Source organism: Phyllobates terribilis, unplaced genomic scaffold (assembly GCF_046119375.1).
Source record: "Phyllobates terribilis strain yellow unplaced genomic scaffold, ASM4611937v1 Scaffold_2__4_contigs__length_985480577, whole genome shotgun sequence".
In the NCBI taxonomy this organism is placed as follows: domain Eukaryota; kingdom Metazoa; phylum Chordata; class Amphibia; order Anura; family Dendrobatidae; genus Phyllobates; species Phyllobates terribilis.
This window is the reverse complement of record NW_027362762.1, coordinates 648344493-648416581: the sequence shown is the minus strand read 5'-3', so window position 1 is coordinate 648416581 and position 72089 is coordinate 648344493. Positions and strand designations below refer to the sequence as shown.

Genomic DNA, 72089 nt, shown 5'->3' with positions numbered 1-72089 from the left:
GACAGCAGGAGGCCGCATGGCACCATCTATACACAGCAGGAGGCCGCACGTAGCCATCTATACACAGCAGGAGGCCGCACGGCGCCATCTATACACAGCGGGAGGCCGCACGGCGCCCCCCCAGAGACAGCAGGAGGCCGCACGGCGCCATCTATACTCAGCAGGAGGCCGCACATAGCCATCTATATACAGCAGGAGGCTGCACGGCGCCATCTATACACAGCGGGAGGCCGCACGTAGACCCCCCAGAGACAGCAGGAGGCCGCACGGCGCCATCTATACTCAGCAGGAGGCCACACGTAGCCATCTATATACAGCAGGAGGCCGCACGGCGCCATCTATACACAGCAGGAGGCCGCACGGTGTCATCTATACACAGCAGGGGGCCGCACGGCGCCATCTATACACAGCTGGGGGCCGCACGGCGCCATCTATACACAGCAGGGGGCCGCACGGCGCCATCAATACACAGCAGGGGGCCGCACTGCGCCATCTATACACAGCAGGGGGCCGCACTGCGCCATCTATACACAGCAGGGGGCCGCACGGCGCCATCTATACACAGCAGGGGGCCGCACGGCGCCATCTATACATGGTGGGAGGCTGCACGGCGCGCCCCCCCCCAGAGACAGCAGGAGGCTGCACGGCGCCAACTATACTCAGCAGGAGACCACACACAGTCATGCACACACACAAACATATACAGACATATACATACACGCATAAACACATTAGAAACACAAAAATACATATAAACAGACATCACACAATATCTGCCTACACACACACACACACACACACACACACACACATACACACACACACACACACACACACACACACACACACACACATACATGCACACACACACACACAGACTCACCATCCCCCGGCTCCAATCTTCCTGCCTGCTCTGACTTCTCTGTTGCAGCAGTGCAGGCCGGGCGCGCACTGCGTGACGTCACAGCTAGGAGGCACGGCCGCGCACAGGGCCGTGTCTCCTAGCAGTGACGCGGCCGGGCCAGCACAGGGAAGTTAACTGCTGCAGTGCTGACCCGGCCGATGAAGAAGTAGCGGTGGCCGCTGCTGGGGGAGCGGTCCGGGGCCCCCCCTCCCGCCACTGCTACCGGTATGTGCCGCGGCGGCCCGCACATATAGTGAGGGCAATTCGGCATTAGACACCCCGCCCGGAGCCGCGGGCCCCTTGCAGGTTCGGGGCCCCGGGCGGTAGCCCGGATTGCCCTCATTATAATCCGCCTATGGCTCCTGGAAATTTTTGAAATGATAGTCTCTCCTGTCCTCCGGGTGACATTGTCTGACAGGAATATAGGAGCTGGGTATTTTATGAGAAATTAAAGTATTAAAATACAATTTTTTACCATCAGTTTGGGGCCCCTTGGATGGTTGGGGCCCCGGCTGCCCCGGTTGTAGTTACGGCCCTGGAAATTTCATTGTCCAGCAGGACTTGGCACCTGTCCACACTGTCAAAAGTACCAATACCTGGTTTAAAAACAACAGTATCACTGTGCTTGATTGGCCAGCAAACTCGCCTGACCTTAACCCCATAGAGAATCTATAGGGTATTGTCAAGAGGAAGATGAGAGACACCAGACCCAACAATGCAGACGAGCTGAAGGCTGCTATCAACACAACCTGGGCTTCCATGACACCTCAGCAGTGCCACAGGCTGATCGCCTCCATGCCACGCCGCATTGATGCATCATTGATGCAAAAGGAGCCCCGACCAAGCATTGAGTCAACATTGGGCAACATTTCGGATTTTAAAAACATTTTTCAAGCTATTGTTATAAAGTATTCTAATTTACTGAGATAATTTGTGTTTTCATTGGCTGTAAGCCATAATCATCAACATTAACAGAAATAAACACTTGAAATAGATCACTGGGTTTGTAATGACTCTGTATAATATATGAGTTTCCCTTTTTGTATTGAAGAACTGAAATAAATTAACTTTTTGATGATATTCTAATTTTGTGAGAAGCACCTGTATATAGTTTAATTTATGCACTGAGCAGAGAGAAGTGGGCTCACCCCTGAGAAGGAGGGGCTACGGAGCAAGGACGATGTTGGAGAGAGGTGAGTATCAGAAGCTCTGATGTGATGGGACGCTAGACTGAGCCCTCAAATCGCGGACAGTTCCTCTGAATCCGGGATGCTTGGGAGCTATGTATAAGTCACTATGTGTCACTGGCTCCCAAACATCAGAGAGGATGAGCAGGGCAGCTCCCCTGATCTCTTCCAATGCAATCAATGGAGCTACAAATAACTGGATGTGCTGTTTATCGCTCTACCTGTTGTCCTACTGAGTGCAGTGCTGTCCAGCGTTATGTGCAGCTCCATCACAGGCAGTTGTCAGGAGAGCCTTGCTCACTTCATCTCAGTCTCGGGATCTGCTGAGGTGAACAGTGCGCTCCCGTCTTCTGTGATAGGGCTACAGATAACACTGGACATTGCAGTAGGACAACAGGCCGAGCAAAAAGCTCATCTCTGCCACAGAAAGCAAGTACTGAGTAAGTGCACAGCTGGAGGCCCTCTGTGGATAGTAGGCCCTGGGCATGTGCCCAGTCTGTTACCACAATGCGGCCCTGCAATCACCAGATCTCAACCTCATCTAGCATGCATGTTCATTTTAAAAATTGGCTGAGTCTGACCGTGTATGGAACATACCACATCTCCTGGGCAGGGGGGGACGCAAAAGACAATACAGACATTACAGCCGAGGATCGCAGAGGATTCATTTTCTGAGGTAAAATATTGTTTAAAAACAGGCAGTGAAATGTTTTACCTCACAAAATTAATCCTCTGCGATCCTCTGCTGTAATGTCTGTATTGTCTTTTGCTTCCTCCCCTGCCCAGGAGATGTGGTATGTTCTTACACGGTCAGACACAGACAATTTTTAACCCCTTTAAAGCCCAATACCTACTAATACGCGTCTGTGCCCTGGGACTTAAGAGCCTGATACGTATTAGTACGTCATATCTTTAATGCGGCACCGCGACCGAAGTCGCTGCGATCGCATTAAATTTCCGGCGCCATCTTTCCTCAGGGTAGATGGCGCCGTCATCCCGGGGGGTGAATTCTGAACAGCCATTCACAGCATCTCTCACTATTTCCGGCAATGTGATTGTCACCACCCTATCACCCCCGTGTGACCGCCCTGCAGACCCTCACACTTGGTGAGGATTTCTGCAGAGCAGTCACATATGATCTGTCTGTCGCTGGGCCTTGTAGGGCCACAGAATATTCTGTGACACCACAAGGCCATCTTCTCACCTGCTCCAGTCGCTGCTGCTGCTGCTTCTCCTGGATCTTCTGCTCCGGCGTCCTGGGTCTCCTGCTCCTGACCTGCTGTGGTTCCTTCTCCAGAGCCTGCTGCTGATCCTGCTGCTGATCCTGCTGAAGAACAGAGAAGACTTTGGTAAGTCCATCTCTGTTCTCCCCTCATCCACCCCAATCCCCCTCCCCCCTCTTTTTACTCCCCTTCCCACCATTTTTTTTTTGTGCATCCTGCAGCTGTCTCCAGCTCCGGTCCCGGTCTCCAGCTCCGGTCCCGGTCTCCAGCGCCGCTCCCGGTCTCCAGCGCCGGGCTCTTGGTCTCCAGCTCCGGGCTCCCGGTCTCCTGATCCGGGCTCTTGTTCTCCTGCTCCGGGCTCCGGATCCTGTCTGGGTCTTCTGTTCCGGTCCTGCTGCTGATCCTGCTGACCCTTTGGTAAGTCCATCTCTGATCTCCCCTCATCCACCCCAATCCCCCTCTCCCCACTCCCCTGTCTTTTTACCCCCCTTCCCACCCCAATCCCCCTCATACCAGTGTCCCTGTTAATTCTCTCGGTTCTGGTCTCCAGTTCCAGTACCGGTCTCCTATCCAGGGCTCCCGGTCTCCTGCTTCGGGCTCCCAGTCTCCTGCTCTGAGCTCCGTCTCCTGCTTCGGGCTCCGTCTCCTGCTCCGGGATCCCAGTCTCCTGCTCCGGGCTCCGTCTCCTGCGCCGGTCCTGCTGCTGAAAGAAGAACAGAGAAGACTTTGGTAAGTCCATCACTGATCTCCCCTCATCCACCCCAATTCCCCTCTTCCCACTCCACACACATCCGTGTGCACATCCAACAGCCGCCGAGTGTTGATCAGTGACATAGTTCACCAATCCACACTCGTGCTCGCTGTTTGCACCACATACAGTTTTTCCTTTTTCCACACACTCTAAATAAAGTACTGACACACACACACTCTAAATAAAGTACTGACATACACGCACCACATACATAACAAAAAATATCCCGCTCATCCCAAACTCGCTATTCAGCGGAGGAGGCATACGCTTTTCTTGCCTCCGACACTGACAGCGAGGGCGAGGATCCCACATTTCTTTATTTTTCCGACTCCTTGTCGTCTTCCTCCTCCTCCTCTTTTTCCTCCTCTTCCTCCTCAGGTGCTGCTGGACCGCCCCGCAGTCGTCGCAGGAGAGAAGATGATCCAGCGCCCCCCCACTACTGATCCCATATGGACCTCGCCCCCCGAAAATTATGAGCCACTGATTCCTGATTTCGTAGCGGAATCAGGAATCAAGTTTGACACCACCGGCCTCACAGAAATAGACTTTTTCAAAGTCTTTTTCTCTGAGGATTTCGTAAACCTCATGGTGGGCAAAACTAATTTATACGCTCATCAATTTTTGGAACAAAACCCCTCTTCATCATTTTCTAACTGGTCTCCTGTAGACACAGTAGAAATGATGACGTTTTGGGGCGTGGTCCTTCTTATGGGGATCTTGAAGAAGCCAGAACTTTGGCAATACTGGAGTGTTGACATTTTGTATAACACTCCAGTGTTCCGAATGGTCATGATCCGGAGACGTTTTCAGGCCATCCACAAGTTCTTGCATTACCAAGATAATGCAAGGTGTCCTGCACTCGATGACCCGAACTTTGATCGTCTTTTAAAAGTTCAGCCGGTCATCGAACACTTCAACAAGTTTGCTGAAGTGTACGTGCCCCAAAGGGACATCTGTGTGGATGAGTCCTTAATCGCTTTTGAGGAGCGGCTTGGATTCCGGCAGTACCTGCCCAGTAAGAGGGCAAGGTACGGGATCAAGCTGTATAAACTGTGTGAGAGTACCTCAGGGTACACTCACAAATTTAGAGTTTACGAAGGGAAGGACACCCGGATTGAACCCCTTGAATGCCCCCCTGTTCTGGGAGTGAGTGGGAAAATTGTGTGTGACTTGGTGCACCCACTGCTGGATAAAGGTTATCACCTGTACATGGATAACTTTTATACCAGTGTCCCTCTCTTCAAGTCCCTCTCTGCAAGTCCCTCTCTGCACGACGTACCGCAGCCTGCGGTACTGTCCGCAAAAATCAGAGAGGTCTCCCAAAGACGCTAATTAGGCAGCTGCTCAGAAGGGGTGAGAGCAGAGCCCAGTGTAGCGACCACCTGCTTTTGGTCAAGTACAAGGACAAGAGGGATGTCCTTTTCTTGACCACCATACATGGTGATGACAGCACCCTCAGCACTGTATGAGGTTCCACTACACAGGTCGCCAAACCAGACTGTGTAGTGGGGTACAACAAGTACATGGGGGGAGTTGATCTCTCTGATCAAGTCCTCCAGCCGTACAGTGCTTTGAGAAAGGCCAAGGTATGGTATAAGAAGCTGGCCGTGCACATCGTACAGATGGCAATGCACAACGCTTTCCTTCTGTGACAATGTGCAGGCCAGATTTCTACGTCGTACCTTCACTTCCAGGAGACAGTTATCAAGGCCCTAATATTTGGCAGCGGTGATGGAGCGGGGCCCACTACTTCCGGAATTGAAGGGCCTCGAATTGTACCAGGCCAGCATTTCCCAGGAGAGATCCCTCACAGCGGAAAACAAGGTAAGTCACAAAATTAATTTCTGACGTATGACAACCTGACGAACACTACACTGTGTAGTGTTCGTCAGGTTGTGCTACACAACTGACGTATGACACTACATTATACAATTCAAAAATCAGCTATCACTTCCAAAAAGGGGGCACTTGTTGGGCATTTCCACTGTTTAGGCACATCAGGGGCTCTGAGAACGTGACATGACGCCCGCAGACCGTTCCATCAAAGTCTGCATTCAAAAGCGTCACTCCTTCCCTTCCGAGCCCTGAAATGCGCCCAAACAGTAGTTTTATCCAACACATGGGGTATCAGCGTACTCAGGAGAAATTGCACAACAACTTATGGGGTGAAATTTCTCCTAGTACCCTTGTGAAAATATTTTTTATAGCATTTTTGTGGAAAAAATGATTTTTTTTTTATTTTCACAAGTCAGCATTATAATTTTCTGTGAAGCACCTGGCGGTTCAATGGGCTCACCGCACATCTAGATAAATTCATTGGGGGTCTAGTTTCCATTGGGCATTTCCACTGTTTAGGCACATCAGGGGCTCTGAGAACATGACATGACGTCCGCAGACCGTTCCATCAAAGTCTGCATTCAAAAGCGTCACTCCTTCCCTTCCGAGCCCTGACATGCGCCCAAACAGTAGTTTTCTCCAACACATGGGGTATCAGTGTATTCAGGAGAAATTGCACAACAACTTACGGGGTGCAATTTCTCCTGGTACCCTTGTGAAAATATTTTTTTTAGCATTTTTGTGGAAAAAATGTTTTTTTTTTATTTTCACAAGTCAACATTATAATTTTCTGTGAAGCACCTGGGAGTTCAATGGGCTCACCATACATCTAGATAAATTCATTGGGGGTCTAGTTTCCAAAAAGGGGGCACTTATTGGACATTTCCACTGTTTAGTCACATCCGGGGCTCTGAGAACATGACATGACGCCTGCAGACCGTTCCATCAAAGTCTGCATTCAAAAGCGTCACTCCTTCCCTTCCGAGCCCTGAAATGCACCAAAACAGTAGTTTTCTCCAACACATGGGGTATCTGCGTATTCAGTAGAAATTGCACAGCAACTTTTGGTGTCCAATTTCTCCTAGTACCCTCGTGAAAATAAAAATATTGCGGCTAAAAGATAGTTTTTGTGGGAAAAAAAAGATTTTTTTTTCACGCCTCTACGTCATAAACTTTTGCAAAACACTTGGGGGTTCAAAGTGCTCACCACACATCTAAATAAGTTCCCTGAGGCGTCTAGTTTCCAAAATGGGGTCACTTGTGGGGCGTTTCCACTGTTTAGGCACATCAGGGGCTCTCCAAACGCGACATGGGGTCCCCTGTCAATTCCATCGAGTTTTGCATTGAAAACGTCAAATGGCGCTCCTTCCCTTCCGAGTCCTGCCGTGCACCCAAACAATGGCTTTCCCCCACATATGAGGTATCAGCGTACTCAGGAGAAATTGCACAACAACTTTTAGGGTCCAATTTCTCCTAGTACCCTCGTGAAAATAAAAATATTGCGGCTAAAAGATCGTTTTTGTGGAAAAAAAATTATTTTGGCTCTACGTCATAAACTTTTGCAAAACACTTGGGGGTTCAAAGTGCTCACCACACATCTAAATAAGTTCCTTAAGGGGTCTAGTTTCCAAAATGGGGTCACTTGTGAGGGGTTTGCACTGTTTAGGCACATCAGGGGCTCTCCAAACGCGACATTGTGTCTGCTGTCAATTCCAGTGAGTTTTACATTGAAAACGTCAATTGGCGCTCCTTCCTTTCCGAGCCCTGCCGTGCGCCCAAACAACGGCTTTCCCCCACATATGAGGTATCAGCGTACTCAGGAGAAATTGCACAACAACTTTTAGGGTCCAATTTCTCCTAATACCCTCGTGAAAATAAAAATATTGCGGCTAAAAGATCGTTTTTGTGGAAAAAAATTTTTTTTTCACAGTTCTACGTCATAAACCTTTGCAAAACACTTGGGGGTTCAAAGTGCTCACCACACATCTAAATAAGTTCCCTGAGGAGTCTAGTTTTCAAAATTTGGTCACTTGTGGGGAGTTTCCACTGTTATACACATATGAGGTATCGGCGTACTCAGTAGAAATTGCACAACAACTTTTGGGGTCCAATTTCTCCTGGTACCCTTGTGAAAATAAAAAAAATGGGGTCTAAAATAAAATTTTTGTGAAAAAAAGTTAATGTTCATTTTTTCCTTTCACGTTCAATTAATTGGTGTGAAGCACATGAAGGGTTACTAAACTTCTTGAATGTGGTTTTGAGCACCTTGAGGGGTGCAGTTTTTAGAATGGTGTCACTTTTGGGTATTTTCTTTCATAAAAGCCCCTCAAAGTCACTTCAAATGTGATGTGGTCCCTAAAAAAAAATGGTTTTGTAAATTTTGTTGTAAAAATGAGAAATCGCTGGTCAACTTTTAACCCTTATAGCTCCCTAACAAAAAAAAAATTTGGTTCCAAAATTGTGCTGATGTGAAGTAGACATGTGGGAAATATTATTTATTAACTATTTTGTGTGACATATCTCTCTGATTTAAGGGCATGAAAATTCAAAGTTTGAAAATTCTGAAATTTTCCAAATTTTTGCCAAATTTCAGTTTTTTTTTCACAAATAAATGCAAGTGATATCGAGGAAATTTTACCACTATCATGAAGTACAATATGTTGTCTCATAATCAGGGGGATCTGTTGAAGCGTTCCAGAGTTCCACTTCATAAAGTGACAGTGGTCAGAATTGTAAAAATTGGACTGGTTATTAACGTGCAAACCACCTTGGGTTGTAAAGGGGTTAAAATAAACTTTTGTTCGTGGGAAAACCCCTTTAAGATAAAACCTAAGGCAGAAAGACCCACAAAGAAGCAACAACTAATGTCATCTGCAGTAAAGACCTGGCTAAGCATAACAAAGGAGGAAAGTCAGCATTTGGTAACACTGTGGCTTCCAGACAGTCATTGCCTGCAAAGGATTCTCTACAAAGTATTAAAAATGAACATGTTATTTATGGTAAAGTTAATTTGTCCAATTACTTTTGAGCCCCTGAAACGGTTAGTAGAGAAATGGTTTCAATTCCCAAAGTTGTTTCTCAGTTGTTTCATTTAAAAAAAAATAGAGGCTTGCAAAACCCAAATCATAAAGATTTGGTCACTGTCCAAATGTTTCTGGACCTAAGTGTTGCAGTGCTATGTATAGTACAAGCGATCTGATGAACTCAGGTTCAAGCCCCTAAGGGGACTAACAAATATATTGAAAAAAAAAAGATAAAAAACAAATGTTTCTAAAGATGTGAAAAGAATTAAAAAAAAGATAAAAGTTCAAATTAATGCCCTTTTTTTCCCCATTAAAAATAAAGAAATGTAAAAAAAATAGACATATTTAATATCGCTGCCAAAATATAAAGTAAATTAACAAGAAAAAAATTGAAATGCAAGAACTACTGTTTTTCAGTCGCCGCAACACTGCAATAAAATACAGTAACGGGCAATTAAAACATCGTATCTATCCCAACAGGGGTTTTTGTGGGCCCTGGGCGAAAGTGTCTCAGTGGGCCCCTTTAACACATACCACTATTCATGATGCACAGATACCGCAGAGAAATATACAGTATATATACAACCCATGGCAAAAATTATGGAATCACCGGGCTCGGAGGATGTTCATTCAGTTGTTTAATGTTGTTGAAAAAAAGCAGATCACAGACATGGCACAAAACTAAAGTCATTTCAAATGGCAACTTTAGGGTTTTTAGAAACACTAAGGAAATCAAGATAAAAAATGTGGTACTCAGTAAGGGTAATTTTTTTCAGACCAAACAGAGGGAAAAAATGATGGAATCACTCAATTCTGAGGAAAAAAATATGGAATCATGAAAAACAAACACACAAAAGAACACTCCAATACATCACAAGTATTTTGTTGCACCACCTCTGGCTTTAATAACAACTTGCAGTCTCTGAGGCATGGACTTAATGAGTGACAAACAGTACTCTTCATTAGTGATGAGCGAGTATGTTCTGTTAACCCTTTCGCCGAGTATGCTCGGGCCGAGCTCCGAGTATTTACAGCTGCTCGGTGATATGTTTGAATTACTCCCGTGTGCATGATTTGCAACTGTTTGACAGCTTTATTACATGTGAGGAATGTGTAAGAAATAGACATTCCTCACATGTATTAAAACTGTCAAATAGTCGCAAATCAGGCACACTGGAGCGATTCAAACATATCACCGAGCAGCTGTAAATACTCGGAGCTCGGCCTGAGCATACTCGGCGAAAGGGTTAACAGAACATACTCACTCATCACTACTCTTCATCAATCTGGCTCCAACGTTCTCTGATTGCTGTTGCCAGATCAGCTTTGCAAGTTGGAGCCTTGTCATGGACCTTTTTCTTCAACTTCCACCAAAGATTTTCAATTGGATTGAGATCTGGACTATTTGCAGGCCATGACATTGACCTTATGTGTCTTCTTTCAAGGAATGTTTTCACAGTTTTTGCTCAATGGCAGGATGCATTATCATCTTGAAAAATTATGTCCTCATCCCCAAACATCCTTTCAATTGATGGGATAAGAAAACTGTCCAAAATATCAATGTAAATATGGGCATTTATTGAAGATGTAATGACAGCCATCTCACCAGTGCCTTTACCTGACATGCAGCCCCATATCATCAATGACTGTGGAAATTTGCATGTTCTCTTCATGCAGTCATCTTTATAAATCTCATTGGAATGGCACCAAACAAAAGTTCCAGCATCATCACCTTGCCCAATGCAGATTCGTGATTCATCACTGAATATGACTTTCATCCAGTCATCCACAGTCCACGATTGCTTTTCCTTAGCCCATTGTAACCTTGTTTTTTTCTGTTTAGGTGTTAATGATGGCTTGTGTTTAGCTTTTCTGTATGTAAATCCCATTTCCTTTAGACGGTTTCTTACAGTTCGGTGACAGACATTGACTCCAGTTTCCTCCCATTCGTTCCTCATTTGTTTTGTTGTGCATTTCCTGTTTTGGAGACATATTGCTTTGAGTCTCCAGTCTTGACGCTTTGATGTCTTCCTTGGTCTACCAGTATGTTTGCCTTTAACAACCTTCCCATGTTGTTTGTATTTGGTCCAGATTTTAGACACAGCTGACTGTGAACAACCAACATCTTTTGCAACATTGCGTGATGATTTACCTTCTTTTAAGAGTTTGATAATCCTCTCCTATGTTTCAATTGACATCTCTCGTGTTGGAGCCATGATTCATGTCAGTCCACTTGGTGCAACAGCTCTCCAAGGTGTGATCACTCCTTTTTAGATGCAGACTAACAAGCAGATCAAATTTGATGCAGGTGTTAGTTTTGGAAATGAAAATTTACAGGGTGATTCCATAATTTTTTCCTCAGAATTGAGTGATTCCATAATTTTTTCCCTCTGTTTGGTCTGAAAAAAATTACCCTTACTGAGTACCACATTTTTAATCTTGATTTCTTTTAGTGTTTCTTAAAGCCCTAATGTTGTCATTTGAAATGACTTTAGTTTTGTGCCATGTCTGTGATCTGCTTTTTTTCAACAACATTAAACAACTGAATGAACATCCTCTGAGCCCGGTGATTCCATAATTTTTGCCAGGGGTTGTAGTACAGTGCCAAACATTTCACTTCTTACATTACATGAGGGATATCTATTGTAAATTCTACAGTAGCTCAGAAATCCTCACAGCACACAGTGCAGACAGGACAATATAGTTCTCAATACAGTATTATGGGCACCACTAAGTCCTCCATACAGTATTATGTTCCCCATATATTGCTCCATACAGAATAATGGGCCCCAGATAATGCTCCATACAGAATAATGGACGCCATATATTGCTCCATACAGAATACTGGACCCCATCTAACGCTCCATACAGGATACTGGCCCCCATATAATGCTCCATACAGGATACTGGCCCCCCATATAATGCTCCATGCAGGCTGTGCCCCCACATAATGCCCCGTGCAGGTTGTACCCCCCACATAATGCCCCATGCAGGCTGTTCCCCTCACATAATGCCCCATGCAGGCTGTTCCCCCCATATAATGCCCCATGCAGGATGTCACCCCCCCACATAATGCCCCATGCAGGATGTGACCCCCCCCCCATACAATGCCCCATGCAGGATGTGACCTCCCCCCCATATAATGCAGCGCAAGCAGGGGACAATGATGAGGACAGCATTCAGCACCTGACACTTGGGAACAGTGCTAACTATACCTCTGATTCCCAGGCGCCGCTATGTGTGATCCTGATGTGGCACATGGGTGGCACACGTTTGCCACATGTATCACACACACGGACACATGTACACGGATATCTCCGGTACTGGTTTTTCCAGTACTGGAAATATTCGGATGTGTGAAAGAGCCCTAAAGCTATGTGGCTGCTGCATTGAAAAGAGGAAATGAACTTTATTCCTCCTGGCAGCCTCGGGCTTTCAGTTATAGAGGCGAGTCACCGCTCAGTGCATAGTGAGCGATAGCTGTAACGATGCCCAGGCACTGACTGACAGAAAGCTCAACAGTGTATCAGTACAACGACAGCTGTCAGTCAGTGCCAGGGCTTGGTTACAGCCGCTGCTCACTGTGTACTAAGAGTTGACTGAAGCCGCACTGAGGGAAAAACAACTTAAATGCATGCCCTACCAGGCAACTAAGGGTGGGTACTGTGTCCCCCAATGAAGACTGCAAGATTTTATAGTGAGTAAAAATCTTCATTTCTCTGTCACTTTATTAGGGGACACAGGAACCATTTGACGTCCTATAACTGTCCCTGGGGTGGGCATGACAAATATTATACTGTTAACACAGAAGTTTCCGCTCTTGCTTAGGCTGCCACTTGGGCGACTGCTGCCTCCAAGGCTTGTGTCTGCCGAAGCAAAGGTATGGACTCTGTAAACCATAGAAAAGGTATGAACTGATGACCAATTAGCTGTGTTACAGAGTTGCAGAACAGATTCCTGGTGATGGACAGCCTAAGAGACCCCCTCATCCCGCGTAAAGTGCTCCCTAAACCTGAATGAGGGAGATCTGGCCTTCACTACATATGGTTCAGTAGTTGCCAATCTAATCTAGCAAACAATGGTTGCCTTAGAGGCGACCAGGCCCTTGTGCGGTCCTTCAATAATGACAAACAAGGTATCCGAACGTATGACTGAAGCGATGGCTGACAAGTATCATTGCACAGCTCTAACGACATCCAGCTTTTCCAGTGCTCTTTCAGTGGGATGAGAGGGTGCAGGGCAGAAGCAAGGCAAGACAATGTCTTTGTTTAGGTGGAAAGCCTACACTACTTTAGGGAAAAAAAGACGGAATTGTCCGCAATACCACTCTGTCCTGGTGCAGAATAATGTAAGGAACAGGACAAAGGAGGGCAGCCAGGTCTGAAACCCACCTGATGGATGTAATAGCCATAAGAAAGACCACTTTACAGGAGAGATACAACAGCGATATCTCCCTAATTGGCTCAAAAGGCGAGGACTGAAGCGACTCTAAAACAAAACTGAGATCCCAAAGGATCAAGTGTGAGCCACTCATTGAAAAAAAGTCCTGACTTGCGACTTAGAAGGCAGATCTTTCTGAAATGAAATAGCCAAAGCCGACATTTGCTACCTGAGGGAGCTAAGTGCTAGTCTAGACTCTAGACCCAGATGCAAAAAGGAGAGAGGCTCTGGCAAGGAGAAGGAAACTGGAACAACATTTCTAAACTCACATCAACGAAAGTAGGCTTTCCAAATGTGATGGTAGATACGCAATAAGGAGGAGGGCTTTTGTGCCTTCATCATAGTCTGGGTTACGAAATCTGACAGTCCTGTTGCTTTCAGAATCGCAACTTCGACAGCTATGCTGTCAAACTGAGCGACCATAAATTCTGATGGAAGATCAGACCCCTGTAAAGAAAATCTGAATGGTCCGGGAGAGACCATGGAACATCTGCCAGGAGGTCACATCCGTATACCAGGATCTTTGAGGCCAGTCTGATGCAATGAGGATCACAGGAATCCCTTCTGCCCTGATCTTCTTGAGAAGTCTGGGTAGCAGAGGCAGAGGTGGAAACAGGTAAGGAAGGGTGAACTGAGACCAAAAGATTGCCTATCCATTGACCGTGACTGCCAGAGGACTTCGACTGTCAGATCATCTCGAGACCTGACTACAAATCTAAGCACCTTGTGATTTAGCTTTGATGCCATTAGACTGGCACCTGGAGTGTGCCACCAAAGACAGGTCTGACTGAAGACCTCTGGATCAAGCGAGGAATACGTTGATTGGGAAGGAGCAGCCTCTCCAGTCTCACCCAAGATCTCTGAACAGAGAAGTGACGAAAGACCGCTCCCCATCCATGGAAACTGGCATCCATCATCAGAATCTGTCACTGTATGGGGTGGAAAGAGTTACCCTGAAATAACGGGCGACATTAACCACCATCCAAGAGACTGACAAATGTGAGGTGGTGGGTGAAGAAGTCGATCCAGACAATGCACCAACCTATCACAACAAGACAGAAGGGGGTTCTTCAGAGGTCTTGAATGAAACTGTGCAAACCAAACTGACTTGAAAGCTGCCCCCATCTTGTTTAGGACTCTCATTCGCAACCAGAGGGGTCTCTTTCCAGGACTCCTCAAAGTCCAGATGGTGGATTGAAAAGCAGATCTATTCTCTTCTGGAAGCAACATCGTCACGTGGATTATGTCGACTATCATCCCCAGTAAACATAGCCGCTGCGCCGGGACTAGAGATGACTTTGCCCTGTTAATAAACCACCCAAAGCGGGCCAGCGAGTCCAAGACGATTTAAAGACTCTTCAAGTTCTATAAATAAGAGTAAGAAGGAGCCTTGATGATAATAACTTCCACAGTCCCTCGGGTCCAAACCAGAGCCATAACTGGGGCCAATAACTTGGTAAACAGTCTGGGCATTGTGGCCAAACTGAAGGGGACAGCAAAGCAGAGAAACCGCTGATAAGCCAGAATGATGGATACACTGTTGGCCCCAAAAAAAGTTGCTTGAGGAGGTGAGAGAAATTACTACTCTGCTGATCACCGCTAAGTGGCTGACGGGAAAGGTCGCTGGCCACAGCCTGGCTGGGGGGCCTCAACAAGGCTCTCTCTCTACCCTACTTTTACCATATTATATACAAACTAATAAAAAACCAACAAAGTTAACAGTACCCCACCATACTCCCCCCACCCCTAAATAGGGAACAGACAACAAAACCCATGGGTAGGGAGAGGAATAAGGTGAGGCAGGAAGAAAGGACAGAGAAGGTGAGGAGTTGACCACAAAACTACATAAGCACGTATAAGAGAAAAGAGGGGCCTTGGTGCAACTCTCAGGGCAGCTCCCAGAGAGTTAAACAGAAGCCCATTATGACATTGTGGCTTTTCCCTGCTAAAGGTCTTCATTGTGACACATGCAGTGTTCCATCTAAGCAAGCTTTTTTTCTGGAGGCTGCCATTTTGAATTAATCCTGGCCTGGGTACCATGCTCTCATTGACTATGGTATCTTTCAGTCTTTAAGACAGGGAAGGGCAACCTCAGGCCCGCAGGACATTTACGGCCCTCGGTGACCTTTCATCCGGCCCCCAGGCAAATTCCCGGAGACCATAGTGCTTGGGCCAGCAGCTGTATTTTGATGGCCACTGGCCGATTAATTTCTATTTGCTCTGTGAGCATGCACACACCATGTTCACTACTGAACTCTGAGGCGCGTGCAATGAAAGATTACGTCCTGACACCAGTGCCAACGTCAAGACGTACTTTGTGGGTGACGTTAGCAAGCAATTTGTACGGCTCCCGAAAGATGGTATAAATATCCAAATGACCCTGGGCAGAAAAAAAAGATTCCCCACCCCTGCTTTAAGAAGTAAAGCACAGCTTAAAAAATTGAAATAATAAGCATGCCTGTATCTATTAATAAACAATGTAATGGTTATGACACCTCCCTGACAATTAAGCAGAAGCCCGTTATGACGTTATGTCTCTTGACTGATGAAAGTCTTCATTGTGACAGGTGCAGAATTCCATCTAAGCAAAATTCCAAAGCAACCTTTTTTTTCTGGAGGCTGCTATTTTTAATTAAACCTAGCCTGGGTAACATGTTCTCATTAACTATAGCATCCTGCAGCCTTTAAGAAGGAAACCATACTTAATAAAACAAAAGTACTATGCATGGCTGTGTCACTTAATAAACAATGTGAATGTCATGGCAGCTGTCAGAGAGTTAAACAGAAGACCCTTATGACATAATGGCTTTTCACTATTAAAGGTCTTCATTGTGACACGTGCAGTGTTCCATCTAAACAAGCTTTTTTCTGGAAGCTGCCATTTTGAATTAATCCTGGCCTGGGTAACATGCTCTCATTAACTATGGAATCTTGCAGTCTTTAGGAAAGAAACAATAATTTAAGAAATACTATGCATGGCTGTGTCAAATAATAAACAATGTAACTGTCATGGCATCTCCAAGAGAGTTAAAACGAGTTAAGCGGAAGCCCATTATGATATTATGGCTCTTGACTGCTGAAGTTCTTCATTGGGACACGTGCAGTGTTCCATCTAAGCAATCTTTTCTTTCCGGAAACTGCCATTTTTATTTTGACCTTTCCCGGGGATCATGCTCTCATTAGCCTTGGGATTATGCAGCCTTTTAAAAGGAGACAATAGCTTAAAAATCAGAAATACTATGTAACTGTCATGGCAGCACCTAGAGAGTTTAACAGAAGCCCATTATGACATCATGGTTTTTGACTGCTAAAATTGTTCATTGTGACACGTGCAGTGTTCCATCTAAGCAAGTTTTTTTTCTTTGGGTTGCCATTTTTAATTAATTCTGGCCTGGGTAACATGCTCTCATTAACTATTGTATCTTGAAGTCTTTAAGAAGGAAATGAGAACTTAAAAAACATAAATAATATGCATATCTGTATCAATAAAACATCCAAAACCGAAGATAAAATGGATTTTACAGGAAAAAATGTTAGGAAACATGATTTCCTGTATAATGACTTGTATGTAAGGCAAATTAAAAAAGAGAAAAAAAACCTGCCTCCTCCACCCCTTAGACTATGTTCACATGTAGCGTTTTTGCTGCGTTTTTACACTTTCTCATTGCTTTTGGTGAAAAAAACATTCAAAGGTAAATGTAATTTTAATATTTCACTACTTTATCTGGGCATGTATTGTGTGTGGCATAGTCAGACACATCCTGTTAAATTTATGAAGGAAGGATTATGAAACTCACAAAGCCTATGCGGACAATGCAAGAACTGCCAAAAATTAGAAGGAAGAGGGACTCCAATACACCCTGTATTAGACATAATGGATGGCCTCATACACATTCTGTTAAAATTGTTAGGTAGTGAGACTCCTAGACTCATAAAGCCTATGAAGTAAGAGCAAGGGCTGGCCCCAAATTTGAAGGAAATGCTCCAATACACCCTAGAAGACATGTAGAGGAGGGCATCAGAAAACCTTTTTTTTCTTAATATGTAAATTAACTGTTAAGATCTATAGGCCAGACACAGATCTGTATGAGAATCTGCCTCCAGAAATTATTTTAAATGAAAGGAGGTTTTACCATTGTGAGACATGTAATGACCAACAGTCTGCTTCTGCTCTCCTGATCTACATGTCTACACGTCTCACACTGGTAACGCGCCCCACCCTTTCAATTAGAATAAGCTCTTGAGGAGGGAGATCAGTGTCCGGCCCATAGAGCTTAACAGCTCATTTACATACTAAGAAAAACATGGACTCATTAATCTACCAAAACTAGAGTTCTAAACAAAGATCAAAATCCCCTTAAACCAGGGATGTCAAACTCAAACACACAGAGGGCCAAAATTAAATACTTGACAAAGTCACAGGCCAACCAGTATACAGAATAATGGGCCTGACATAGTCCTCCATACAGAATAATGGGTCCCACATAGTTCTCCAAACAGTATAATGGCCTCACAGCTTTCCATACAGAGTAATGGGCCCCACATAGTCCTCCATACATAATAATGGGCCCCCATATAGTCCTCCATACATAATAATGGGCCCCCGTATAGTCCTCCATACATAATAATGGGCCCCACATAGTCCTCCATACAAAATAATGGCCCCACATAAGGGTGGTGGTTCTGGTGTCGTGGTTCAAAACCACCCTGCGGGCCAGATTTAGCCCATGGGCCAGAGTTTAACATCTATGCCTTAAAGGAAAATGGGGCTGATAGAGATTGAACAGTGGAGTGATATATTGCAGATGGTTCCTAAACTATCAGTAAGTGAATCCCATCATCTGTCTCAACTATTTTTATTGTTCTGTGTATACAGAACTCATGTTTATGCATGCTATTAACCTGCAGAGCCATGACCCCACTATCAGTATTTGGTCAGTATTCGGTCAGTATTTTTTCTCAGGAGTGGGAGCCAAAACCAGGTGAGGAACAATCAGAGAAAAGGTCTAATAGAAACAAGTCACCAATTCTGCATTTATCACCCACTCCTGGTTTCGGCTCCCAATCCTGAGAAAAAATACTGACCGAATACTAATAGTGGGGCCGTGGCCTTATGTGTTGAATCGAGACAGGACATTATTTTTACATGATGTGGAGATGTTCCAAAATTACTGTCTTCTGGAGGGAGGTGATTGAAATAATCACCACAATCTACCAAATCTCCCTTGATGCTTCCCCATTTGTGTGTATTCTTTGATATGAGGACGATGTCTCTCCACATGACTAGGTAAAAATTGCAGTAGCTAGATTTCCTTATGTAGCAAGGAAGCTATTGGCTCAGAATTGGATTGATGTGTTGCCACCAACAATGACTATATTTAAAAATAAAGTTAATTGGTTGCTGTTGATGGAAAAACATGTCCATCGTAAAAGAGGAACGTTAGCTAAATACGATAAACTATGGGCTCCATGGACAGAGAAGCCAGATACGCTTGAGAGAGTTTTATGGAGCTGTTTGGTGTCTAATTTAAGATAATTTAGTAATTAGTGAATTATTGAGGGTATTTTTCTTATTGAGTTTGTCTTACTTTTGCAAGATACTGCTGATTACTGGTCGTCTGACTGCTGAGAACCATGCTCTGAAACGGTCCATTAGAATGGAGGTTCACTAGTCATTGTTTATGGGACTACTGGAGACAGGCAGTTGTTTTGATTTTTTAAATCTATGATGCCATACTGGTACAGCAAAGGGAATTGCTTATTCCTTTGAAGATGCAGCTGGTGTAGAAAGACTAGCTGGAAATCCACCTTTGGAAAAATAATGCAAGCTAGTTCTTCTTCAGAAGCAAGAAAATGTGCTTACTTTTTTTCCCCAGGGAACATTGTTTGTAGCATCCCTAAAGAAGCTGCATCTCCACCAGGAGAACTTGTGTCAATTAAGACTTTAAAGGGACCCTGTCCCGTGAAGAAATGCTATTATCCTGCAGATGTTGGGTTAATCTGCAGGTTAATAGCGTTCTGAACCTGCCCGGTGCCATCACTTTGACCCACGGAGCGGTGCTGACACGGGTTCAGTCACTGCTTTGTGTAGTATATACAGAGCGCCGACTGTAACTGCTCCCCCAGCACTAACTGACAGCAGCTTATCATTAGAGCTGGCTGTCAGTCAGTGCAAGGGGTGCGGTTACAGCCTCCCCTATCTATACTGTGAGGCAGTGAGAGGGATCATATGTGAGGGACGGTATGTGTCTCTTCGGATGTGCATAGAGGCATATTGAACCCGCTGAAGTGCATTGCTATCACAGACACAGCAGTGATTGCAGTGCAGAATAAAAGTAAAGTTTGAACTTGGTCAAGCTATTTGGCTAAGTTGGATTCAAGAAAACCTGGCATGGGCTTTTATTCTTGGAGTGGACTACAGTATGGCAGTGGGGCGGTCCACTCCCTCCAGCCCGGGTCTTACAAGTGGCTCATGGCCACAGATTCCTTTTAAAAACCTGCAGCAAAGGTTTGAGTGTGTCAGTGTTGGAATTGCTAGCAGCAGAGCAGGAAGCTCAGCAAGCTTGTGTGAAGCTGAGCTGTGAAGGCAACGTATCTGATACACCCTAAGTGACAAGGCGCGGCTGTCTCCCACGGCTACAGGTTTACACTGACTGTGTGGATATCCAGGCTGTGATCCGGAGGACAGCTTTTGCATTTGAGTTGTGAGTTTTTGGCAAATAAAGCCGTTTAAGTTGGACTTTCATTGGGTCACTGCCTCATTACCGCACACGGTGAACACCGCACTACAATACACAGAGCGGTAACTGAACTCACACTGGCGCCGCCCCCGTGACTGAAACCTGAACATTACAGGGAGGAATTAAGTTAATTTCCTCCCTGTAGCGGAGGTCTGTGTGCCAGCGCTGGGTAGGTTCAGAACGCTATTAACCTGCAGATTAACCCCATATCTGTAGGTTAATAGCGTTTTTTCATGTGATAGGTTCCCTTTAAAATCGCTTGTATCTTTGACACTTAAGCCTTGTTTTTCAAGTTCAATTTAGTTTTGCAATTAGAGGTCAGGGTACATAATTCATGCCTTGAAGATGAAGAATGCTTTGATCTTTGGTAAGTCTATACAAACATTTAAAATTCTGACTATGCTGACGAGGCGAACACGAGACCCACAAACTATGTACAGTATAACTAACAGGTATTAAATTACTCACGCGTAATTTGATCTTTGTTAAGGTACAGATCACTGCTAATATGAATAATTAAACACTGCTTACTTCATTTCTCATCTTTCAAAGCCATACTAAATAGTGAGCAGAAAGAGGAGTCTTGTAATGTACAGTCAATGTTCTTTTTCTACAGCCACGACATATTACGTAGATGGCCTTGGCGATCTAATAATTCTTAGCTTTGTCTCCTCCGTTACTTCTTCCACCCTCCCTTACCCTGAGAACAAGTAACAAGTTGCTATGATTTCCATATATGGAAGATTGAAGCATAAAGTATCTTTTGCCTGTCAGAGAGGTTTGCAGAGCCAGAAAAACACATCATAGAGGGACTTGCAGGGCAAACTAAGTACTCATGCATATCTAAAGTTTTATTAAGCTTTAAACAATCTTTTCACAATAGATTTACAGTCAGTCAAAAAAATACATCTGTGCGATTATAGCATTTTAAATAAGAGTGATACTCAGTACCCATCTATATGTTCTCACACAGCGTTCGCGCCATGTATCTGTTAACCAGTTCACAGTGGAGAGGGTAACAGAGGAAAGTGCTTCATGCACTAAGTGGCAGGGAAAATATGTTTTGTTTTCCAACAAATTGTGATCCACCATTTATTGTGGGTGTTACAATATACAAAAGAATGGCAAAGTCCAGGTTAAGACAACAGAGAATAGTCGAATTATGACAAAAAGAGACCTTCAAAATGGGCTTCAGCAATATGCAATAATCATACATACAGGAAAAGTTCTTGAAAAATTCCCATTCCTCACTGATCCCTTATTGATCCCAGTAAATGTGGTGTAAACTCTATTATCCAATTCCCAGTAGGTAAAATTGTGTCTTGTCACTGCAAAGGTTGATCTAGTGGACATGTAAACAGCCAATCAGTCACATTGAATGCTTTCGTTTGGAATGTTGGCTAAGGAAGATTGCAGTTGGACCCTCAGGCAATTGGAATTATTGCTGCAATAACAGATGTGGATGTAGAAGCTTAAGACGAATCTGCTTGTTGTTTGAGCATAATCCTTTTTTTACTTCAGCCATTTGGGCACTTCCACCTAAGAAAAAAAAAAAGAAAGCATCAATAACATGTTGCAGCTAAGATTTTAAAAGGAAATTCATCTTGTTTTTAATTTCAATGTAATTAACTGAAAATAAGTATGCAGAAGATAAATAATGGAGGCGAATAATTAAGACTGACGAAACACTTGGAATATAGTGATCTGATTCATTAAGTAATGTGCGCTGCATAATGAATCAGGCGCATGTGATATACTCAGTGTGGGTAACTTATGATGAATTTGACAGACGGGCGTGACCACGCCCCATCCGGACCACATCTCACCCATTGTGGCCAGGACTGGTGTGTAAACGCTAAAAGTCTCAATATTTCTGCGCAACTGCTTTATATGTATAAATACATGTGAAGTCAATACAAAGGACTTGCATATGAGTTATCCCTTCCAAGGATTTTACAAAGGACCAGGGGGCATTCATTACAGGTGGAGGAAAGGTAAACAGGAAAGGATTCTTTACAGTTAAAGCAGTCAGGCTGTGGAATGCCCTACCACAAAAAGTAGTAATGGCAGACACTATATCAGCATTTAGAACAGGGCTGGATGCTTTTCTTACAACAAATGGCATTTTGGGTTATAAATAATCCAGCGATAGAGAATGTGTAACTGGTGGAGAAAGATGATTGCGCCAGATTTTTGGCATAAGCACCTTAATCATTCGCCCCTATTTTGATTTGTATTTTTAGCTAATTTATTATTTTTACCAACTATCCTGGAGGCTGATACACTGATTGCAATGCCTATATTTGCAGTGTGTACGGCGTGACAGCTTTACATTGAAGAGGAGTGAAAGGGAACCCATCAGTCAATTCATGCTGCCAAAACCATGGGCAGCATGAATCAGAGCCAGGTTGCATGATTGCAGCCAGATATGTTTTTCTCTAAACACTCTGGCGTTTCAGATTGCCCCACACCGCTCTATTTAGTTGACAAGTCTCTCCATTGTATGTCCAAAGGCAGAGACTTGTCGATCAACTAGACAGGTGCGGATTTTTAAACTATGCTTTCTCTAAAATGGTGGAGCGTTTCAGAGAAAAACATACAGGGCTGCAATCATGCAGCCAGCCTCCAAATTCATGCTGTGCCCGGTGTGGGAAGCATGAATCAATTGATAGGTTCCGTTTGATGGCACATTCACACGTTCAGTATTTGGTCAGTATTTAACATCAGTATTTGTAAGTGAAAACCAGGAGTGGGTGATAAATACAGAAGTGGTGACGGGTTTCTATTATACTTTTCCTCTGACTGTTCCACTCCTGGTTTTGGCTTACAAATACTGATGTTAAATACTGACCAAATACTGAACGTGTGAACGTGGCCAAATAGTGAAAACAGTCAAAAGTCTAATAATTTCTAAGGTGAGATGGATTAGTGTCAGATGAGCTATACACAGGGCTTTATCTGGGTATAGTGTTTTTCTTTTATGTAAGTCTTTGCATCCTGTAGCCAGAAGAACAATAGAAGCTTCATCTCTCATCAAATCCGCTACCCTCTAATGATTACGCTAAAGGTCCTTACACACATCAGATTATAGATGTCTGAACCCACTGCTTTCCACAGGTCTCATCGGCCATCCAATGTAATTAAGGAACTCCGAACACTACTCTGACAGATGATGTTGGGAGAGAAAAGGACCGGCTGGTTTAAAGGGGAAATTCTCTAATGGACAATTCCTTCCTAAATGCTAAGTGTCCCAGATAAAATAAAAAACACATACTCACATCTAGGACCAGAGCTGTTCCTGCAATGTTAGCATGGTGTCTCCTAGCATTCAAGTGACATTCATATGTCATATAACCATGGCAGCCAATCAGCAGCCACTAATCAGTTGCAGCCTTCACACTTCTGTCAAACACAATCAATTCCATCTGAGAGACGTGTGAAGGCTGCAGCGATCAGTGGCTTATGATTGGCTGTAGCCAGTGGTGTATTGCTAATAGCAGCAGACCACACTGTACTATGGGGCCTATGAGTTGGGGGCTCATTGTGGAAAGGCACTGCCCCCCCCCCATTTCACATGGCATGATGATTTCAATGGTCTCTGCATATACAGGATGCAGATTGTATTGAATGTAATGGTGGAATAGGGAGTTGTCATTTCGAGCCTGTGCGTCTGAGTCTCAGCGCAGCAAGTGCGATGACAACACTAGATTGCGACTGCTTTGCAGAGCCTCAGTCCATACAATGTACAGACTGGCGCAGCAAATTGGGGGATCGAGGCTAGGTGAATATTTTTTTTCATTTGGTCAGTCACTACTTGTTTGGGAACTTATGTGTGCGAGAAAACTATGGCAGCATCATACTGTGGGAAGGGTCACTGTTGGGTGGGAGGCTGTGAATACTTCAAACTGTGGAAAGGCCTGTGGGGTCCATCATACTGTATCAGGTAGCCATGAGGTCATCATAGAGTGTGAGGGTTGTGGGAGCCATTATATTGTGTGATGGCCTTATACTCTATGGGAGTGTGGGGTCATTATACAGAGTGGGGTGGCTGTAAGGGAATCATACTCTATGTGGTAAAAACTGGGGCGTCATATTGTGTGAGAGCCATCATACTTTGAGAAGGTCTATGGTGACATCTTACATGTTTGGAGGCCATCATACTGTGAGTAGGGGAACATCATACTGTGTTTGGAAGCTGTGGGGCATTATACTGTGTTGGGGGCAGTGTGTGGGAATTATACTTTCCTGGGGGCACTCTGGGATTCATTATACTGTACGTGTGGAGGGGTACTGTGGGGCAGTCAAATTGTCTGGTGGAATTCACTTTAGGGGTATCCTCTTGTGTGTTGAGGGGCAATTTTTGGGGCATCATACTCAATGGGGGCCAATGAAGGAAGTATTGCAGTGGGTGAGGACATTAAGGGGCTTCAGTATGGACACTATTTCCGCATACTTACAGTACTTACCACAATACATGTCCTCTTCTGTGTCTTTAGAAATTGGGAGGTAAGCCCTTCTGTGACAGTGGCGTGACCCCGCCTATTCCTCCAATTGTTTTGGTGGGAAGGAGCCTAATTAAAACTTTTGCTATGGGGCCCCATGATTTCAAATGCGTTCTACGTATGCCTTTGGCTGCAACGCCTCAATTTGTGCTTTCTCAGGAGATAAGCTACTGCTTGGCAGATGCTTTCGTCTCTTTCCCTGTATAGAACACTGACGCGCCATCAAGCATGCATGTATATGGGGGATATTGAGAAGAGATAGCTGTTGGTTTCTTCTATCTGATGTGTATAGTTAGCTTTACTGCCTTTATCATAGTATAGGAAAATTATAAAGTGAAAACTTCATCATACAGTAGGTGCACCAATGGCAAGTGTCAGGATTTCTTTTAATATGTAGTCATATAGAAAGCATCACCAAAACTTGTAATGAAAATGGAACCAAAAAATATTTTCACAATGTCAGTTCTTCTTAGATTGAGCTTTTCGTTTACATTTTTCACAGATACAACATTCAAATTACTCTTTAAATGGCTTGTCCGATTCCTATAATGCCCTTTATAAACATCTATCTCTAAGCCCTAAACATTTTTGTAATTATCTTTATTATAAAATTCCATACTATTCTTCCTATATCTGTTTTTTTTTTTTTTACTTTACTTCCTTTGACATTTCATTGAGGGGATTCTCAAATAAGAGATCACAGGAAGATGGCCCTGTAGTCACTTCTCTGCAGTTTTTATCACCATCCACTAAAACTGGACGTCATCAGGTGGTGGCACTGTGGACACTTATTGCAGCTACTGTCACCGCCGTCCACTGACGACATCCCGTTTAAGAGGAGGTGATGGAGAAGTGACCGCCCACACTTTCAGTGTCCTCCACCCTGTCATCACTGACACAGTCTCTGCTTCTGCTACCACCACAACTCTTTCCCTGAAACATCTCATCATTACGGAGCGGTGATAAAGCAGTGTGAGTGACAGTAGTACCACTCCTTGATGAGGATTAATTTTAGAGCAGCAAATCTGTGGGCCGGACACTTACCCTGCTTCTATCAACGCCCCCTGATGACGATTCATTTCAAGGAAAGATGCGCCATCACCCCTTCCTAACTCCCCCCCCCCCAAAAAAAAAAAAATAGGATGTCATTAGGGAATAGTAGTTTCAGAAGCTGTTGCAAGTCACTGCGGCATCACCCCATAATGATGTCCTGTTTCAGTGTTGTGTGATAAAAGTTGCAAAGAAATGAGTGGAGGGCCATCCTCCTCTGACGTTCTATTTGAGACTCCACTCAAGCAAAACATCAGAAGAAGTAAAGAAGAAAAACTATTACTATTAGATTAGGCGGGCTGCCCAACACTCTATAAGTGCATCCCACTGGGACAATGCATTAGTATTTTGATCCGGTATTGGCAAGAATAGATGCCTTTTTTACTTACTGTACTGTCTTTCAGTCAGTAGATTAACAGAAAGAATGTGAAGACCTTAGTGTTGAAAGCTACAATAAAGCTAACAGGTTTTAATGAAAGTAATATATTTTCAAAGCATAAACTTGTCTTATTACATACCTTTTCAAAGAGTACCTATCATCAGAATAAATACCATTTTTTACACATTCATGAATGAAAAAATAATAAACATTGTTAATATAAAAAATAAAAAATAGATTGGTCCGCATGCATGGTATGTGAATTGCTGACTCTGTTGAAAATTGCCACCAGGCACACGAGCTGGAAGTTCCTGGCATGCCTAGCGGTGCTACATGACTCCCCGGACCTGAACACTTTTTTCTCTGCCCTAAACAGCAAGATAAAAATGCTCACCAATCACTTTACACACTGTACTCTCTTCCATTTATTCGATTAACACAAAGATTGTGAAGACTTCAAGACTGAAATCTATCCAAAATAGGTAGCAGTTTTTACTGAATGTCATATATTTTCACAGCCTTATGTCATGTAACGTACCTTTTTAAGCTGCTTGATATTACTGGTCCTAATTGATTCAAGAAGCTGATCTCTTGAGTTCTTCTCTGAAGGCACAGTCTTGTCTACTATTCTCCTCTGTGAAGCAGGGGACAATGAGTTTCTAATGTTCTCATTAAAAAGCGGTGGAGCCAGAGGCGCCATTGGTGGAGGAGGTGGTGGAGGGGCTGGTGGTCCTAATTTTTTGGAAGCCCCCTTTTGGGGATTGTTGGTGACTGGCTTTACCAAAGATTTTCTGGGCTCTTTTGGAGGAGGAATTACTTTGGGAACTTCTAAACATTTCTTCTTGTTTTCTGCTTCTTTTAATGCTTTCTGTTCTGCCATCCTCTTTTGCCTTTGCTTGTCCATGTTGCGACTTAGCAAGTTAGTAACAGTCATGCGGGGCCCTGCTAGTTCAAAGTGATATCCAAGTTTTAAGAGAGTGGTGTTTTCTTTTAATATCTTCGCTATTTCCATCTCAGTTTTCCCACCACATATGTGACGCTGATTATGGAAGCGAAGTTCAGTAAGCGTATCATTGTGTTGCAGAGCTCTGAATATTGCTAATATGCCCTTTCCAGTGATGTGGTTTGAGTCCAGATTGATACTAGTAATAATCTTATTGGACTTCAACATGGCAGCAATAGCCAATGCAATATGGTCATCAGCTCGTGTATTGGCCAAGGAAAAGATCTTAACCACAGTGTTGAACTCTAAGGCTTCTGTAAAACTCATTAGTGTTTCAATGGTAATACAGTCTGAATTGTTCAGGTTGAGCTCTGTTAGCTCAGCTTCGCTATTTTTCACTTTTTCTAAAAGTTCATCAAAAATACTTGATGATTCATCGTCTTTGTTCTCCTCTGTTGCATTTTTAGATCCATTTTCATTTCGTTGTAGCTCTGTGCTTCGCAAACTTTTATTTTCTTGTTCAGTCACTTGTTTTTCCTTTGTTAGGTCTTTCTTAGCTTGGGCACTCTCTACTATCTCTTTTTTCTCTGGGGTCTTGTCTGAACTTTTTTTCTTCTCCAGTTTTTCAGTTTGTACATCTGCAACTTCTTTTTTTTCCGCAATCTTCTCTGCTTTATCATGAACAGCTATTTTTTCTGATTTATCCTTCCCAATTTGTTTTGGACCTTTTTCTTCATCTAGCTTTTTAGATGCATTTTTTTCTAATTTCTCTTTATCGACCACACTACTGTTTTTCTCTTGCCGGAATCTCTCCCTCATTTTGCTGACTCGTTCATCCTTTGGTTTCTCTGTATCTCTATTTGCCTTTATTATTTTGGTGTCTTTTGTTTCCTCCAGTTTTTTATTTGAAACAGCATCTTTTCCAGGAATCTCCTTTACTTTGTCTTCTTTTTGTGATTCTTCTTTTGCCTTTACTGAAGATTTTCCACTCTGAAAAAGTTATTTGTAGTCAGTTAAATTTTAGCTTAGTTTTAGAATTTTATATATTTTATAAGTATAGTGAGATTAAATAATTCACGCCTTATAAAATAAAAGAAATAAAACAAAAGCTTTTATTATGAACACTTAATTATTTTTTATCAGTAATAATAATAAAAAGCTAATTAACAAAACAATATACGTTACACAATATGGGGGTAATTCACCAAAGTGTTTTTGCCAGAAAAGTATTGTAAAACATTGTTAAAAGTCACAAAATGTTGCGACTTTTGGCGTTTGCATCTCAGTTTGAAGCAACTCTGCCAAAATGGCCAAATATTGGAAGGAGCCTGAGCAGCACAGGGCTTGGCTATACCCGAATGTCAAATTCATTAAAAGTGCCGGCATTTCTTATGCCAGAAATATAACTTGAGAACTAACTATAGCATTTCTGGTAAGGCACACAGAAGCGCATGCCACAGAGAAGATGAGCCAATTTAACTAAGTGCCGTGAACCTCTTAATGAATTTGGCGCATCATACTCCAGCGAGTCCTTTATTAAGACTGGTGCCCTATGTGTTTCTTAAAAGGCCATAAAGGAAAGTAGAAATTACTTTTACATTAAAGAAGCACTCCCACCAAAATTTGTATCCTCTTAATATATTGCAGTCATCATATTATACAGCACTGTGTACTTACAATTGCTCGTTATGCTCTTCTACCCAGCTAATTCTTCTCTTTTCCATTAGGTCTATGACATTGTGTGATTAAAAACTGACTCCTGAATCCTTCTAAGCTTTATGTAGAAACAGGAGGTCAATTTTCCCTTTATGAGTCTTAAATCATTGCAAAAGTCCCGGGCCGGGAAGAAAGGGGGAGCAGGTGGGTCAGGAGTTGAAGAGGGGAATGATAAATGCAGGGACAAGGGACTTCTTGTTTCTATATAGAGCAGAGAAAAGAGAAGAAGTATCTGGGTAGATGCGCAAAATTAGTAATTGTAAGTACACAGTGCTAAATAATATGATTACTGTAATATATTAAGAGGATAAAAACTTTGATGGGAGTGCTTCTTTAAATACGCATTTTTTAACAGAAAAAAAACAAACATTCAGTCCAGTGCATTGTAAGACAGTTACATAAACCAACTATTATGTCAGTGAAGATAACATGAATAGAATATAAAATGACTCACCATTAGGGTATGTGCACACGATCGGTATGGGCAGCGCTTTGAACGCAGCTTACTTTTTGCTGCGTCCAAAGTGCTGCACGCAGGTGAATCCGCATGTGTACATTCAACCATGCAGATTCACCGCAATCAATACATTGTATTGATTTAATTTCTCTTGTGGAGACTAGCGACTCCGCAAGAGAAATTTACATGCCGCGGTCTGTAAAGACGCACCGCGTGATCCGCAGGTGCATGGAGATGCATAGTGGGCATGGGATTTCTTAAAATCCCATCCACTATGCTACAACATCTGGCCACTGCGGATTGCACGTCAATTCGCAGCGATTACTGATTGTGTGCACATACCCTTATATGTACATGTAAATTGAAAAGTTCTAAATAGAATTACACTTTAAGCAAGCATGTTTCAGCATTATTAATTTGAGTGCTCTAAGTATCCTAAAACAGTGCCTTATGTTAGGTAATGCTAAATGCATGGACATAAGCATAGGCAGCATGAGCATCAAGAATCTACAGAAATTCTATCCATTATCACCCGAATGTTTAGCTAGTGCTACTCCAGGTTTTACTTGGGGCCCAAAAAGTGATTGTCCACTTTGTACAATCTCTTTTTCTTAAACAAATCTCCCTGATGTGCCCCCTCACAATTCACTGCTATCTGTAGTCGAGATGATTACGGAGGAACCTATCTTGCCTGAAATGCTGTTACCAGGAGTTCAAATATATGCTTTATTGTGGCCACATGGACAACTGGAAAAAACAGTTTAGAGATATTCATTGACTCACTTGGAAGAGTTTTTAATGTTCGTTCTCTAAGGCTAAGTGCCCACGATGCAGAAATGCTGCAGATTTTTTCCGCATCTCCCTGGCTGGAAAAACTCATGCGGATTTTACATGCGTTTTTCCTGCCAGGTAGAAGCGTTTGTCAAGCGTTTTTGCATGCATTTCTGCATGCGGGTTATCAAGAGCTTTTCCAAGCGATTTTAGCATCACTTGGAAAAGTGTTTGACAACTTGGTCACACTATATAAATCCATGCAACCGGCATGGATTTATATAATGTGACCAAGTAATAGTTAATAAAAATGGTAAAAAATAAAAAATAAAGATTATACTCACCTTCCGATGGCCCCCGGTGTTTTCTCCGCTCCGTCCGGTCTGTTGTATGGGTCGCGGTGGTGTGAAAGGACCTACGGTGACGTCAGTGAGTCATGTGACAGGTCACGCGACCGCGACCCATACAACAGACTGGACACATCGCTGAGGAGACCGGGGGCCATCAGAAGGTAAGTATAATCTTTATTTTTTATTTTAAATTCTTTTTTTTACCAGGTACTATGGTACTCGGGTCTGGATGAGATTCTCCTCTTCTCCAAACCCAGGTACCATCCGCACATTGAATCGCTTAATATCCGCATGTGCACATGTAGTCATGCGGATATTAAGCGATTCAATGCAAGTCAATGGCGGCAATTACGCTGCGTGTCTGCAAAATTAATGGACATGCTGCGTATTTTTCTGCAATGATAATCCGCAGCGGAAATTTCCGCAGCATGGGCACAGCACATGCGGATTATCATTGGGGACCATGGGGCACGTATTACCAAGCGTTTTTTAAGCGTTTTCGCTGCGGAAATTCCTTGGCAAAAACGCTTGAAAAATGCATAGTGGGCACACAGCCTAAGCATGCTCCATAACATGAACATAGGTTGTTGAACAGGAAGGGAAGGTGGAGAGTTGTAAATAAGTGAACATCAGCTATTTTGAATGTGCATCGTGTGTGTGTGTATGTACCATATTTTTCAGACTATAAGATGCACCAGACCATAAAACGCATCTAGGCTTTAGAGGAGGAAAACAGAGAAAAAAATTGAAGCAAAAAATGTGGCTGTGATGAAATGCCGGCTGGTGGGTACAGCTCTCTGGCGCCCCCTCACCTCTCAGGTGAGTCAAGGTACTGCACCTAGAGTAAGTAGTGCCAGGAAGCTGCTACTAGCTGGGGAAAACACGGTGACGTGTAAGGGACAACACACCACCGTGTTTTCCCCCGCTGGTAGCAGCTTCCTGGCACTACTTACTCTAGGTGAAGTACCTTGACTCACCTGAGAGGTGAGGGGGCGCCAGAGAGATGCACCCACCGGCCGGCATTTCATCACATTGGTGGCAGCGGTGGGATATTGTATGATCCCACCGCTGCCACCAATTTGTCAGGACGACACCGACAGGATCATACAATATCCCACCGCTGCCACCAATGTGATGAAATGCCGGCCGGTGGGTGAAGCTCTGTGGTGCCCCCTCACCTCTCAGGTGAGTCAAGGTACTGCACCTAGAGTAAGTAGTGCCAGAAAACTGCTACCAGCAGGGGAAAACACGGTGGTGTGTTGTCCCTTACACGTCACCAATCTGTGACGCCACAGTACAGGCACAACTCTCTGGCACCCCCTTTCCTTTCAGGTTAGTCAAGGTACTGCACCTAGAGTGAGTGGTCGCTGGAGAGGCCGTCCTGTAGCCCTCTGGGTATTTGAGGCCCTCTGCAGTGAGGGCGGTATATATTTTTCCCTGGCTGCGCCAGTAATATATATCCACACCTCCGACCGTCACTGCCAGCCTTCCTCAAATCCCCCAGATGGTATGCTGCCACCAGTTCTCGTTTGATACAAGCCCGGTCCGTTAATAGACTTGTATCGGGTCAGGAACCAACCCAGTAGCGTTTCAGCCAAGCATTTCCGGACCAATGGATTCGTATATGCAGAGTAAAGGATACAGCCCACGATTAATTTATGATTTAATCGATTATAGGAATACACTAGATTACAAGGCTATACAATTAACTATACAACGGTATTTAGCCAGAATAAGAGATATAACAATTAGAAATACAAAACACAGGAATAACAACGATAAATCAGTTATCGTTCTTGTCGTGCAAGGGAGGATTTACGATCCCACAGGTTCAAGCTTAGTCGCAGTCGTCCAGGCCTCAGTAGCACATGGCAAAGGTGCTCCTCCCACTCAGAGACCTGGACCCGACGTTAGGAGTTGTTCACATCATCTCCTGGGTCCAAACTAAGGGGATTTCTGGCTGCCGGCTATATTAAAGTCCTGTCACGCCCACTCTTGGTGATGTCAGTTTACTAAGCCCTGCCCCCCCCTACCAATGCCAGTTTTAGCTCCATTTGGGAAAAGTACCCATAACTTTCCCTGAGGTGATCTCATCGTATCACCAGAGGTCTCGTCGTGATCCTACTCTTCTGGGGAAGCCATTGACTCTAAACATGCCTCCCCTGGGACCTTGTATATGGTTCTTCTAATACTAGCTTTCCAGGGCACTCATGGATTTATAAGTCCCATGATTGTGTCCGCGGGCACCTTCCCCACATGATACATTTTATTCAGTTTCCCTAACTTGTATCGTGTGGTTATGAATTGATGGTGTATCTCTAGCTTTTGGTGGCCATTTTCCACAAAGAAAGCACATGGTTCCTTGGGACAATGGAGAGGTTTGCAGGCTTGCACAAATGGTTTGCTTCTGGTTTCAAGTGACATCCAGGTGTTAATTACCACCCTGGGGCCTAGCTGACTCTGTCCTGCTTGGACACAACAGAGCTGGCCCATCTATTTACCATATCAAAGAAGTTCCTTGGGACTGATCTCCAGAGGTGGGTGGCGAATTGCTCTGTTTACCAGGGGCTGGAGAATTGTGACATGGTAGGAGCTGTGTGAGGCATTTTTAGAAATGACAGTAGGGAATATCTTCAGGTATGACGTATCATACCTAAGATGGCGGCTAACTTTCATGATAGTGGCCATGACGCACTATTATGAGGTATGAGGGGGGCGTCTGCTGCTGACACTGTTATTGTAATTGGGGTAATGTCCCCCAATTCTGTACTAATATCCCCCATCCTGGTATATATATGTCCTGTCCCCATCCTGGTATATATGGCTCTCCCATCCTGATATATATGATCCTCATCCTGGTATATATGGCCCTTAATCTAGGTATACATGGCCCCCCATCCAGGTATACATGGCACCCCATCCCAGTATACATGGCACCCCCAGCCTAGTATACATGGCACCCCCTTCCTGGTATACATGGCACTCCCTTCCTGGTATACATGGCACTCCCTTCCTGGTATACAGTACATGGCACCCCCTTCCTGGTATACATGGCACTCCCTTCCTGGTATACATGGCACTCCCTTCCTGGTATACATGGCCCCCTTCCTGGTACACATGGCACCCTTCCTGGTATACACGGCCTCCATCCCATCACCATTCTGGTATACATGGCCCCCATCCCTATCCTGGTATACATGGCCCCATTCCTGGTATACATGGCCTCCATCCCATCCAAATTTTGGTATGCATGTCCACCATCCCATCCCTATCTTGGTATACATGGCCTCCATCCCATCCCCATTCTGGTATATATGGCCCCCATACAATCCCCATACTAGTATACATGGCCTCCTGCTATTAAAGAGAATGTATATTCAGTGCTCCCCACACCCATCGTCCCGCTCACCTCTCAGGGCTGACTTCAGGGTGTAGGGAGCAGAGAATGTTCTTTTTTTTTTTAATTTTTATTTAGGAACGAAACATAAAACGTAGCAAGCCTATAGATAAAGCCATACCCTAAGCATATTTTTGGCAGAGTAATTCAGTAGAATACAAAAGTATCATAGAGCAGTCAATATATATATAGTGTATATATATATATATATATATATATATATATATATAATATATATAATAAACATCTGTAATGTAATCAAGAATCCACATTGTGACTTTAGTTTCATCCAAATTTTTCATATTAAGACAGGAAGGAGAAGAAGAGCAGAGAGAAAAGAAGAACTTCAGCAAAAAAAGGAAGGGACTAAAAGAAAAAAGTAGACGGGGGAGGGGGATTGGGAAGGGGAGTGGGGAGAAAGACAATAAATAAAGAGGAAAAAATCCCACCCCAGTCCAGACAACCGTTCGAACAAAAATTATATATACATTTTTTTTAACAGCGGGCACAGTGTTAGCTGCAGCAGCCAGCTCTTGCCTGCTGTGACCCTCTCCTCCAACTTTGCCGTTCTCCCCCACAGCCACACTATAAGGTACATCCGGACTATAAGACGCACCTCCCACTTTCCTCCAAAAATGTTAACATTTTGGGAAAAAAATAACTTATAGTCCGAAAAATATGGTACATATACAGCACTGTGCAAAAGTTTTAGGCAGGTGTTGATGGTGTTGATTGTGTGTGTGTATATATATATATATATATATATATATATATATATACACACAAGTGCTTCTCACTAAATTAGAATATCATTCTGATGTTATAAAGTATTCTAATTTACTGAGATAATGACCTTTGTGTTTTCATTGGCTGTAAGCCATAATCATCAACATTAGCAGAAATAAACACTTGAAATAGATCACTCTGTTTGTAATGACTCTATATAATATGAGTTTCACTTTTTGTATTGAAGAACTGAAATAAATTAACTTTTTGATGATATTCTAATTTAGTGAGAAGCACCTGTATATACAGGATTGGGTAGGTGTTGAAATAAAATCTGCACAGTAAGAATGTTTTAAAAAATAGAAAAGTTAACAGTTTATTTTTATCAATGATGAAGACATGGAGTGTGTAATTAACAGGTAGCTGTCAAGGTTGGATAACTGTTTGTACCAGCAGATGTGTCTCTGTATGTCTCCACTGGCACATAGATGGTACCACAGGTGAGTCAAAATGTGTTTCCATACTAAATTAATGTAAAGAGTGCCAATACCAGTGTCACAGCAAGCTTTAGGTTTTTTTATTTTTCCCTTCCATTGTTTTTTGTTTTAAATTATTGTTTATCATTTGCACTTTTGTATTTAACTCGATTGCTCTATACAAAAAAACTGTTTCACTAGATTCATTTTTTTCAGGACATATTCCACATTATGTACTTAAACTTCATGGGTGCCAGTATTCATGTGTGGTATGTATAGAATGCTTGAAGGATATTCTGTAAGATGATGGCTATATTGTTTCTCTAAGAGGTTTCTGGAGAAAAATATGAGCCACAACAGAAATGATGGCTTAAATTGGAATAAGATCGAAACTGCCCCCCTCTTACCTCAGCGGAGGGAGGAGGGTGGGGTCTGGTGAGACCCTTTATAACATACCATGTAAGGAATATCTGTGTCAGACCCCAGGAGAAGCAAGAAGCAAGAAGTATTGCAGATTTGTCCCTATTTCCCATGGCATTCTTCTTCGCCAGAAGCACTCGCAGATCCAATTCGGAAGATGTATCTGTATTTTATCCCTTTTATTTTATAATGTTTTTTTGCCTGTATGTACAGTACAGACCAAAAGTTTGGACACACCTTCTCATTTAAAGATTTTTCTGTATTTTCATGACTTTGAAAATTGTACATTCACACTGAAGGCATCAAAACTATGAATTAACACATGTGGAATTATATACTTAACAAAAAAGTGTGAAACAACTGAAAATATGTCTTATATTCTAGGTTCTTCAAAGTAGCCACCTTTTGCTTTGATGACTGCTTTGCACACTCATAGAATCATAGAATCATAGAATGGTAGAGTTGGAAGGGACCTCCTGGGTCATCTGGTCCAACCCCCTGCTCAAAGCAGGATTCACTAGATCATCTCAGACAGATGTCTGTCCAGCCTCTGTTTGAAGACGTCCATTGAAGGGGAACTCACCACCTCTCGTGGCAGCCTGTTCCACTCATTAATCACCCTAACTGTCAAAAAGTTTTTTCTAATATCTAATCTGTGTCTCCTCCCATTTAGTTTCATCCCATTGCTTCTAGTCTTTCCTTGTGCAAATGAGAATAAAGATGATCCTTCTACAATGTGACAGCCCTTGACATATTTGTAGACAGCTATTAAGTCTCCTCTCAGTCTTCTTTTTTGCAAGCTAAACATTCCCAAATCCTGCAACCGTTCCTCATAGGACATGGTTTGCAGACCAGTCACCATTCTGGTCGCTCTTCTCTGAACTTGCTCCAGTTTGTCGATGTCTTTTTTAAAATGTGGTGCCCAAAACTGTACACAGTATTCCAGATGAGGTCTGACCAAAGAGGAGTAAAGACCGATAATGACTTCACGTGATCTAGACTGTATGCTTCTGTTAATACATCCCAGAATTGTATTTGCCTTTTTTGCTGCTGCATCACACTGTTGACTCATGTTCAGTCTATGATCTATTAGTATACCTAAGTCTTTTTCACATGTACTGTTGCTTAGCTCTATTCCTCCCATTCTGTATATGCTTTTTTCATTTTTATTGCCCAGATGTAGTACTTTGCATTTTTCCCTGTTAAAAAACATTCTGTTGGTTGCTGCCCACTGCTCCAGTTTATTTAGGTCTTTTTGAATCCTCTCTCTCTCTTCTCTAGTATTAGCTATCCCTCCTAGCTTTGTGTTATCAGCAAATTTAATCAGTTTACCCTCAATTCCTTCATCTAAATCATTGATAAAGATGTTGAACAATACAGGTCCCAGGACGGAGCCCTGTGGTACCCCACTTGAGACATTCATCCAGCTGGATGTGAAGCCATTTACAACCACCCTTTGAGTCCGATCACTAAGCCAGTTATGAATCCACCTAACAGTTGCCTGGTCCATTGCATACTTGGTCATTTTTTCAATAAGGATGATGTGAGATACTTTGTCAAATGCTTTGCTGAAGTCAAGATATACTATATCTACAGCATTTCCCTGATCCACCCAGTCAGTGATTCTGTCATAGAAGGAAATTAAGTTAGTCTGACATGACTTGTTAGTTACAAACCCATGCTGACTCTGGTTAATCACTTCATTCTTATCCATGTACTTACATACATGTTGTTTAATAATTTGTTCAAAGATCTTTCCTGGTATAGAAGTCAGACTCACCGGCCTATAGTTCCCTGGGTCCACCTTCTTCCCCTTTTTGAAGATAAGAACAACATTTGCTCTTCTCCAGTCTTCTGGGACTTCTCCTGTTCTCCAAGAATTTTCAAAGATTATGGAGAGTGGTTCTAAAATTTCTTCTACAATCTCCTTCAGTACTCTGGGGTGTAATTCATCTGGACCTGGAGACTTGAATTCATTTATGTTAGCTAAATATTCCCTCACAATCTTTCTGTTTACTGATAACTTGGATTCCTCTATTCCTTTAAAAGGACAGTGAAGATCAGTTGATGTTACATTTTCTTTCTGAGAGAAAACAGATGCAAAATAGGAATTAAAAAGTTCGGCCTTCTCAACATCCTCTCTTACCATTTCTCCATTTTCATCCTGTAAAAATCCTATAGCATCTTTGACTTTTCTTTTACTTTTGACATACCCCCAAAATCCCTTTTTATTGCTTTTGACATCTCTTGCAAGCCTTAATTCATTGTCAGCTTTAGCTAACCTGATACGTGCCCTGCAGGATCTGCAGACTGCATTATAATCTTCTTTAGATATGCCTCCCTCTTTCCATTTAATAAACATTTCTTTCTTTCTTTTTAGCATGTGTTTAAGTTCTGTGTTCATCCATCCTGGTTTCCTTAAATGCTTCCCATTCTTCCTACTTTTCGGGATTGTTAACGATTGTGCTTTGAGAATCTCATTTTTAAAAATTTCCCATCCTTCCTGGACATTTTTGTCCTTAAGGACATCCAGCCATTGGATCCCTCCTATTCTCTTTCTAAGTCTCTTAAAATCTGCCTTTCTAAACTCTAACCTTGAAGTTTGAGTCTTCACATGTCTTCCTCCTCTAGTTATCCAAAATTCTATAATAGCATGATCGCTGCCTCCTAGGGTCCCAGCCACCTTTACCTCCTCAACCATTTCCTCCCTGTTTATAAGGATTAGATCCAAAGTAGCAGATCCCCTTGTTTTCTCCCCTACCTTTTGGAAGATAAAGTTGTCAGCAAGAGAGGATAAGAATTTGCTTGACCTGTTAGTTTTACTTGAGAGAGATTCCCAACAAATGTCTGGATAGTTGAAATCTCCCATGACCACTACGTCATATTTTTTGGAGAACTTGGTCATTTGATACATAAAGAGTTCATCCATATCTTCAGCTTGCCCAGGTGGCCTGTAGTAAATGCCTACAATGGTGTCCTTTCCGTTGTTCTCTCCTTGTATTCTTACCCAAACAGTTTCCACAGAACTCCCAGTCTCTGAAGCTTCAATCTCTGTGCAGATATACGCTTTTCTAACATACAATGCAACACCTCCTCCTCGTTTATCAAGTCTGTTTCTTGCAAATAAGTTGTATCCTTTTAGCCTTTTATTCCAATCATGTGTATCGTCCCACCAAGTTTCAGTGATTCCAATGACATCATATTCCTTTTCCTGCATTAGTAGTTCCAATTCTCCTTGTTTGTTGCCCATGCTTTGTGCATTTGTATAAAAACATTTTAGTTTGTGATTGGTTTCTCTTCCTCCCATATTTTTATTATTTAGATTTTTTTGTCTTTGTTCTTCTTTTCCACTTCCAGTAGCAGAGATCTCAATAGTATTTGTCAGCTGTATGGCTTTTTCTGGCCTTTTGCTTCCCTTCCCACATTGTTCTAGTTTAAAGCTCTTCTGATGAGTGTAGCAAGGCGACTTCCAAATACATGTTTTCCAGTCTTCGTAAGGTGCACCCCATCTCTAGCAAGTAGTCCATCGTATAGGTAATTCATTCTGTGATCCAGAAATCCAAATCCTTGTTGACGGCACCATCGACGTAGCCAGTTGTTCACCTGTAGAATCTTATTCCACCTCATTGTTCCATGGCCATCCACTGGGAGGATGGATGAGAAGACCACCTGCGCTCCCAATTCTTTCACTTTCTTGCCTAAGTCTTCAAAGTCACTGCAGATGGTTTCCAGGTCCTTTCTTGCGGTGTCATTTGTCCCCACATGTATTAGCAGGAATGGGTAGTGATCTGTAGGTCTGAAGAGTCTTGATATCCTGTCAGACACATCTTTAATTTTTGCTCCTGGAAGACAGCACATTTCTCTTGAGGTTATGTCTGGTCTGCAGATAGCGGCCTCTGTTCCTCTTAACAGGGAATCCCCCATGACCACCACTCTCCGTTTTTTCTTCACAACATTCTTCTTTCTCCATCCAGGAGGATTCTGAGGGCTTACAAGGTTATTCATTGCTGGCAAAGTCTTATCTTGCTGTATTTCTTCATGGTTCTCCTGTGTGAGAGCCTGGTACTGGTTCCTGAGCAGTATGGGTGCTGACTGCCTCTCGATCCTCCTGCTTGTGTGGGTCACATGCTTCCATTCCTCTGTTTTGTCAGGTGCAGTTCGAATTTCTTCTCTTTCTGAATCATGAAGAGATAATTCTGCTCTGTCTAAGAACTCTTCACCTTCCTTAATGATTTTCAAGGTAGTTAACCTCTCTTCTAGATTTCGCAACTTTTCCTCCAACAGGGACACAAGCTTGCATTTCTGGCATGTGAAGTCTGGCTTTTCCACTGGCAAGTCTGTGAACATGTAGCAGGATATGCAGCTCACCAAATGGCTCCTGGACTCTTCCATGTTCTTATTGTTAATGTTCTGAAAACAGTGAAAACACTCTTGGCATTCTCTTGATGAGCTTCAAGAGGTAGTCACCGGAAATGGTTTTCACTTCATAGGTGTGCCCTGTCAGGTTTAATAAGTGGGATTTCTTGCCTTATAAATGGGGTTGGGACCATCAGTTGTGTTGTGCAGAAGTCAGGTGGATACACAGCTAATATTCCTACTGAATAGGCTGTTAGAATTTGTATTATGGCAAGAAAAAAGCAGCTAAGTAAAGAAAAACAAGTGGCCATCATTACTTTAAGAAATGAAGGTGAGTCAGTCCGAAAAATTGGGCAAACTTTGAAAGTGTCCCCATGTGCAGTTGCAAAAACCATCACGCGCTACAAAGAAACTGGCTCACATGAGGTCCGCCCCAGGAAAGGAAGACCAAGAGTCACCTCTGCTTCTGAGGATAAGTTTATCCGAGTCACCAGCCTCAGAAATCGCAGGTTAACAGCAGCTCAGATTAGAGACCAGGTCAATGCCACATAGAGTTCTAGCAGCAGACACATCTCTTCAACAACTTTTAAGAGGAGACTTTGTGCAGAAGGCCTTCATGGTAAAATAGCTGCTAGGAAACCACTGCTAAGGACAGGCAACAAGCAGAAGAGACTTGTTTGGGCTAAAGAACACAAGGAATGGACATTAGACCAGTGGAAATCAGTGCTTTGGTCTGATGAGTCCAAATTTGAGATCTTTGGTTCCAGCCACCGTGTCTTTGTGCGACGCAGAAAAGGTGAACGGATGGACTCTACATGCCTGGTTCCCACCGTGAAGCATGGAGGAGGAGGTGTGATGGTGTGGGGGTGCTTTGCTGGTGACACTGTTGGGGATTTATTCAAAATTGAAGGCATACTGAACCAGCATGGCTACCACAGCATCTTGCAGCGGCATGCTATTCCATCCGGTTTGCGTTTAGTTGGACCATCATTTATTTTTCAACAGGACAATGACCCCAAACACACCTCCAGTCTGTGTAAGGGCTATTTGACCAAGAAGGAGAGTGATGGGGTGCTACGCCAGATGACCTGGCCTCCAGAGTCACCAGACCTGAACCCAATCGAGATGGTTTGGAGTGAGCTGGACCGCAGAGTGAAGGCAAAATGGCCAACAAGTGCTAAGCATCTCTGGGAACTCCTTCAAGATTGTTTGAAGACCATTTCCGATGACTACCTCTTGAAACTCATCAAGAAAATGCCAAGAGTGTGCAAAGCAGTCATCAAAGCAAAAGGTGGCTACTTTGAAGAACCTAGAATATAAGACATATTTTCAGTTGTTTCACACTTTTTTGTTAAGTATATAATTCCACATGTGTTAATTCATAGTTTTGATGTCTTCAGTGTGAATTTACAATTTTCATAGTCATGAAAATACAGAAAAATCTTTAAATGAGAAGGTGTGTCCAAACTTTTGGCCTGTACTGTATGTCCTTTTATTATTCCATATTTTGTCATCTTTTTTTAAGCACTGTACTTGTAGCCAGACTGCAATTAGTGAACCATTCAGGAGCTTGGGAATGCTGGGTGTGCATCTGTTGCCCAATGCAGGCGTCTCGCTGGCCTGGTAAAACGGCAAGTGGGGGCAGCGCAAAGTGTGCCGTGGATGTAGGGAGTTAGCTCATTGTTGGCGAGCGAGTGGGAAGCAAAGTCCCCCATAACCCCTTTACAGTCACATTCAAAGCATGTGTGTTGTGAGCGAGTGGTGTTCGTGACAATGTGTCTTTCATCAGCTGTACTATTTCCTTGGCCGACCACTACATGCACAGTCATCAACGTTGCCCATTTCTGTAGGTCCTCAATGGTGAGAAATACATCCATCCTGCAATACCATCAGGGAGGTGTCTGATTGGCTCCAATTTTATTCTGCAACAGGACAATGACCCCAAACATACAACCAATGTCATTAAGTACTATCTTCAGCATAAAGATGAACAAGGTGTCCTGGAAGTGATGATATGGCCCTCACAGAAACCTGATCTCAACATCTTTGTGTTTTTCTTGGATTACATGAAGAGAAAAAATGATTTGAGTAAGCCTATATTCACATAAGATATGTGGTTTGTTCTCCAAGATGTTTGGAACAACCTCAATGTTTGGAACAACCTCTCTGTTGAGTTCCTTCAAAAACTATGTGCACGTGTACCTTGAATAATTAACCCCTTCACCCACCAGCCGGTTTTCACCTTCCTGACCAGGCCAATTTTTTCAGTTCTGACCAGTGTCACTTTATGAGGAAATAACTCTGGAATGCTTCAACATATCAGTGATTCTGAGACTGTTTTTTCCTGACATGTTGTACTTCATATTAGTGGTACATTTTGGTCAATGTGATCTGCGTTTATTTATGAAAATATTGAAAATTAGAATTTTTTTTTTAACAATTTTGCAATTTTCAAACTTTGAATTTGTATGCCTTTAAAGGGATTTTCCCACTAACAAAAGTTCAGTTTAATCAATGGCTGTGTCTGACCGTGTACGGAACATGGTCTGATCATACCACATCTCCTGGGCAGGGGAGGAAGCAAAAGATTATACTGACATTATAGCCCGGGATCACAGCTGATTCTTTTTTTTAAGTAAAACATTTCTCTGCCTGTTTTTAAACAATGTTTTATTTCAAAGAAAGAAACAGCTGCGATCCGGTGCTGAAATGTCTGTATACTCTTTTGCTTCCTCCTCTGCCCAAGAGCTGTGGTATGATCAGACCATGTTTTTAAGGACCACATCCCATTTGAAGCGACTTTAAACCCCTTCACCTCGAAGCCTGTTTTCACCTACCTGACCAGGCCAATTTTTTTAATTCTGACTAGTGTCACTTAACGAGGTAACAACTCTGAAACTCTTCAACGGATCCCGGTGATTCTGAGATTTTTTTTTCGTGACATATTGTACTTCATGATAGTGGTAAAATTTCTTTGATATGACTTACGTTTATTTGTGAAAAAATCGGAAACTTGGTGAAAATTGTGAAAATTTTGCAATTTTCAAACTTTTAATCTTTATGCCCTTAAATCAGAGAGATATGTCACACAATATAGTTAATAAATAACATTTAAATCCTTTGGCCGCTCTGACGCTCTCTGAGCAGTGATGTCACCCTAACCACTTCCCCCCACCCGTGTGCGGCATCAGCTAGCGGCGTAGCTTCCGGCCGGGGCACGCCGCAGGTCGAACGCCAGCTGAAGATTCACGGCAAGAGGCATCTCTGGCAGGACGCTCCCATTACAGACTTTTTCACCGCCAGGCATTATACGGGGATTCCAGTACCCAGCACAATATAGCAGGACAAAGCAAACTACACAGGTACTTTAACCATTGTGCTATCCACTGCATTGGTTCATATGTAGTGTTTAATTGGATGGTTTTATCAGTTGTCTCTGTGATCCCTATAGCAGCACAATAGGGGATTGCAGGTGCAGGGATTTTTTTTTTTTCCATTTTATTATTGACACTATTGTAGGTAGGTCTATTACGGCATTAGCCGTATTACTCCTGACATATGTTTACCCTGGTGTTCTAGAGTCTTTCAGTGCTTTTTGCCTACTGGAGGGCAGATTTTCCTAGAATAGTTTGCAGACTCCATATACAGAGCCCCTACGTGCCCTACAAGCAGCAGTGGATGTTGCTAAGTTAAGATTGCAAACTGCCGTTGTAGTGACCAGTACGCTGTAGTGACCAGTATGCTGTAGTGACCAGTATGTTGTTCTGACCAGTACGTTATGCTCAGCTCGTTCTTCTGGAGACATGCACCCATAAATTAGGCAGGCTCGCATTATTACAGAAATGCCAAACATGTGGACGCTAACTGCAGTTTAGACACACACTGGAGCTCTGATGGGAGGTGGGCATTTGGATTTGGGAGCGCAGAATTCATTGGATTTATTTTGGAGGGCGAGGAACCATTTCACTTTTTCAGAGCCTTTGTGCTACCAGCCCCTATATTTTCGCTAAAGGGTGACGAACCTGAGTGGTGACTTGCTTTTTTTGTGAATGGAGTTGAAGCTTTATTGGGAACATTTTACATAACATTTTGGACCATGTTTATCCTGCGCTCTACGCTGAGCCCTTATATTGGGGTTTCCATCTAAATCTCCACGTGACATGATTTAGATGAAATCCCCAAGGGATCCATTAACTATAATGAGGCAACAGAGTTACTCTGGACTCCATTTGGCCTCTTTTCAGTGGTGTCCTTCTTTTAAGACATGCACAAAACTGTGGCCGACAGCACTTTTTATGCATGCCTAATAAATAGACGGACACCGTGGGATCACAGGCCAGACGGCGTCCACAGTGTCTCCATCTGCCTCACTATAGGGAATCTTCTGCTGGGGGTTCCGTCTGAATCAAGTATTTCAGAGATTTACACAAAAACCCCGGTGTAAGCGCTCAGCGTAGAGAACAGGATAAATGTGAGCCGAGCCATACTAAGATCTTTGGGAGGCAGAAAGAACCAATTAACAGCAGGTGAAGAATTGGTTTCTTTTTTACACCGTTCCTCGTGCCGTATAATTCATTAGGCGACTTTATTCTTTGGATTGGTGCGATTACAGCGATACCAGATTTATATTGGGTTTTTATGTTTGGCAGCTGTCACACACTAAAGACGCTTTTTATTGTAAAAACTAGTATTTGCATCGCCATATTTTGATAGCTATAATTTTTCCATATTTCTGCCAACAGAATCATGTAATGGCTTGTTTTTTTCCTGGACGAGTTGACATTTTTTTTGCTACCATTTTCAGGCAAATTACATTTTTTATCGCTTTCTATTGCGTTTTTTGGGAGGCCGAATGAACAAAAAACAGCAATTCAGGAATTGTTTATTGGGGATTTTCTTAGCCGTTCAATGTGTGGTAAAATTGATAAGGCATCTTTATTCTTCGGGTCAGTACGATTACAGTGATACTACATTTATATAGGTTTTCTTTAAGTTTTGCCGCTTTTATACAATAAAAACTATTTTATAGAAAAAAATAATTATTTTGGCATCGCTTTATACTGAGAGCTGTAACTTTTTTATTTTTCTGTTGTTGGAGCTGTATGGCGGCTTGTTTTTTGCGGCACAAGATGACGTTTTCAGTGGTACAATAATTATTTACAAGCGTCTTTTTGATTTTGAATTTATTCCACTTTTTGATCGGCGGTATCATGATAAAGCATCATTTTTTGCCTTACTATCAATTTTTTTTCATTACAATTGGTGCAACTATAATGATTTTCTAACCTTTAATATACTTATATCCTACCTGCTCGTATTCAGTCATAGGAGTGTGATTCTCATATTCAGTCATGGGCGGGAGCAGCATACAGTCAGTGCTGGCGCCGCCCATGCATTTGAATATTGCTTCCGGCAAGCGCTATTATTGTGGGGTGCATGCGCATTTGTCCATGTCAGGCTGCTGGGCCCGCGCCTGCGCAGTGAGGCTGTGTGATTACCAGCTTCACTGCGCACTGGAAGAACGCAGTTCCGCAGAGCAGTACATGTACGGCGCATGTCAGGAAGGGGTTAAGGGAATATGACATTAAAATACCCAAAAGTAACACCATTTTTTTTTTCCAACATCATTTTTATTTGATTTTTCAAAACATAAATACATAACATACATTTAATCTGGTACATAGAGAGGTACTGGGTCTATAACAACTCTATTCACATATTTAATTGGTATAACAGATATAACAAACAACAAAATGAATTAGTTGACAGTATGTCTTATATCTCATTGAAGCCATCATGGACAATTAATGCATTTATATCTATGCCAGAAGTCCTGGCCCATTGATTGTTCTCCTCACCATTCTCTTCTTCATTTTAAGTTAAACGAAGTGGACCTAAATAATTTTTGAGATCTTCTACTATATACCATGCTGTAGATGTAAAGGGTTCTACCATTTTCCTTTTGTCCTCTATTGAACAACAATTTATAATAAACTGTTTCCATTTTAGAAGGTATTTGCCTGCTTGCTTCTCTTTATTACATAGGGCATATTGTTGTTCTACCTCCATGTAATGCTTCATTTGTGCTATTAGTTCCATAATGGGGGGGATATTGGGATCTAGCCAATGTTTTAGGAACAGTTTTTTGCCAATAAAAGCCAGGCATGTAGTAACTTGGGGGGACTCCCTATTAATTTGTTAGGGTTGTTTATATTAGTCCAAACATGCAGCAGGGCTAAACATGGAGAAAGGACATATCCTGGTCCCCATGTGGTATTAATCATGTCAGCTACCTGGTGAAAGTGACACCATTTTAAAAGCTACACCCCTCAAAGTACTCAAAACCACATTCAAGAAGTTTGTTAACCCTTTAGGGGGTTCACCAAAACTAAAGCAATGTGGAAGGAAAAAATGAAAATTTTACTTTTTCCCACCAAAATATTGATTTAGCCCCAAATTTTGCAATGCAATTTTTGAAAAGGGTAACAGGAGAAAATGGACCATACAATTTGTTGTGCAGTTTCTCCTACTGCACTGATACCCCATATGTGGCAAAAAACTACTGTTTGGTCGCATGGCAGGGCTCGGAAGGGAAGGAGTGTCATTTGACTTTCGGAGAACAAAATTGGCTAGAATATATAGCGGACTCTATGTTGCATTTGCTGAGACCCTGATATGCCTAAACAGTGCAAACCCCCACAAGCGGCACCATTTTGGAAACTACACCCTTCAAGGAACTTATCTAGAGGTGTGATGAGCACCTTGAACCCACAGGTGTGTTACAGAATTTTATAAAGTTGAGCCATGAAAATGAAAAAATACATTTTCTTGCAAAACGGTTCCTTCAGCCCCAGATTTTTCCTTTTCACAAGATTAACAAGAGAAAATGGACCTCAAAATATGTTGTGAGATTTCTCTTGAGTACACCGATAACCTATATATGGTGGAAAACTACTGTTTAGGCACATGGCAGGGCTCGGAAAGGAAGGAGCGCCACTTGAATTCTGGAGCACGATTTTGGCTGGAATAGATTGCAGATGCCATGTCACATTTGAAGTTTGAAGAGCCCATGCCAAAACAGCAGAAACCCCCGCAAGTGACCCCATTTTGCAAACTACATCTCTTGAAGAATTTATCTAGCGGTGTATTGAGCATTTTTGTAGTGAGCATTTTTAACCTTTTGGCGATTCACAGAATTATATAACATTGGGCTGAGTCAATGGAAAATTATCATTTTTTCCACTAAAATGTTCCTTTGGCCCCAAGTTTTTAATTAAAAAGGGATAATAGGAAAAAAAGTACAATTTGTTACGCAATTTCTCCTGAGTACGCCAATACCCAAAATGTAGTCGAAAACTACTTTTGAGGCACAGTAGAAAGCTTAAATGGGAAGAAGTGCCATATTGGAGTTCAGGATTTCTTGGAATAGTTTGAGGGTGCCATTGGCAGAAACCCTGAGGTGCCACAACACAGAACTCCTCCATCAGTGTCCCCATTTTACAAACTACATCTCTCAATGAATTCATCTAGGGGTGCAGTAAGCATATTAACACCACATGTGGCTCACAGAATTTTATATCATTGGGCAGTGGAGAAAGAATAATTAAATTTTTAACACTAAAATGTTGTTTTAGGTCTAACTTTTTAATTTTTACAAGGGCTAATAGGAAAAAATGAACCTCACAGTTGTGCAATTTCTCCTACGTGCGCCAATACCCTACATGTAATCGGGAACTACTTTTCAGGCACAGTGGAAAGATCAAAAGAGGAAGAGCGCCATATTGTAGTACAGATTGGCTGTTATGATTTGTGGGTGCCATATCACTTTGTCAGAGCCCCTGAGGTGCGAGAATAGCAGAACTCCCCATAAGTGACCCCATTTTACAAACTACACCTCTCAATTAATTAATCTAAGGGTGCAGTAATCATTTTGACACCACAGGTGTGAACATGGCAATACCCCATATACAGTTATATGAAAAAGTTTGGGCACCCCTATTAATCTTAAAATTGGTGGTTTTGCAACAGCTATTTCAGTTTGATATATGTAATAACTGTTGGACACAGTAATGTTTCTGCCTTAAAATGAGGTTTATTGTACTAACAGAAAATGTGCAATCTGCATTCAAACAAAATTTGACAGGTGCATAAGTATGGGCACCCTTATCATTTTCTTGTTTTAAATACTCCTACCTACTTTTTACTGACTTACTAAAGCACTTTTTTAGGTTTTCTAACCTCATTGAGCTTTGAACTTCATAGCCAGGTGTATGCAATCATGAGAAAAGCTACTTAAAGTGGCCACTTGCAGGTTGTTCTCCTGTTTGAATCTCCTCTGAAGAGTGGCATCATGGGCTCCTCAAAACAACTGTCAAATGATCTGAAAACAAAGATTATTCAACATAGTTGTTCAGGGGAAGGATACAAAAAGCTGTCTCAGAGATTTAACCTGTCAGTTTCCACTGTGAGGAACATAGTAAGAAAATGGAAGAACACAGGGACAGTTCTTGTTAAGGCCAGAAGTGGAAGGCCAAGAAAAACATCAGAAAGGCAGAGAAGAAGAATGGTGAGATCAGTCAAGGACAATCCTCAGACCACCTCCAGAGAGCTGCAGCATCAACTTGCTGCAGATGGTGTCACTGTGCATCGGTCAACTATACAACGCACTTTGCACAAGGAGAAGCTGTATGGGAGAGTGATGCGAAAGAAGCCGTTTCTGCAAGCACGCCACAAACAGAGTCGGCTGAGGTATGCAAAAGCACATTTGGAGAAGCCAATTTATTTTTGGAAGAAGGTCCTGTGGACTGATGAAACCAAGATTGAGTTGTTTGGTCATACAAAAAGGCGTTATGCATGGCGGCAAAAAAACACAGCATTCCAAGAAAAACACTTGCTACCCACAGTAAAATTTGGTGGAGGTTCCATCATGCTTTGGGGCTGTGTGGCCAATGCTGGCACCGGGAATTTTGTTAAAGTTGAAGGACGCATGGATTCCACTCAGTATGAGCAGATTCTTGACAATAATGTTCAAGAATCAGTGACAAAGTTGAAGTTACGCAGGGGATGGATCTTTAAGCAAGACAATGATCCAAAACACCGCTCCAAATCTACTCAGGCATTCATGCAGAGGAACAATTACAATGTTCTGGAATGGCCATCCCAGTCCCCAGACCTGAATATCATTGAACATCTGTGGGATCATTTGAAGAGGGCTGTCCATGCTCGGCGACCATCAAACTTAACTGAACTGGAATTGTTTTGTAAAGAGGAATGGTCAAAAATACCTTCATCCAGGATCCAGGAAATCATTAAAAGCTACAGGAAGCGACTAGAGGCTATTATTTTTGCAAAAGGAGGATCTACTAAATATTAATGTCACTTTTCTGGTGAGGTGCCCATACTTATGCACCTGTCAAATTTTGTTTGAATGCAGATTGCACATTTTCTGTTAGTACAATAAACCTCATTTCAAGGCAGAAACATTACTGTGTCCAACAGTTATTACATATATCAAACTGAAATAGCTGTTGCAAAAACACCAATTTTTAAAAAACATTAAGCTTAAGATTAATAGGGGTGCCCAAACTTTTTCATATAACTGTATGCCTGTAAAGTACTGCTTAGCGACACGGTGAAGGAGCGCTATTTGACGCTTGGAGAACAAATTATCATAGAATAGTTTGCGGACTTTATATGCAGAGCCCCTATGCGCCAAAAGAGCAGAATCCCTCCTCAAGTGTCCCCATGTGTGTTTTCCAGAAACAAGCAGTAGTTGATGTTGCTGGGTGAGAATTGCAAATCTGCCACTGTAGTGCCTTGTACATTGTACTGCCTGTACACTGTAGTGGCCAGACATTGTACCCAGCTTGTGCTTCTTCAGATATCGACCCGTAAATTAGGCGGACTCTCATCGCTACAGAAATGTCAAACATGTGGACGCTAAATGTGGTTTAGGCACAATGTGGGGCTAAGAAGGGAGGAGGGCATTAAGATTTGGGAGCGCAGAATTCGCTGGATTTCTTTTAAGGGACGAGGAGCCATAGCCAGTAAAGTAGAAGCCTCCTATATTTCCGTTGACAGATAATGGATCTGAGTAGGCATTTCCATAACATTTTGCATTATATTTATCCTGTGCTCTACGCTGAGCTTTCATTGGGGTTTCCATCTAAATCTCCCAGTGATGTGATTCAGGTGAAACCCCTGAGGGATCCATTCACTATAATGAGGCAGCAGCTTTACTCTGGACTTTGTCTGGCCTCTGTTCAGCAGTGTCCTTCTTTTCAGAGGTGAACAAAACTGTGGCCGGCCGCACTTTTATGAACACTTAGAAAGATGGACACTGCCAGATCATAGGACAGAGTCCAAAGTGTCTCCATCTGCCTCCTTATAGGGAATCTTCCATCAGGGGTTCAATCTAAATCACGTATTTCAGAGATTAACATGGAAACCCCGGTGTAAGAGCTCAGCGTAGAGCACAGGATAAATGTGAGCCGAGCCTTACTGCGATCTATGGGAGACAGAATGAACAAATCTACAGCTGCTAAGGGATTGGTTCTATTTTTTTTTTACGCCATTCCTCGTCTGGTATAAGTGATTAGACAATTTTATTCTTCGGGGTGGTACGATTACAGCGATACCAGATTTACATAGGTTTTTTATGTTTGGCTGCTATTACACATAAAAATGCTTTTTATTGCAAAAAAAGTTTTTGCATTGCCATATTTTGAAAATCATAATTTTTCAGAGTCATGTTAAGGCTTTTTTTTGGCAGGACGAGTTGACGTTTTTATTGGTACTATTTTCAGGCACATAACTTTTTTTTGATCGCTTTATATTCAGACTTTTGGGAGGCAGAATGAACAAAATCCAGCAATTCAGGAATTTTTTTTGTACGTCATTCACCATCTGGTAAAAGTGATAAGACAGCTTTTTCTTTTTTTTTTTTTGTCAGTATGATTACAGCGATACCACATTTATATAATTTTTTTAAATGTTTTGCCACTTTTAGACAATAAAAACTATTTTATAGAAAAAAGAATTATGTTTTTTATTTTATTTTTTTTCATTGCTCACTGAAGGGGTTAACTAGTGTGACAGTTTTGTAGGTCAGGTCGTTCCGGACATGGCGATACCAAATATGTGTACTTTTTTGTTTATTTCTTTTTTATATTAATATGTGTATTTATTGATATAATTTTTTGCTTTCTTTTTCTTGTTCTTTATTTTGATTTTTTTTTTTAATATATTTTTACTTAGTACCTCAATGAGACTTTAACTTATATTACTCTGGTCGTTGGTATAATGCTTTGCAATACACAAGCACTGCAATGCATAATACCTGTCAGTGCTGCACTAACAGAAGCCTCTACCGTTACGCAGGCTACCGTAGCTGGCTGACCCGGAGGTCGTCATGATGACCTCGGGGTGCCATGGAAACAATTGGGCCTTCACGATGACATCACGGGATGCCGATTTGAAGAGAGAGGGAGCCCCCTTCCTCTCCCTGCCTTCTAAATGCTGCGATCAATATCGATTGTGGCATTTAGGGAATTAAGTGGCCTGGCACTCTGCAGGCACCGCTTCTGGTCGTGACAGCTGGAGCTCGGCTATAACTTAAGCCGAGCTCCCGGCTTCGTTTGTGCGGGTATAACTCTTGTGCCCCTCACGATCGCTATGACTTACTTATACGTCAAAGATCGGGAACCCCTTCCCGACCACGATGCATAGGTATGTCAAAGGTCGTGAAGGAGTTAAAGGGAGCCTGACAGCCGATACATGCTGACTGATCCACAGGCAGCATGTATCAGGCATTGACAGTATGATCTCTGCCAGGCTTATTTTAATAGCTGAATACTTGGACAAGCAGGTTCCTCTGCGATTTCTCACCGCCCGCTGCCCTGGAGTGACAAGTCTCTTCCTGCATGTGTTTATAGGGAGAGACCTGTCACTTCTGGGCAGCAGGTGGGGAGGAACTTCAGGTGACCTGCCTGGCCGATTAGTCTACCCTGTGTCTTGTTCACCTGCGGCTATTAAACTATATTTTTTTCTGAAATGCCGCAGCATTTCAGAGTCAAACATGCCTGGCTGAGATCATACAGCCAGTGCCTGGTACATACTGCAAAGGGTCGTCACAACAAATATTGATTTGATTTAGATTTCGCCTTTGTTCATTCACTTTGCATTTTGTTAATTCAGAAAAATAAACTAATAACACTTCTATTTGTTAAAGCATTTTTACGTTGCAACTTTCTTTCATACCTGCTTATATAATGAAGGAAGGAAAAGTCGTGGAGTTATGGAAATTATAGGATTGATAGACATGTTTATGATATGTAAATGATCAAAAAATTAAAATAAAATACATTCTTGAATACCCTCATTGATAGCTGCCAAGGTGTGTAAGGGCTTATATTTCTGTGCTTGATACTTGTGCTCAATAATGAATAAATCCAGATTTTTTAAAATTTTGTTTCCATTTTTTCATCATTTGCATATTACTAACATGTATATCAATCCTGTAATTTCCACAACTCCATGACTTTTCCTTCTTGGTCTTGATATACATATGTAGCACCCTGAGGACTCGGCTGCTACAGGGGTATTACACCTCAAGCCAGAGGTGTGGTATTCCACTCCCGGGTAAGGATGGAGTGTGGAACTGAGCTAGTAGGCTGCATGCACTACATACATCCCATTTCCGGGGGACAGAACGACGGTACTCCCACCAGTTTATGTGCAGGTACGACTGCGTCTGTCCCTGGCTGGAGTGGGAGGGGGGTGGAACATCCCAGTAGTGTAGGGGCAGATAGGGGGAGTAGTCTGGGTAAAGATAGGAGCTCATTAGGTGCTGGTCACCTGAGCTCACACATAGAGGGAGTATATAAGGTGGGCACCATCTTAGAACAGGGTCAGAGTTTAGCCTGAGGAGCAGAGCAGAGGAGCTCAGCCAGGAGGGCTGACAGGGAGCTGTGGCTCCGGCTGGGCCCAGCTCCAGAGCAGAGCCTGCAGAGAGAGAGAGAGGAGTGAGAAGGACCCAGAGAGGAAACAAGAAGGAACCCCAAGATCCCAGAATAAGGACAGAAGGGTGAAGGGTTGGCGGACAAGGGTACCGGATCCCAAGCTGGCGGAGGCCCAAAACGAACCTTAGCCAGGAACCGGAGGTCGTGGTCAGGATCTGCCACGACCCTCACCAAATCCACTAGAAAGGCACACCGAGTATAGGGTCAGGGAGCCCAGAGGAGGCTTGACCACCAAGAGACCCGAGGGAGCCGGCCAAAAGTGGATCCCTGGTGGGAACGGCCAGAGGAAGGGAGAGTCAGAAAGGAGCTCAGGACCACGCTCCGGAATTGCCTGGGGGTTGGCCGAGTCCAGGACCTGGTGGACGCAGCACGGCTCGGGTGGTCACTCAAGGCCAGAGTGACCAAAAGAACACCAGTAAGTAAAAACCCTGAACTGCATCTCCTGACTCTGAATCTTCTTTCTGCATCATCACAACCCCCATCATCTACACCTGCTGCCCTGAGGCCATACCCCTCCCGTTGGGGGTTATACCATCACTGCTGCACATATACCACCGGCCTCAGTGGACTGCTCTGCAGCGGCGGCTTCAAAGCCGCACTCAACGGGTGGCGTAGTCGACAATCAAGTTAACATCTACTGCCATAGACTGCCACTTAGTTTGACACCCTGGGCACGGACCGGGTCACCGCCACAAGGACTACTACCCCCATCGAGATCCGGCTCCGGGTATCCCCTACAGCACTGGCCCAGGGGGCGCGTCACATACAGTATATGTAGTATAAAATTATACATACAGCAGGTGAAATAAGTATTGAACACGTCAGCAATTTTCTAAGTACAGTATATATATATATATATATATATATAAAAAGATGCTAGTGACATGAAATTCTCGCCAGATGTCGGTAACAATCCATCCAATCCACACAGGCAAAGAAATCACCATAGATGTCCATAAATTAAGTTATGTGTAATAATGAGAAATGACACAGGGAAAAAGCAGTGAACATGCTTATTGAAATGTAATTAATACTTTATACAAAAGCCTTTGTTGGTGATGACCACTTCAACATGTCTCCTGTATGGAGAAAATAGTCGCATGCATTGCTCAGGTGTGATTTTGGCCCTTTCTTCCATGCAAACACTTCAAATCCTGAAGGCTCCATTGGCTCCTTCTATGAACTCAGAGCTTTAGTTTCTTCCATAAATGTTCTATTGGATTCAGGTCAGGTGATTGGCTGGGCCTTTCTAGCAGCTTTATTTTCTTTCTTTAAAACCAATTAAAAGTTTCCTTGGCTGTGTGTTTGGGATCATTGTCTTGCTGAAATGTCCCCCCTCGTTTCATCTTCATCATCCGGTTAGATGGCAGCAGAATTTATTCAATAATGTGTTTGTACATTTGTCCATTCATCCTTCCTTCAATCACATGAAGTTTACCAGTGCTGAAAAGCACCCCCACACAATGATGTTCCCACCTCCAATCTTCACTGTTGATATGGTGTTTTTGGCGGTGATATGCAGTCCTCATTTTGCCTCCAAACATGCTGAGTATTATGGCATCCAAAGAGTTCAATTTTGGTCTCATCTGACGTGACTATATTCTCCCAGTATTTCACAGGCTTGTCTAAATGTTGTTGAGCAAACTTTAAAAGCCCTTGAACATGATTTTTGTTGAGCAATGGAGTCTTTGGTGGTGATCGTGCATACAGGCCATTGAGGTTGAGTGCATTACTTGAAACAATTGTACCTGCTGATTGCAAGTCTTTCTGTAGCTCTCCACTGGTGGTCCTCTTGGAAAACTCTTCTGATAATTCTTTTCACTCCTCTGTCTGGAATCTTGCTGGGAGCACCTGGTTGTGGCCGGTTTCTGGTGAAATAATGTTCTTTCCACTTCTGGATTATGGCCCCAACAGTGCTCACTGGGACCTTCAGTAGTTTACAAATTCTTCTGTAACCAATGCCATTAATATGTTTTCCAACAATAAGACATGAGACAGCTCACTGGTTTTACCCATCATGAGATGTTTCTTGTGTGACACCTTGGTAATGAGACACATTTTCATAGATCATCAGTTGAACTAGCTTAGATTATTCTTCACTAAGTGTCAGGATTGCTTTCTAATTACTGATAGATTTCAGCTAGTCTCATGACTTTTCATGGCTTTTTGCACCTCTCTTTCTTCATGTGTTCAATACTTTTTCCCTGTGTTTCTATTTATTACATGTAACTAAATTCATGGACATGTATGATTTGATTTTTTTGCCTGTGTGGATTGGATGAGTTGTTACCAACATCTGGTGAGAATTTCATGTCAATAGCACTTTCAAAAATATATTTACTTAGAAAATTGGTGACGAGTTCAATACTTTTTTCACCCGCTGTATGTATGATACTTTTCAAAGTAAATCTGTGAGATGACTGACTGCTGAAAGGTGATTTGTACAGAACAGAAATTGTCATTCTATTGTTAGGTTCAATGGTAAAACTTGAAGTACTTTTTTTAAAAATATAGTGATGTGGAAACTTCAATTAGCAGTCCATGTCAAAGTGAGGAACACTTTATTTACATAGTCTTTAACATGAATAGGATTTCTGAAAGGGAGATCCCCCTCAATTAAATCTTCATTAATCACATGATGCAGATTTTCTGAATGGAAGTTGCAGAAATTCAAGTGCATTTCTTTGGAGGGCCGCACAGTGCTCCATTTGATCGCCAGAGGTAGCCTGACTGCCATTAGGTACCGATATGAGATCCTCAAGCCCCTTGGGAGACCATATGCTGGTGCGGTTGGCTCTGGGTTCCTCCTAATGCAGGACAATGCCAGATCTCATGTGGCTGGAGTGTGTCAGCCGTTACTGCAAGATGAAGGCATTGAAGCTATGGACTGGCCCGCCCATTCCCCAGACCTGAATCCGATTGAGCACATCTGGGACATCATGTCTCGCTCCATCCACCAACGTCACGTTGCACCACAGACTGTCCAGGAGTTGGCGGATGCTTTAGTCAAGGTCTGGGAGGAGATCCCACAGGAGACCATCCGCAACATCATCAGGAGCATGCCCAGGCATTGTAGGGAGGTCATACAGGCACGTGGAGGCCACACACAATACTGAGCCTCATTTTGACTTGTTTTAAGGACATTACATCAAAGTTGGATCAGCCTGTAGTGTGTTTTTCCACTTTAATTTTGGGGGTGACTCTAAATCCAGGCCTCCATTGCTTAATAAATTTGATTTCCATTGATGATTTTTGTGTGATTTTGTTGTCAGCACATTCAACTTTGTACAGAACAAAGTATTCAATGAGAATATTTCATTCATTCAGATCTAGGATGTGTTATTTGAGTGTTCCCTTTATTTTTTGAGCAGTGTATATTCCTCGGAGCACACTGGCTAATTTTATATACAGTGGACATGTTGACTAGGTATATTTTCATGTGGAGCATAGTTTTTCATTTTATATATTTATCAACTTGCAGGTATATATACAGGTCTGTAGAAAGCCTGGTTTGGGGGCCTACACAGATGTGTGTCTTCCTTTCCCTCCAACCCTGTGCTGAACTTCTTGGTACAGCTTTACATATAGTCGCCTCCCTTAGTATGTATAGTGTCATTGTTTATTATATAGTGTTGTCTTTTAAAATTATATACAGTGTCCCTCCTTCTTACAATAAACAGTGACTGCTGCATCCGTGTATGTAGTTTGTATCGTGATTGTGTGGTCCTGATGGTTGCTTTAGCAATTCACGGCCAAATAATTGCCTTAGCTATAGTGACCTGCTATAGTGCCTTGTTGAAACCTTAGGCCACGGCCCCACTATCAGTATTTGGTCAGTATTCGGTCAGTATTTTTTCTCAGGAGTGGGAGCCAAAACCAGGTGAGGAACAATCAGAGAAAAAGTATAATAGAAACAAGTCACCAATTCTGCATTTATCACCCACTCCTGGTTTTGGCTCCCACTCCTGAGAAAAAATACTGACCGAATACGGATAGTGGGGCCGTGGCCTTAGCAACATTTAGGGCTCTTTCAGATGTCCTGTAATAATCAGTCCGATGTTGGATCACAATACACGGACTGGCCGCACATCTCCTGACCCGAGCCTGACAGCTTCATAGAAATATATGAAATTGTCACGCTTGGGTCAAGAGATGTGCAGCCAGGCCGTGCATTGCAATCAGACATCGGACCGATTATCGCAGACATTTGAAAGAGCCCTATGGTGGTAAAAATAAAATTTTTTATTCATCTCATGCGACTTTGCATTAATTCATGAAAAGCACCTGAAAGGTTAATAAACTACCTAACAGTAGTTTTGAATATGTTGAGGAGTGCTGTTGTTAAAATAGTATAACTTTTGGGGGTTTCCAATATATAGGTTCCTAAAAATAAAGTTTTGTAAATTTACTTGAAAAAAATAAAAATTGCTTATACATTTGTAAACTTTCTAACTTCCCAACAAAATAAAACTACATTTTTCAAATGGTGTTGATGTGGAAGAGACAAGAGGTCAATGTTATTGTCACGAAGTGACGGCTTGAAGTAAGAGAGAGAGGCCTACAACTGTCCCTGGAATTAAGACCCTAATTATCCCTGTCCCAGGGGTACTCTTGATGGTAGAGAGGCCTGAGTCTCTGACCTTACTATGTTCCTGTTAAAGCACAACTGTCAGCAGGATTATGCTCAGTAAACTACATACACTGTCAGATTGGAGCCGTTACACTGATTAAAATGATACCTTGGTTGATGAAATCCGTCCTGTGGTTCCTGTGTGCCTTCACTGACCGGCCTCCTCTTTTACTCAGCCCCGCACTACTAGATGCATTATGTAAAATAGGAGGCAGGTCAGTGAAGGCACAGTGAGCTGTCATAAAAGAATACAGATGAATATGTAAGCAGAGCACCAGATAGAACCCACCTGACAGGCCGCCCCGGAGCACGGGCATATCATTATCTCCAAACTGAAAGTAAAGATTACACAAGAACCACAGGACGGATTTCATCAACCAATGTATCAGTTTAATCAGTGTAATATTGCCCTCCTGACAGTGTATGTAGTTTACTGAGCACAATCCTGCTGACAGGTTTGCTTTAAACCCTAAACTGTCCCCTCCCCCACCTCATGAGGCATGGGACAGAAATATAAGGGAAACTAGACACAAAGACAGACAGGGATAACTGAAACCACTATCATACAAAGACACTCACCAAAAATAGGGAGGAGGTTAGGGAAAGGAAAGAACAAAAAAACAAAATAGGAGTAAGGACTAGGAGGTAAACACTCACGCTGCTACTGCACACAGATCACTACTACTACTACTCAAAACTACACAGCTCAATGCTTTCCAAGAAGAAGATTCACTGGCAAGGAAGAAACACCAAGAGCCAGTATATATATAGGGAGAGAAAATGATAAAGCAAATGCAGCTGAGAACAACCACGCTGTATGGTCTTAGCCAGCATGGAAAGAGTCCTTAATCCTTTCAGCACTGAAGGAAAGGAAATCCATTTAAAATAGGACATGAATCACACCATCTATAAAGAGGACCTGCGATTCATTACCCGACGAGACCTTCTAACTCCAGGTATCCCAGGGGGGAATAACACCCTCGTAACAGTTATTTGTTAACTTTTTTTTAAAGTTTGAAAATTGCTATTTTTTAAAAAATTTTTGTCAAATTTATATTTTTTTTATTAATAAACACACAACATATCAACCTAAATTTACCATTAACATAAATTATAATATGTAAAAAAAATTTATTAAAATCACTGGGATATGTTGAAACATTTCAGCCCCTAGGTGAGAGAGGAGGTATCACCCTGCTGGTAAGACTGTCTTCCACTAAAGATAAATTGCTTGTCCCTATGTCCGTTTTCTTCAGTTCCTCTGTGTTCACTGGACAAGCATTCGTTGAGTCTGCAGCAGCTGGGAATTTCATGGACTTTTCTTTGGCAAAAAAATTGAAGATTCCTTTCATCCCTCTATGGACGCATCTAAAGCTCATGTCAGCAAATGGCTCTGCAATTCCAGAAGGATGTATCCAATTTCGGATGGTGAAGGTAATCCTTGAAATTTCCTATTCACTTCATCCACTGTGGACTATTCCATGTTTACCTTGTATTGTTGTTTCAGCTCATATTCGTACCATTGAGTATTCCCTCTTCTCTCCCTTTCCTTCTCTTTTCTGTTCTCATTTCTGGAGTCAGCCTTTCTTTTCTTTTTCATTTTAGACATACAAATAGTATTATATTCATTCAATCACTGTTTATATTTGTCTAGCCTCATCTAAAATTATTGCCTTATCGTTCACGTTGAGTGCCGAATTATTTTCTATGCAATTGAAGACTACGTCTTACTTCTGATCACTGCAAAGATTATTATTTTTACAGTTGACCATACCTTTTTTCCTATAATTAATTGGAAATGTATTACTGTTAACCACAATGCTCTCTACAGTGCTGTACCACCTTATATTTTCTCCCCACCTTACCTGAGCTGTACATTCTTAGATCTAAGACCAAAGTCCTCCATAATCCAGTCCTTCTGTCTCCAAGACTTTTCTCATGCTCCACCCCCCATTGTGTGGGATGGGATGCTCTACCCCCCAATGATCAGATTAATTCCCAACATCCACAATCTCAGTCACGCCTTACAGGCATGTTTTTAGTTAGACTTATCACCATTAATGAATTGAATCCTGTTCTTTTAACAATATTCTTCAGCACCCAATTCCTTTATTCAACAGTATCCCCCCACGCTCATAGCACCCTAATGCACTTCATATCTGTGCATACACCAGTGGTGTATTGCTGGAGGCCCCCATAACGTTAGACTGTTGACTGCGCCCACCGATATCAGCGATTTAGCCAATGTTTCTGTGATGTGTTGGGAGCCATAAGGATAACTTTCTGTACATTCTATTCCGTATTGAGGAACAAACAGAATTCATGTTCAAAAGTATCCATTTGTATGAGCTTGTTAACAGGAGCAGGGAGCATAGCTGGTTATACAGGGGGAAATATGGGTAAGTGAGTCCCCTACATGAGTTTATACTAATGGCTGCTCATTATGTGGGTTTAAGTACCCTATGTCAGTGTCTGTGTTTTCACTCTATTTATGGGCTAAGTATGCCTGCTATATCTATGCACTAGCAGTTTTGTATGATAGAGGTAACATTTGTGATTGTTTTTTCTCATATAGACGATAAGTTTGTACTAGCACTTTATGTGCCTAAATAATTATAACAATATACATACATAGAGGCCCGCTATTAACCCATCCTGTCACATAATAGGTGATCAGCTGCTATGAACACCTGAGCCTTTGTCTTTTTGACTTTTATGATTAATGTTATGATTTTCACGCCTGGTTTGTCTAAATATATTAAACCTCTCTGATTTTATTACTTATTGGTGTCAATTTGGATTACGTATGTAGGCCATTCTTAAAGGCATCTGGCCATGTTAATAAATTGTAAATAATGTTACTAATTCAGTTGATATTGACTCTATGATCTGCATAGGCAGCTTTCATTTTCACAGTACTGGTCTTCCCCAAAAACATGCAGACAATGTATCAGATTGCCGGGACTCCAATTACAGGGGAAGTGAAGCCATTTTTTTTACTGTGGTTAATGGACAATGGTTCGTAATGATGGACCTGCCTTTAAATCATGATGCTCTGAAGAGGGTTATTTAAAAAATGGCTTTTTAAAAACCATACAATCCCATTCCCTCAATATTTATATGTCTTATTATAGCAAAGATTGTGACTGCCAGAATGCAAGATAATGCTATATATTTGCAGAGGAGCTTTCCTAGGAGATAGCAGCTCGGCCTCGTGACCCCATTGAAGAAGTGGTTATCCAGCTTTAATGTTACACTATTTTAAGGCAATCTAAACTGAAATCCAGGTATTTTTTGGCAAGAAAAATGGCAGCGTATTACTGGTCTGTAGAAGAAAATTTGCTAAATACTGCTCTATTCATGGTCTGTGGAACTGACGGAGATAACTGAGAACAGCACTTGGATATCTTTGTCAGTGGACAATTATTAGAGGGACAGCAAGGAGCAATGACAAACATTTTGCTCAATTTAATCCCAACCAAAATGTTGAGATTGAATCTGAAAACCTAGTGTGAAGCCAGTGTAGACCTGACAGTTATCTGATTATAGAGGTATTCCCACTTTAGACATTTATGGCCTATTCAGACGGAATGCCATGTATTTCTAATAGATTCTGGACCACTACTACTTCCTGAATAGGTGTCCATCATCTTGGGTTTGGCTGCTGATACAGGCCAAGAATGAAGGGAGAGAAGGCAATGTAAGCATGCTCGGCTGTTTTCTTAATTGCTATACAAGTGAATGGAAAGAGTCACCTAGATGTGAGCGGTCTGGATGCATCGTCTATCATGATGGGTGTCAGGGGAGCAGGTGCGGAGGTCTCACAGGTGGAACATGCATCTATCATTGATTTATGTGATATGTGTTTGTGGTGGGGCTCTGTGTTGTAAAACCTTACGTGGCAATATACAAGAACTACCTCATTTTCCCATATTGGGACAGATCTGCTAAGATTGGTATATACCTGAAAGCTCATCAGTTGGACTAGTCAGCGACAAAAAGGTGCACACTACTGAACACAGAGAAACTGTACCAAGTCATCTTTGAGCCTCAGTCTCATCCATGTGTCATGTGTATGTCCAATCTATGTTTTCAGGGATAGGACACACACCCATTATTGTCTATCTGCATGCTCACATCCATTTTTGGTCCAATTTGTAAATCAATGTCATCTGTTCGAGTGAAAAGGTAGATAAAAAAAACAAACAGATAGCACTCTGATGCCATCTGTGTGTTATCCGTGTGCTGACCGGTTTTAACTGTTTAGTGAGTAGGAGAAACGGACACATGACCAAAAATGGATGAAATTAAAATCCAACATAATAATGAAAAACTTTTTTTTTCATCATACGCAAATAATAAAAAAACTCACAAAACCTGAAGACTAAGGCTTAACTGACACAAAAGAAAAGGATGATACGGATTTACTTGGGCATAATATATCATGCACCATAATACGGCTTATTGAGAAATACGGCGCGGCAACTGAACTAAACAAGCAGCACTTTTCACGCAGTTAGGAAACTCTTGTCAATCGGTCTCACATAGATGAACGTGAAAACCTCGCCACTTTCTAAGAACGTCATAAGTCATTTATGATGAGAGATTGATAAATATCTCATTAACTTTGAGCTATTTTATTTTTCAAGCAAGCACTGCCATTTATGATGTTGATCTGTGTCCTGTCTACAGTCTCTGTAAACCATTATGTGTAAAATAGACGTTACCTCAGATGCAGCCTGTGCCTGTGCCAGTCTCTTGCTCTCCCTCTCCGCCTCCCTTTGACTTGATGCCCTCTCGGTCTGGTCCCTTCGCAGCCCTGCAGATACCCCAGCGTCAGGGTCTCCGGCATCCAGCTCCTTCTGCAGCTGCTCCATCTCCTCCGGGGACAAGGTAGACAACAAGTTGTCTATGTCTGGGTCTTCGCTCACCTGCCGTCTGTACCTGGCCACCCTGGACATGATGGCTGATTATAAGTAGAGCACAAGGCTGAGATGGAAAGCGAACAAGAAAGAGTAGTTATTTCCCACGGATAAATGACCCTGTGCTCCTGAAAAACTTTTTTGGCACAAAATGAAGCTAAAAGAATTGTACGGAGACCAGGTGAGTAAAAATCCCCCGCAGGTCTAGATCCAGGAGCCCCTCAGGTGCCTGCTCTCCACCAGTGGATACTGTGCTGCTATAGTCACTGTCTACTCCCTCTCCTCCTGAACTCCCCCTCCTCCTCTCCCTCCCAGGGGCGCAGATTCAAGACATTCTTGTGAATGTTCCACTCATGCCCAAATTTAGAGAGAGGATACATCGCTTTTTATGGAAATCACTGAGGGCTGGGAGTCAATAAACTGTACATGTCATTTGGTGAGGGATCCCTGTACCCATAGCAGATGTGCATACACATGAAGGTCTATCTATATCGTCCATTATTGAATAACTTCTGCTTGTAGATACTGATCCTAGGTTAGTTACAGTGAAGGTATACACAATGCGCACATATTAATACTGGGGAGCAATGCTACCATATAGACCATGCACATAAAGCAGATACAACTACTGTGCAATAGTGAAGTGTGGCATTGGCATTATTCCTGTAATAAACATTTGTATGTAGGATTCTGATTAATTAAGAAATCCTTATTTGGTAAAGAAAATATCTCTGTTTACAGTCCGCTTGCTGTGGAATTAACTCCACAGCTCCACAAGTTATTACTACACATGCCAGGAATGTGAGTCTAGGACCACATAGAGCAGAACAGTACACATGCCCTATGCCACCTGCACTGGTGCCATGGGAGACATCGATGAACTTAAGGGGGCAGAAACCAGAGTGAACTAGATGCAAAAAAATCAAACTTGCAGGGGCATAGACAAAAATCATAGGGTTCTAAAGCAATATAATGTGGAACCCTCCTCTTCGATGACTGCCAACAAATATACTAATTTTATATTTAGGTCTATGCTCACTATAATTTTATAATGGATCTTTATATGTAAATATCTCTGCCCTGTGCAGTATATATCATTTTTATTAACAGGGTGCACAACCTGTTGATGATCAAGCTTAAAGGGGTATTGTCAAGTAATTAAATAGCTTTTAATTGGTTAGATAAAATGAACATAAGCAAGTATACATGCTTTTTCTATCTGCTGCCATTCAAGAGCTATTATAGTGCACAGCTGGTTTCCATGGAGTTCGACCACCAGTGCCTGCCCTGACCCTGGCCAACAGAGCGCAGTAGTTACATTCCAGGAGAGAGGTTAAAGGGGTTGTCCACTACTCAGACAACCCCTTCTCAATTACTATATTCATGTAAAATATAAGCCTGTACTCACCTCTGGTTCCGCCGTCGGGTCTCCTGTGGCTCGTGTGATATTATGTCACATGAGAAATGCAGCCAATCAGCGCCAATAATGGGCCATTTCACTCTCACTTCTTTCGGATGTAACTAACATCTGGAGGAAATCAGAGAGCAACAGCAGCTCCCACTTCTTTCGAATATTAGTTTTGTCCTAAGAAAGTGAGAATGAAGCAGCAAATTAGCGAAAGCTCATGTGACAGGGAGGCGAGTACAGGCTGTTTTTATTTTACATAGGGAAATACAGTAATTGAGAAAAGGTTGTCTGAGTAGTGGACAACCCTTTAAATCCTAACATACAAGCCACCTCTTTCCTGCCCTGCTGTGTACTGTGTAATGGCTGTGTCTGACCATGCAGGAACATGGTCTGATCATACCACGTCTCCTGGGCAGAGGGGGAAGCAGAAGAGTATACAGACATTACAGCATGGGGGTGGCAAATGATTCTTTCTTTATAATTAAAATTTTGTTTATAAACAGGCAGGGAAATGTTTTACCTCACAAGAATAATCAGCTGTGATCCCATGCTGTCCTGTCTGTATACTCTTTTGCTTCCCCCTCTGCCCAGGAGCTGTGGTATGATCAGACCATGTCCCTGTATGGTCAGACACAACCATTACACAGTACACAGCAGGGACACATTTATAAGATTATCTCAGCACAGGAACATTTTTTTTGTAGGTAAAACACCAACCATGGAGCTCGGTGATTTTTGTTTTTCCCTTTTCGCTGTTTAACACATAGTTTAAATAATTTTATATTTTGGTAGATCAGACTTTTATGGACACAACAATAATAATCATGTTTCTTTTTAAAAATGTTCTAATTTTGGCATTTCAGTCCAGAGCACCTGCGGATAATTTTCTGCACCCTAGTTCCTATGTTTTGGTGCATAGTTGAGCTGTGTGACATTGTTTTCATGTCAAAGGCATGGCTTTCTGACTGCCTTCCATGAAGGCCACTTATAGCCAGACTTCTCTAAACAATAGATGGGTGAAGCTAGGTCCGACTGGTTGTTGCCAGTGCTGAGCTAATGGCACTGTTGGACATCTTCCAATTTTAGGGAAATAAGCAAGCTGTGTCTTTCATCTGCTGCGCTAAATTTCCTTGGCCGACAACTGAATCTACGGTCCTCAACATTGCCCATTTCATGGCTCTTCTTCAAAAGAGCTTCAATAGCATATTTTGTAACCCCAGTCTGCTTAACAATCTTTGCGAACTACCTTGTGTCTTGTTACTGTGCTCAGTTTTATCATGTTGTATGAACTGGGACATAATCTGTATTCCAAAACATCACCTTTGTTGCACAGTTTGGCTGTTCTCACCCAGTTTTAAGTCTCCTACACTGTTCTATCTGTTTCATATAATGACTGTGTGTCAACCCATATATGAAAATGATGGTTATTATCTTCTGTTTAATACAACTGGTTACCTGAATATTCATTTGACTATAATCCTACAAAATCTCTGACAGTGCAATTGTTCCTAGAACTGATGCTGTTTTGAAGGCAAGGGTGGTCACATCAAATATAGATTTGACTTTGCTTTTGTTCATTTACTTTGCATTTTGTTAACTGATAAAAAAAATAAACCATTAATACTATTATTTAAAGCATTCTTTGCAGCATTTTTTCCACACCTACCTAAAACTTTTGTAGAGTACTAAGGGTAGGTTCACACTGGTGTACAAAAAATCGTTCAGAGATTCATGCAGAAAACTTGTCATCCGTGTGCAGTCTGTATACAATTAATAGCAACAGCTATTAATCATTTACAAAAACATTTAAAGAATTGCAATGTATCTGTAATATACGGATGCTATAATGTGGCTCTGTATCACATCCAATTTGTTTTGTACACCTATAGACTTGAATGTGCAAGTCTCATCCAATTTTTTGTATATAGCGCCAGCATATTCTGCAGTGCTTTACAATGATGACGGGACATGTACAGACAATAAAGACATTACAAAGTAACACATTGTTCAACACTTACAGGAAGAGTGAGGGCCCTGCTCGCAAGCTTACAATCTATATGGAAATAGGTGGGACTCAATAGGAAAAAAGTGCTAGTCATGTATGGTCCAGACATCATTATAATAAATTTGGTATTTTACATGACGATGTATGAGCCGGTCATCAGCCAGTAACTGTCTAAGTACAGTAACCAAGTGCTATTGGGTAGATGAAGGGTGTGGAAACAGATGAATAGTAAGGACTAGATTTTGAGGAAAATTTAGAAAGGGGAAGGTTAGATTAGTGAAATAAGGTGATAGGCCTGTCTAAAGAGATATGTTTTTAAAGCATGCTAAAGTTGTTGGGACTAGCTATTAATCGGACTGTCTGAGGTAGTGCATTCCAGAAAACTGGTGCATCATGAGAGAAGTCTTGGAGATACAAGTGGGAGGATCAGATTATTGAGGATGATAGTCTTAAATCAGTTGCAGAATGGAAAGCACGGGTAGGATGATAGACAGAGATTAGGGAGATGAATAATGATGAAGAACGGTGGAGAGCTTTGTGGGTGAGAGAGATAAGTTTACATTGTACTTTGCAGCAAATAAATAACCAGTGCAATGACTGGCACAAAGTGGAAGCATCTGTGTAGCAGGTGGAGATAAATATCACCCTGGCTGCTGCATTTAGGATGGATTGAAGTGCAGAAAATTTGGTAAGAGGGAGACCGATCAGTAGAGAGTTGCAGTAGTCCAGACAAGAATGAATAAAAGCGATAGTAAGTTTTTGCAGTTTCAAAGGTGAGAAAAGGTCAGATTCTGGAGATGTTTTTAAGATGCAGATAACATGAGTGTGAACTAACGCTAAGTCTGCTAAATCTACTGTAACTAATGATCCATTCCAAGAAAAAGTACAAGGTGTTCTAGAAAATTACACATAACATTTGTGTATCTAATAGGAGTTTGAAAGTTTGAGAGCCTTTCAGAATCTTCTACATTTCTGCATACATTTGACCTAAAACTACATCAGATTTTCACACAAGTCCTAAAATTACATGAAGAGAACCATATCAATCAAATCTGTCAGAAATATTAGACTTTGTGCAACATTTTCCTCAATAGAAAGATTACAATCACATTTCTTGTCCTTGAGCATGAAATATGTTTGGGCCCCTCTCCTTTTCTGGCGATATGGCTACTGATACTTTGTGTGTGTGTACAGTACAGACCAAAAGTTTGGACACACCTTCTCATTTAAAGATTTTTCTGTATTTTCATGACTATGAAAATTGTACATTCACACTGAAGGCATCAAAACTATGAATTAACACATGTGGAATTATATACTTTACAAAAAAGTGTGAAACAACTGAAAATATGTGTTATATTCTAGGTTCTTCAAAGTAGCCACCTTTTGCTTTGATGACTGCTTTGCACACTCTTGATGAGCTTCAAGAGGTAGTCACCAGAAATGGTCTTCCAACAATCTTGAAGGAGTTCCCAGAGATGCTTAGCACTTGTTGGCCCTTTTGCCTTCACTCTGCGGTCCAGCTCACCCCAAACCATCTCGATTGGGTTCAGGTCTGGTGACTGCGGAGGCCAGGTCATCTGGCGTAGCACCCCATCACTCTCCTTCTTGGTCAAATAGCCCTTACACAGCCTGGAGGTGTGTTTGGGGTCATTGTCCTGTTGAAAAATAAATGATGGTCCAACTAAACACAAACCGGATGGAATAGCATGCCGCTGCAAGATGCTGTGGTAGCCATGCTGGTTCAGTATGCCTTCAATTTTGAATAAATCCCCAACAGTGTCACCAGCAAAGCACTCCCACACCATCACACCTCCTCCTCCATGCTTCACGGTGGGAACCAGGCATGTAGAGTCCATCCGTTCACCTTTTCTGCGTCGCACAAAGACACAGTGGTTGGAACCAAAGATCTCAAATTTGGACTCATCAGACTAAAGCACAGATTTCCACTGGTCTAATGTCCATTCCTAGCAGCTATTTTACCATGAAGGCCAGCTGCACAAAGTCTCCTCTTTACAGTTGTTGTAGAGATGTGTCTGCTGCTAGAACTCTGTCTGGCATTGACCTGGTCTCTAATCTGAGCTGTTGTTAACCTGCGATTTCTGAGGCTGGTGACTCGAATAAACATCCTCAGAAGCAGAGGTGACTCTTGGTCTTCCTTTCCTGGGGCGATCCTCATGTGAGACAGTTTCTTTGTAGCGCTTGATGGTTTTTGCAACTGCACTTGGGGACACTTTCAAAGTCTGACCTTCATTTCTTAAAGTAATGATGGCCACTCGTTTTTCTTTACTTAGCTGCTTTTTTCTTGACAAAATACAAATTCTAACAGTCTATTCAGTAGGACTATCAGCTGTGTATCCACCTGACTTCTGCACAACACAACTGATGGTCCCAACCCCATTTATAAGGCAAGAAATCCCACTTATTAAACCTGACAGGGCACACCTGTGAAGTGAAAACCATTTCCGGTGACTACCTCTTGAAGCTCATCAAGAGAATGGCAAGAGTGTGCAAAGCAGTCATCAAAGCAAAAGGTGGCTACTTTGAAGAACCTAGAATATAAGACATATTTTCAGTTGTTTCACACTTTTTTGTTAAGTATGTAATTCCACATGTGTTAATTCATAGTTTTGATGCCTTTAGTGTGAATGCACAATTTTCAAAGTCATGAAAATACAGAAAAATCTTTAAATGAGAAGGTGTGTCCAAACTTTTGGTCTGTACTGTATATATATTCAAAAAAATAAAGGGAACAATCAAATAACACATCCTAGATCTGAATGAATGAAATATTCTCATTGAATACTTTGTTCTGTACAAAGTTGAATGTGCTGACAACAAAACCACACAAAAATCATCAATGGAAATCAAATTTATTAACCAATGGAGGCCTCAATTTGGAGTCACCCCCAAAATTAAAGTGGAAAAACACACTACAGACTGATCCAGCTTTGATGTAATGTCCTTAAAACAAGTCAAAATGAGGCTCAGTATTGTGTGTGGCCTCCACGTGCCTGTATGACCTCCCTACAACGCTTGGGCATGCTCCTGATGAGGTTACGGATGGTCTCCTGTGGGATCTCCTCCCAAACCTGGACTAAAGCATCCGCCAACTCCTGGACAGTCTGTGGTGCAACGTGACGTTGGTGAATGGAGCGAGACATGATGTCCCAGATGTGCTCAATCGGATTCAGTTCTGGGGCCAGTCCATAGCTTCAATGCCTTCATCTTGCAGGAACTGCTGACACACTCCAGCCACATGAGGTCTGGCATTGTCCTGCATTAGTTGGAACCCAGGGCCAACCGCGCCAGCATATGGTCTCACAAGGGGTCTGAGGATCTCACCTCGGTACCTAATGGCAGTCAGGCTACCTCTGGCGAGCACATGGAGGGCTGTGCAGCCCTCCAAAGAAATGCCACCCACAACATTACCGGTCATGCTGAAGGATGTTGCAGGCAGAAGATTGCTCTCCACGGCGTCTCCAGACTCTGTCACGTCTGTCACATGTGCTCAGTGTGAACCTGCTTTCATCTGTGAAGAGCACAGGGCGCCAGTGGCAACTTTGCCAATCCTGATGTTCTGTGGCAAATGCCAAGCGTCCTGCACGGTGTTGGGCTGTGAGCACAACCCCCATCTGTGGACGTCGGGCCCTCATACCACCCTCATGGAGTCGGTTTCTAACCGTTTGTGCAGACACATGCACATTTGTAGCCTGCTGGAGGTAATTTTGCAGGGCTCTAGCAGTACTCCTCCTGTTCCTCCTTGCACAACGGCGGAGGTAGTGGTCCTGCTGCTGGGTTGTTGCCCTCCTACGGCCCCCTCCACGTCTCCTGGTGTACTGGCCTGTCTCCTGGTAGCACCTCCAGCCTCTGGACACTACGCTGACAGACACAGCAAACCTTCTTGCCACAGCTCGCATTGATGTGCCATCCTGGATGAGTTGCACTACATGAGCAACTTCTGTGGGTTGTAGAGTCCGTCTCATGCTACCACGAGTGTGAGAGCACAACCAACATTCAAAAGTGGCCAAAACATCAGCCAGAAAGCATTGGCACTGAGATGTGCTCTGTGGTCCCCACCTGCAGAACCACTCCTTTATTGAGTGTGTCTTGATAATTGCTAATAATTTCCATCTATTGTCTATTCCATTTGCACAACAGAATGTGAAATTGATTGTCAATCAGTGTTGCTTTCTAAGTGGACAGTTTGATTTCACAGAAGTTTGATTTACTTGGAGTTATATTCTGTTGTTTAAGTGTTCCCTTTATTTTTTTGAGCACATATACAGGGTGGGCCATTTATATGGATACTCCTAAATTAAATGGCAATGGTTGGTGATATCAACTTCCTGTTTGTGGCACATTAGTATATGGGAGGGGGAAAACTTTTCCAGATGGGTGGTGACCATGGTGGCCATTTTGAAGTCGGCCATTTTGGATCCAACTTTATTTTTTTCAATGGGAAGAGGGTCATTTGACACATCAAACTTATTGAGAATTTCATAAGAAAAACAATGGTGTGCTTCATTTTAACGTAACTTTATTCTTTCATGAGTTTTTTTACAAGTTTATGACCACTTATAAAATGTGTTCAAAGTGCTGCCCATTGTGTTGGATTGTCAATGCAACCCTCTTCTCCCACTCTCGACACACTGATAGCAACACCGCAGAAGAAATGCTAGCACAGGCTTCCAGTATCCGTTGTTTCAGATGCTGCACATCTCGTATCCTCACAGCATAGACATTTGCCTTCAGATGACCCCAAAGATAAAAGTCTAAGGGGGTCAGATCAGGAGACCTTGGTGGCCATTCAACTGGCCCACGATGACCAATCCACTTTCCAGGAATGCTCGGACCTGACACCCATAATGTGTGGTGGTGCACCATCTTGTTGGGAAAACTCAGGGAGCATGCCATCTTTAGTGCATAAAGAAGGCAACACATCATCATGTAGCAATTTCAGATATCCAGTGGCATTGAAGTTTCAGTTGATGAAGAATGGCCCCACTATCTTTGTACCCCATATACCACACCATACCATCAAGATACGAGATGTGCGGCATCTGAAACAACGGATACTGGAAGCCGTCCAATCAGAGGCTGGGGTGTGGTGAGCTGTCAGTGTGTTGAGTGACAGTTCAGCCATCCAATCAGGGTTGGGGCCTCCTCATGTGTCTGCTATTCGAGTGATTACCTGGCTATTTAGCTGCTTCTCTGCCTCCAATTAACGCCTGTTGTAGCTTAGCTCAAGTGGTGTGCGATTGCTCTGTACTCTGTGTTCCCGTATTTGATCTTTGTTGCCTGACATTGCCATTGAACAGCCATTTGCCTTGCCCTTTTGTCTTGATCCGCTACCTTCCCGAAATTCTGAACTCGGACTGTGACCTGGCTATGCCTTTGCCTTACCCGTTTGTTTATGGAGAGCCCTCTTGGTATCTGACCCCAGACCTCTTGACTATCCAGCCTCACGGCTTGTCTGAGTAGCGATTAGCACCACATATATATTACATTGTCTCCTCCCATTATATATCACCGTCCTTAATTACATAGCGCAATCTCTTGTCATGCACAGCACTGTCCCTTACATATCAGATTCTCGTTAGTTTTGTTATTTATAGGGCCCTGTTTTGTTTTCATAGTGTCCTCTCTTATTAGATATAAAATGAAATGACAGATTATGGAATATGGGAAAGCTTCTTTTTTAATGGAGGAGGCTGATGGACTGGTCTTCTAGTCACATGCTGCTCCATCAGCAGTCATTTTATATCTTACAAGAAGGGACTCTATGTAATAAAGAGAGAGCACTGTGATTAACAAAAATAATTAGAATACGCTATGAAAGGGACGGAGCTATTTATAACAAGATATAATATTATGATTGTTTTTCTCAGACAGCACACAGACCTATTGAGTATGCCTTATTCTGATTCTCAAAATTTGATCAGAAATGAACATGCTCTGAGTCTCGCATATCTCATTCTTGAGTCCGTGATTTTCAGGTAAGTCTCTGAAACTCGGCATGCCATCAGATAAACAAAATATGGCAGTACACGGACATATTACACAAATGTGAGAATGTAGCCTAAGGGAGGTTGGTTTACAAATAACAGAACTGCAAGTCATATAGTATAGATACAGAATAAATATTCACATCCAGTGACTGCTGATGCCTCTTCTGATTAGTTGTTTTCTGTTGTTTCTTCTCCATCTGATCTGACCTTCATGTCAACATCTTCCAGCCACAACGCGTCTTGTCACACTGATCACTACAACATAGCATCCTGCTATCCAGCAGGAAGTGAGGACCAAACTTCATTGTTGCGCACACCGGAGGTAACTGGAGCAGAAGTCACAGATTCCCTTTAAGATGCAGTTATTGCTGCACATATACGAAGGGGTACCAAAAAACCCCTGAGTCTAAGAAAGCGTCAGGTGTCCGAAACGCGTTCAGTTGTCTT

At 42.4% G+C, this 72089-nt stretch overlaps 1 protein-coding gene across 2 annotated transcripts; it reads right to left on the bottom strand.

The window, feature by feature from the left end:
- Positions 1 to 20937: 20937 nt before the first annotated feature.
- On the bottom strand, positions 20938 to 62527 carry LMOD1 (leiomodin 1). 2 transcript variants are annotated; one of them, XM_073666688.1, is made up of 4 exons: positions 62397 to 62527; positions 62024 to 62285; positions 26574 to 27968; positions 20938 to 21643 (listed from the first exon to the last, which is right to left on the bottom strand). In XM_073666688.1, the coding sequence occupies exons 2-4, from the start codon at positions 62255 to 62257 to the stop codon at positions 21617 to 21619; spliced, it is 1656 nt and encodes a 551-aa protein (XP_073522789.1). In that variant the 5' UTR covers positions 62258 to 62285; positions 62397 to 62527; the 3' UTR covers positions 20938 to 21616. The 2 variants fall into 2 exon arrangements, with proteins under 2 accessions (XP_073522789.1, XP_073522787.1); XM_073666686.1 differs by having other exon boundaries at positions 62024 to 62518.
- Positions 62528 to 72089: the final 9562 nt, after the last annotated feature.

Bases quoted from the DNA above. Each gene is read 5' to 3' on its own strand.
- LMOD1 (XM_073666688.1), bottom strand. From the start codon at position 62,257: ATGTCCAGGGTGGCCAGGTACAGACGGCAGGTGAGCGAAGACCCAGAC. The intron at 27,969-62,023 runs GTAACGTCTATT...TAACTTTTTCAG, and splicing joins AGGCACAGGCTGCATCTGAG to AGTGGAAAATCTTCAGTAAA. The intron at 21,644-26,573 runs GTACGTTACATG...TTTTTTTCTTAG, and splicing joins ATATCAAGCAGCTTAAAAAG to GTGGAAGTGCCCAAATGGCT.